At 32.2% G+C, this 63571-nt stretch overlaps 1 protein-coding gene and 1 long non-coding RNA gene across 2 annotated transcripts; one reads left to right on the plus strand and one right to left on the minus strand.

Annotated features, from left to right (window-relative positions):
- Nucleotides 1-23677: 23677 nt before the first annotated feature.
- Nucleotides 23678-38887, minus strand: LOC127703131 (ribonuclease P protein subunit p14-like). Its single transcript, XM_052207585.1, has 6 exons — nucleotides 38800-38887; nucleotides 31546-31612; nucleotides 30568-30658; nucleotides 29681-29757; nucleotides 29085-29163; nucleotides 23678-24298 (listed from the first exon to the last, which is right to left on the minus strand). The coding sequence occupies exons 2-6, from the start codon at nucleotides 31602-31604 to the stop codon at nucleotides 24242-24244; spliced, it is 363 nt and encodes a 120-aa protein (XP_052063545.1). The 5' UTR covers nucleotides 31605-31612; nucleotides 38800-38887; the 3' UTR covers nucleotides 23678-24241.
- A 7509-nt stretch (nucleotides 38888-46396) lies between these two features.
- On the plus strand, nucleotides 46397-50023 carry LOC127703152 (uncharacterized). The gene is made up of 3 exons (XR_007982724.1): nucleotides 46397-46558; nucleotides 48022-48126; nucleotides 49679-50023. It is a non-coding gene; the product is annotated as an uncharacterized LOC127703152 (long non-coding RNA).
- The last annotated feature ends 13548 nt before the right edge of the window (nucleotides 50024-63571 follow it).

Below are 63571 nucleotides of genomic sequence, written 5' to 3' on the forward strand. Positions count from 1 at the left end.
TATTAACAGTTTCATGTATATATAATCATCATCCATTTGTACATCATTCTAATCTTCTATTCTAATAATAGTGCAGTGCAAGTGCATGGTGGACACTCTTCTGTAAAAATTAGATTTTTCTAAAAGATCGGATATGAGTAGGCATTCATATTTTCCTGCAAAAACAATCTTCCATGCAGAGTTACCGGTCCTTGCGGGGATTGCCGCTAAACGTTTTTGAGATATTCTTCCGCATGCGTTAACAGAATTTTTCGGTACGTGTGCATAGATATTATCAATGATTTTTTACTTATACATATATATCTAACGACAAAACATTTTCATATTATCAATTTATGTTCTAAACAAAAATATTTTTATCAGTATTCATTGAAGAGATGTATTTATAACAAATGATAAGGAATGTTACTTTTGCACTCCTTAATGTCTGCATATTTATCATGTTTATAGATCTGTTACAAACCCAAAACGAAAGTTAGGTAATGGAAATCTAGGCGATAGCAATACATCGGAATGCCCTCACGGTCATCGCGATGTAAAAATCAACTTCATTTGAATATAAGTAATTGCAAGTTACTGCAGTCTTATATGTGGTCCAGTCAATGTTCAAATGATACCCTAGAAACAGCAAACAATTGGGTCATCAGGAACGACTCAATAAAGGCCTCCAGATGTTTTTAAACTTTGCTCTCTTAGTTTTGACATTTATTTCATTTCTTTTTATCTATATTCATAGTATGATAGGATTTCAGTTGAAGAAAGGTGTTTTGCATTTTGAAATATTTTCTTATTAATGTGCTGTGATGAATCTCAAAAAATTGTTATTTCGATCTGTTTCTATTGGACAATTCTTCAGGAATTAATTAAGATTATATTATTCAAATGAATGAAATTTCATAAATATATGGTAGTACGATATATTCGTTTAGCCAATATCTGATTAGGTTGAGTCTACTGTATACTAAAAGTCCTAATTCAAGGGCATACTATACAACAGAAGGGACAGATAATAAATGGTTTTTTTTCCAAATTTGTTAAAATTAGGTTATGAAAAATTGGCAGAAAATTCAATAAGCAGTTGCAAAGAAAAAACAATAAATTGTTTAATTAAGCAATTACTTCTCTATCATCAATAAGATCTAATTTATGACAGTGATTCTTGTAAGGTTTTGGTGTATTGCAGGAATATATGCACAAAAATGATAGCATCAAAAAGGGATATAGGATAGTCAGCATCAAAACATAAGGTTTTTAATAATTCATAATCAATAATTAAAAATTTAAGAATTCAAAAAGCTAAATGATAAAGTCATGTTTAATGTCAAATCGTCTCCAACCCATGACAAACACATTTCTTTGTAAGTGTAAATAAACAAAGGTGTGAGTGACAAGTATATTAACATCCCTCTGTCATTAAATCATTCACATGCAAACAAAATACCCACATAAAATATTCTTAATCTAGAAAGTCAATAATAATCCTGTTAGTCCATACTCTTCATGTTACCGATAGAGTCTAATACAAATATAGAATTATCTCCCTTTCCTATTAAACATTTGTATTTAAAATTGTTGTACAACCATTTGGTAGAAAGAGTTAATTAGTTAAAAAGACTAACTGACTCCCAAACAATTATTCTACAGTATAATTAAATATAGCAAAGAGCAACTTGTCCAACAGATTGACTGTTGTCTCCAGTCCCCCGATAAAGTTGTACATGTAATGCACTAAATCACAATTAACTTTGTAAACTGATTGTTTGATGAATGCTTTATCACTGAGGCTGTATATAATCTTTTTATTTGGGGGAAAATACAAGCCAACACTTTCCTTAATAAATCCTTTTCACATAGCAACAATAGTTCATTATTCAATTCAAGTTTGTTTTTGAAACGAAAACCTATGTTGCCTCCTATCTTCTGGTCTATCAATCTGATGAGTTAAGCCCTTTTCAACTGATTTTTATAGTTTGTTCTTAAGTTTTACTGTTACACCACTGTCCCAGGTAAGGGGGAGGGTTCTGTGCCAACAAACTAGTTTAACCCCGCCACATTCTGTATGTGCCTGTCCCAAGTCAGGAGCCTGTAATTCAGTGGTTGTCGTTTGTTGCTGTATATCATATTTGGTTTTCGTTCATTGTTATGTACATAAATCAGGTAGTTAGTTTTCTTGTTTGAATTGTTTTACATTTGTCATTACAGTGCCTTTTATAGCTGACTATCTGTAAGGGTTTTGCTTATTGTTGAAGGCTGTACAGTGACGGATGGGTAAACTCATCGTATGGACAGGCAGTAAACAATGTCTATTGAGTTTAACTGTGTAATCTCAACTTAATATAATAACTTATTACATAATAATAGCACAACGTTAACAAAGGATATAGTGACATTAACAATGGTAATGAAAACGGCGTTAAAAGTAGCATTAACGTTTGACGTAAATTAAACTGTCTCTAAATCACTGACAATAGTTGTAAATTTCTATGTCATTTGGTGGAGAGTTGTCTCATTTGCAATCATACCACATCTTCTTATTTTTTTAAATAACAAAATACAATAACAAAATTTGTGGATCAATACAAAACTTTGAAGTGTATAACTTGTCTTGTTGTAATCTATAATACTAACTGAATGAATTTGTTAAATTTTCATGGAAAAGGTATGGATCAAACTGAAATAGATACAGTTTAGATTGTAGTTTATTGTATAAATAACCTGCTCCTATATACATAAAATGTCTACACAATTATTTGCATTTGCATTTTGTATCAATTTTTGAATGCAGAATTCTTCCAACAATAAAATATAATGGAATTCTGTAACATGTCACAAATATACTAGGGACTTGGATGCAAAATTGTATCCAATTGTATATCAAATTGCAATGAATAAGTAAATAAGCATTTTCATGTATAAAACATTGTTCCCAGATAGAAATTGCATTGGTTCTGCTTGAATGAGAACAATTAAAAATTAAAATTCCAGGACATCAACTAAGAATACATCATCACATGTAGATGGAACACTTAGAATTATTATAGTAAATGAGGATCTCAATCATGCTAAATATTCAGAATCATATACTTTCTAATTTGCTAACTGGTAAACTACTGGGTTGACCTTGATTTTTCATATGAACAGTCCAGGCAACCTCAAAATATGACAAAATGTCAAATTTACCAACAACTTCCTGAATTCAGTTTCAGAATCTGATGCATTGTGACATTTTGTAACATTTGTAATACTGGTTATTTCAATCATTTCTGCCAAGTTTTTCATAATGAGTTCAATAGTTTGAGAGAAATCTAGTATAATGTAAGACAGCAATTTGAGCAAAATTTCTTCAAAAAAATCTACATCACGCTGCATCATAATATGATATAGCGTGGACCAATAAATGATCAAATATTCATCTTGTCTGCATAAAAACAGTTGAATATGATACAAAAGATGACTCTAAGATGATAAATACCACTAATGGACCTCTTTGTCTTCATTAAAAGGTCCTTTTTGGTCCATTTATACCTCTTATTTCCCCAAAATTTCAACTTTTTAGGCTATTAAATAAACATTTTGGGGTAACTATCCCACATTTTTGCAAGTAAAGTGATACTAAATTAGTTATTGAAGTGTTCAAGCTGAATGAACTATCCATACAAAAGTTTACTGACACCATGGAGGTTTCAATAAGTCCTTACGTAAAACTTAAGTTTACGCTGCGTCTTAGAGAGAAACATAAAATGCTTCCCTTTTAGTGAATAATTTGTTGTTACTGCATCAAAAATAATTTAATTTACTTGTTACTGAATATTTCTAAAAGTATTACTTAGGAGAAAGTTTTCTTTTATAGCAAAATAGAGAAAATAAGGAGAAAAAGCTCTCCAAAACACTGAGTATGACATGCTCTGTCTACTAATATTCATGGTAGAGCCCTATTTCAATGCAATTTTCTCTTAAAATATGTTTTTTAAACTCAATCCACTCAGAATATTTCATTGTTGCAATATTTCACTAAAATATCATAAAATTTTAACAAATTCGAGTACATACAAGGTCAAAGGTGCATGTACAGCTTTCCTTAATAGGAGTAATACCACCATTGTTTTTCCCCTATTAGTCTTTGTTAAATTAGCACTTTTCAAAAAATTGTGCAGAATTTATCTTGGTTTCAAATAAAGAAATACTTGGCATGAGTCAAGTTTTATCCTGTCCAGTACTACAGGCAAAATTTAACATAACATTTCATTAGATATAAGAAGGTGTGGTATGGGTGCCAATGAGACAACTCTCCATACAAGTCAAAATTTATAAAAGTAAACCAATATAGGTCAAAGTACGGTCTTCAACACGGAGCTATGGCTCACACTGAACAGCAAGCTATAATGGGCCCCAAAAATTACTAGTGTAAAACCATTCAAACGGGAAAACCAATTGCATATAAGATAATAACCATCACTGGAAGTTAACCAATCAAATTTCACCCCTTTTTTTCCTGTTTACAAGCTTTAGTAACCCTGTAACCTCAAGTTTCCAAAATATTTTATAGAAACAACAAATAAAAAAAATAGTGCTTTGAAACACACAAAATATATGTTTATGACTCAGAAATTTTTTACTGCAATGAAATGTATGATTAATTTCATGCAACTGTCATATTCAAAATTTTTTTTGGACCCTTTTACGTATTAAACTGGATGTAAAGTACTATGATTTGGTGGTATTACTCCTTCAGGTACATTGTACTTACAATGAAAATGTAATTATTTTAGGTCAACCCTTTCACTACAACCAATTTATTTTTTTTCTATTAAAACTGTGCTTGAGGATCATTCTCTAATAAACCCTATAAAACATTTTGATAAAAAAAAGAAATTATAGAGAACCCAACTTCACACTGAATTTTTATTTAACTCTTCATATAGGCACACAAAATATATATCTCCACACACATAATGTGTTGAATACATATCAAATACACATAACAGTTGTATTCATCCATGACTTCACATAATACTGTAAACCAGCTTATTTTTGAGGAACCATTATTTTTTATTTTGCGTTTAGCCCTTTTTAGCGTACATCACAGCACTTTATTGTTGAGATTTTCTAATTTTCTTGATGTACTTATATAAGGGAAGATCCACGTTTTACATATCCATGTTATTTTTCTACTCACGTAAATAAATCGTGTATGAAAATTAGTTGGTTTGCAGTAATTATTATGCATATGCAAGAAGCTAATAACACTATTCAAGATTCAGTTTTAAATTAAGTTTAGTCAATAGAAATGGCAAAAGCTTTTAGTGAGCTGATGGCATAGTTTTTTCTGTTTACTTTTTTAAGGTGTGATTTCTTTTCTGTTATGGTGTAGAACAGTAATATTATCTTACATAACTCTATTCTAGTTACTATGAGCTTGACCTTAAAGAAAAGGACCTCAACATTGATATAGATCAATGTGACCGTATATCAAAGTAAGGTTTAAATCCTGTAGGTAGTATATATGATAAACCATACATAAACAACTTTTCTGCACAAAGTGAGGTCAAATTTGACTTGACTATTGAGGTATTACCTACCTCAAAATCAATAAGAGTTTCCTCTAAATATATGTGACCATGTATAGGAGTAAGGTTGCAATCCCATTTGTAGTATCTGATTTAGCATCTGGAATCCACTTGTCTGCACACATTTTGGTCTATCTTTAGTAACTATGAACTTGACCTTTGAATATAAAATGGAAGACAAATGTCAAGTGATGGCGATAGCTCACATTGGCCCTATGGGTCAGGTGAGAGAGGAAAACAAAAAATGTTTAAAATTTCCGGTAAATTTTCAATTTTTAGCAAAAGTTGTATTCATGGGTCACTAACAACAATCTGTAAGAGGATCAAAAATGTGTACCTGCCAACTTGTCAAAATCTCCATGGGCAAGAGGACCTAATGCTCCTCTTACATGTATATAGTTATAAGTGTTTTTAATTCACTAGTATATTGTTTGAATGAGTATGTATGTGCTCAAATATCCTTTTAACTAATGTGAATGCCTGTATTCAGGTGTTCAGTTTATATAATAAAGATAATAAAGAATTTCAAAATTCAGCTCACTACCTCTCATGAGGGATATCCCACATAACTTGTGAAAGTTGGCAGGTCTGAAAATATATTATGGAACTTATGTTTGGTAAAAAAGAATTTTTATTAAAGTTACTGATGGACACTTGATGATGGGTGGCCGATGACAGATGACAGATAAAGGTGTCTAGATGAGGGTGAAAATCACCCTAACCATTTAGAATAGGGTGAGCCAAAAAAAAAGAAGATGATTTTGATTTAATACAACTACATCACACATTGTCCAATGTCTCATTCTTTATTCACAACAAAATGTCAGATCATTAAGAACAAATCAATACATATATTGCAAGGACTATAATATCAATAAAATGTCTTTTTACAATGCAGGCGAATTCTATAGATACAGATCCATACATTTAAAACAAACAGCAGTAAAGATGGAATGTAAAGCCATTCACTGCAAGCATTAAATGTTATAGGTAATCTAAAGTTTTCAAAATTTAAGGATCATTTAAAACAAAAATTATTAAATCCAGATATATTTTTCATTTAATTGAAAGATTACAAACCATACAGAGACAATTCTACTAACATATAAGAACAAGATAAATATCTTTATCATAGATATTTTAATTCAACCATTCAATCAACAAATACAACTGAAAATTTCAATATCAAATTTCTATGCAGAAGTATGTTTTTCCATTTAAATCTTTGGTGCTGTCTCGTATTGAATCTCTGGAGAAATAAATTCAATTAATGTTTTGTCAGCCTTGAGTAGGCTTAGCTGCGTCACATTAATTGGCATGCTGATGATCAAGCTAGTACAATTTCATAACAACCACTATAAATGTTATAAAGAAATAAAGTTGACGGAATAATTCAGGACCGAAACAATACATAATGATTTTACTGAGGGTCTACCGATCATGAATCAATACCATGGTATCAGTATTCATTGCAGATTCTTCAGATTAGCATTCACCTCAGACTCACAGATGCAATATTTCTTGTGCATGACGTTAAAATTGATGACAGTCAAATTAACGATTATGGATATAATTAACAAGTATTCTTTGTGTTGTGATTAAGTCAGAAATATTTGTATAATGTTTATCAGTATGGTAATATTTATATATTTGTCAATATGGCAATTGTAAATTAAATGCTGATATTAACAATGGGATGTAGACCTGGAAGACATTCTCAATCCAAATTTCGTATTTTTCCAAGGAAATTTTACAAATCTAAGAAAACTTTTTCTGACATTTCTTTGTTAAATAAAGGATTTCAAAAGGAAGAGATGGAATTTAATAAGTTTTCAACAACATCTAAAATATATAATCATGGACATCACCATGAAATGATTACACTTAGGCTTTCGACTGATGGATCCATGCTGCAGATTGAGAAAAATGATGCTGATAGTTCATCTAATTGTACCAGTAAAAATGACATTATAGATGAAAGTTTTGAACAGGAAACTGAGAGTCTAGATTCATATTCTTCAAAATGTAAAAGTGAACCATTGCTAAGTCATAAAAAGAAGACTCGTCGTAGAAAACATGTCTGGAGTGATTACGATATAACGCAACACAGTTGTGCAGGACAATCATCTGATGATGAATGTGACTGGTTCACTGCTGAAGTTTATGATGACAGCGAAGATTCTTCAACCGCTACAGCTACTATTCATCATGACGGGCAAAGGAAACATGCCAGTATGCCAGAAGATAAATTCAATGATGTAACACTCACACCCAATTTGTCTAAATTGTCAGCAGAATATATAACTCATTTATCTGAACAAATTTTAGCTACTGCCTCAAATCAGTTTGCATTACAGAATAATGGATTGTCAAAATATAAAAAGCTGACTCCACCAAATTCGCCAAAGAAAACAAGAAAACTCACAAATCAGTGTTTACAGATTCCAACTACACGGAAATTTTTTGCACGTTTTAGTGCATCTGGTGATATATCTTTTTTATCATCAGATGATTTATCAAACGAATATCAAAACTGCAACACAGTTAAACTGTAATGTACATAATCATGTCATACATATTGAAAAAGGAATAAGTTAAATATTGATTTCAAACCAACCTTAAAATATTAAGGAAAATTCAGAAGTGGAAATTCTAACACCAGGAAGTTATTGTAACTTTAATCAGATTCCAATCCTATATGTGATCAAAAGCTTTCTGTTAGAAAACGAAGGAAACTATTACCATGGAAACCTTAGCTATTCAACAACTCTTACAAGTATTTCCGAAAAATATCAAGTATTTTGATGTAATTCCCATAGCTATTTGAACGCCAAAAAAGATTTAACCAAAAAAACGAACTTGATGTTTATCTTGTATGGTGATTGTCATTTTACCAATAGTTTGTTATGTTATGACCATGGCATATTTGATTTCTCAATAGATTTCTCAGTAATCAGGAATGTCTGCTACAAACAATTCTTCAATTTACTTTATTTCCACTTTCAATACTTTGAACAATCTGATTTCAGTTGAGACAAGCCCTTTCTACATGTTTAGAAACATTTATTTTTGTGAAAATAGAAATGTTTTAGGAGATGATTTTCTTTATTCTATAAGGAATGGTTGTCAACCAATTGGATACATTTTTCTTCCACAGCGACAATAAGGTATCAATTTCCAAACAATATATCATTCCTTTTTAACTGATCTACATGATTTTTGGCCAATGAAGGAAGTATAATGAGAGAACCCTCTTTGTTATTATCATTAAGTAAAATTCTTGTTAGTGTAAAAGCAACAACTAAAACATTTTATATCATGGAGACTAAAAGAGATCTCAATTGGTATCCTGCCTACAGCTGACTGTCTTAGAAATTAAAAAAGGGCAGATAATGTTTCATTAATTTTTATTTGACAAAAAAAAATGCATGCTAAATCATTCAGACCAAAATGTCAAGATAAAGCAGTAATTTATATAACTTCTAATAGCATCATAAAACACAAGGACATTTGAAAACTCTATGAGCGAAATAGCATGCAGTTGAAACCATTGTTTCAAATAAATAATTACAAGATTATTAAGAAGTAGCGAAATGTCCGCCTCAGTTATATATATTTGAGGTATAAAATTATGTGTACAGTATAGAGTTGTACATATTATGAAGTATATTTTCAGCTTTTGTTGGTGTTGTTTTTCAATAGTCAAAAAATGGTCAAGGTCCAATTTCTCTCATCAAATGGTGGAATTATTATGATGTTATAATATGGTCAACCAAATATGATGTCAAATAATCCTACCAAATATGAGCACTTTTTGTCAAACAGTCTCAAAGGAGTTGACAAGGTGTCATTGTGGTACAAAAATGTACTATATATAGTAAAAAAATAGTCAAATTCCCATAACCTTGTTAAAATGGCTGAATCAAATTGACAGGATTATATGGTCAACACCACATGACAAATAATCGTACCAAATATTAGAGATTTCAGTAATGTGGTCTCAGAGTTGTATAACAAGGTGTCATTATTACAATACTAAAAATAAATAGTCAATGTCCTATAACTCCTGTAAATATACAATATTAGGTCAATGTCAGAAAAATATAAACTTTTTTGTATGAGGCTGAGAAACTGGGGATGGGCGAGGTTCAACCGAGCCCTTCCCCAGTTTTGTGCCGAATACAAAAAACTTTATATTTTTCTGACATTGACCTAATATTGTTTTTATACTGCAACTTAAATTAATACATTGATAGCTATTTAAATTGTAGCGCAAATTTCAAACTTATTTTCATCCCTAAATAAACCCCTGATTGTGGAAAAAAGTGATCCATGATGAAATTGACATTGCAGAAAATATAGCTTTGTTACTATACTTAGGAAATAAACACAGCTAGTTGTAGTATAAAAATGGTTAAATCTAACTGACAGTGCAGTATGGTCAACAGAATATGACAACTAATAAACCAACCAAGTATGCGAGCTTTTTATGAAAGGGTTTCTGAATATTTATGTATTTTGGATGGACAGACTGACGGACACCGATTATCATATCCCTTGTATTGTAGTGCGATGGGGGAAAAAAACATTCAAACAGTCCAATGAAACAACTTTGATCATGTATTTATATTTTGTATAGGACTAATGGATTCATGATCAATATAAGTGTGTTACCCAATAAATAATAATATATCAAATAATGGAAGCCAATTTAGCAGATTGTTAGAACAATTATGATATAATTTGGAAATTAAACCCACTAAAAAGATGATTGGCTCTAAAAAAATAGCACAACAGCTTCAAACCAGAAGATTTTAAATATATTTTTGTAAAATTACTGGTATGTCATATTAGAGTAACTGTGGCCATTGTAGTGGACATGACTGACCAATTGGGGTAATTTGACTCAATTTCAAAAGAGGCTGATCAAAGGTCACAATTTCACAAACATCTGTTTCCAATTTTTTAATAGCTTTATACAGACTCTGAAAAAATGTCAATATAAGTGTTTTTCTAATAATCTGCAGACACCTCAGGTATTATTTTTAAAGTCAGGATTACGTAAGAATCAATATGGCCAAGTTAGGTTATATATCAAAATAGAAGTTTTAAATCATTAACATGAATAAAAGGAGAAATGGGGAATCAAAAGGACAGCAACCAAATGATGAAAATAATCAAAAGACATCTAGAGTGCAACAAACAGTCCTTAACAGTAGACAGGTGTGTATAGACATTATGCTAAGCTCTAAATGGTCACAAATATAAAAAAGTTGTGAATAAATTAAACAGAAACTATAAAAATGAAAGAACCTTAGTGAGCACGCTCACATTCCCACGTCCCCACATTGTCATTGGAGGAATAAAATAAGTGTAAGAAAAAAATATTGAATCATAATTTCCTGTCAATATGCACATCTACATAGTATGTCCTTATTATCTACACAGTTTCATGAAATTCTGTTGTGTGGTTTGAGAGGAGTTGCGATGACAAAAGGTTGCAGTAGTTTATTGGGCAAATAAGTTCAAAGGGGCGTAACTCCTGGAAAAAAAATTGAATCGTAATTTCCTGTCGATATGCACATCTACCTAGTATGTCTTTATTATCTGAAAAGGTTTCATGAAATTCTGTTGTGTGGTTTGAGAGGAGTTGCGATGACAAAAGGTTGCAGTAGTATATTGGGCAAATAAGTTCAAAGGGGCGTAACTCCAGGAAAAAAAATTGAATCGTAATTTCCTGTCGACATGCACATCTACGTAGTATGTCCTTATTATCTGAAAAGGTTTCATGAAATTCTGTTGTGTGGTTTGAGAGGAGTTGTGATGACAAACTGTTGCAGTAGTACATTAAAGTAAATAAGTTCAAAGGGGCTTAACTCCTGGAAAAAAAAATGAATCGTAATTTCCTGTCGATACCAGGCATGGGGTAATGCAAATTTGTAATTGTAATGCATGATAATGCATTACATTTTTCCAAGTAATTGCATGTAATGTGTAATGCAGCAATTTTTGCATTACATGTAATTGTAATTTAATGCATTACATGTAATTGTAATTTAATGCATTACATGTAATTGTAATTTAATGCATTACTATAGCAAAAAGTTGTGTAATTTCATGCATTACATTGCATTACATGGCATTTCTTTTTTCACATAATGTTGGAGATTTATCTAAAGCAGAATTTAAAATTTCTTGATGAACTAAGAAATTATCATTTGGATATTGATTTTCTATTTTCTATTTATTTTTCATCCTGACATAAATTACTACTGAAATGACCAAACTACATCTCTAAAAATGAATAATACAACACTGTATATCAGATTGAGTTCTTTTTTTCTTATTTTATTTTATTTCGTACATTTTCCTGCATAAAAAGATTGAAATTTGAAAAGCAAAAGCCATTACTGATGTCAAAAGATCAAAGAATACCTAATCATGATTAAATAAAAGATAGTTGAACATTGTTATAAAACACTAATTAGTTTGCTTTTCAATCAAAAGTTGAACCATTTTGACAATTGGTCATTAATTAAGCTGAGCCTCTATGTTTATTATATAATTAGGAAAGAAATTCTTAGTAAATATTTTGACTGAAATTAAAAAAAAAAAATTTATAAAAGTAAAGTTAACATTAAGTTATAATAATTTAAAATGTAGTAGCCGTATTGAATAGACTTTTTACATGTAAACTTAAATTCAATACAAGGAACAGTTACTGCATATTCTAGAATCTTTTGTGACTTCATGTTGTTTTTCAAAATGTTTGATTTTTCTATTCACTTAATAATAAATGTACAAATGTAATGTGTAATTCAATGCATTACTTTGCAAAAGTAATTGTAATTTAATGCATTACTTTAATAAATGAATGTAATTGTAATATAATGCATGGTTTTGTCAAAGTAATTGTAATATAATGCATTACATTGCAATGTAATTCGCCTCATGCCTGGTCGATACGCACATCTACGTAGTATGTCCTTATTATCTGAAAAGGTTTCATGAAATTCTGTTGTGTGGTTTCATAGGAGTTGTGATGACAAACTGTTGCAGTAGTACATTAAAGTAAATAAGTTCAAAGGGGCCTAACTCCTAGAAAAAGAATTGAATCGTAATTTCCTGTCGATATGCACAACTACATAGTATGTCCTTATTATCTAAAAAGGTTTCATGAAATTCTGTTGTGTGGTTTGAGAGGAGTTGCGATGACAAGAAACAGGACTGACGGACTGATGGACGGACAGACGGACGGACGGACGAACAGACGGACGGACAGACGGACGGACAGACGGACAGACAGACGGACGGACAGACGGACAGATTGACGGGTCAAAAACATTATACCCTCCGCAACTCGTTGCATGGGGTATAAAAACATGTGACTTTTGATATGATGATGACAAAAGGAAGCAGATACAAGGTTACAATGGCAACTTCACACACTTGTCACTTAGGACAAGTTAAATCCAAAGAAGTTCACTGCACATATTTTTTTTACCAAAAAAGTATTGAGAAGTCCCTATTGAAAGTTTTAATTTTGTTCTTTATCTAAATTGTTTTTGGACATAAAATGGTATTTACTACCTCAGGAACCCTCTCTCTTGAACTCAATCCCACTACAAAATATCATATACAGGTACCGGTAAATAGGTAAATATATTGCCATAACTTTTGTTTATAAATAATTTGATGGTCAGTGGTGAAATCATTGCTTTAATTGTGGTATTTTAAATAACTAGACATCATTGAGATGGGAGCCATCTCTGTGGGCCCCGCTGTGAATAACGTGTGGTAAAAAATTTGTATCTTAACCATAGAACATGGGGTTGTCATCTGAAACCAAAGTTTTTGACCTTGACCTTTGACCTAGGAAGTTGTACATACACCATGACACACCCTCTGGTGTTGGTAAATATACATGTCAAGTATAAACTGTGAAATCATAACGGTTCTCAAGATATAGAGCGGACACGATCTTTACCATAGGACATGGGGTTGTCAACTGAAACCAAATCTTTTGACCTTGACCTTTGACCTAGGAAGTTGTACATACATTATGACACACTCTCTGGTGTTGGTTAATATACATGTCAAGTATAAACTTTGAAATCATAAAGGTTCTCAAGATATAGAGTGGACACAATTTGTTATGGACGGACAGACAGACGGACTGACAGACTGATCACTATAGGAGGCCCTAATTATCTAACACTTATCAGAACAATTCAAAATACAAAAAAATGAATGCATTTCGTTGAGTATACATGTATGTACCCTTAACTTTTCTAGCCAATCCAAATAGTTACTTAAAAAAATGTGGACAGATTTCTTTATAATCCCCATCCACACCTCCAAGGAAGACAGCAGGTCTTAAACCGGTTTGATGCTTGTGAATCTTTGAATTCAGCTTCACCAGACAATGAACTTCACCTATGCAGGTAAATCAACCTACACAATAATAAAAGTAAATCTCTGCTGAACCTAACAGACAAACACAGAAACCTTAACCACCAGACGGAAATGATCTACAAGGAACAATACATCTTTTATCTTATTCTTACAATACCACTGATCTAAACAAACTTGTAACTGGTATTGACACATTAAAAGGTTTTCGACCAGTCATAGCCTCCCATAATTCAATGAAATTGTCGAAAAATCAATTAACTTACGCTTATAAAGAAATTTGTCTGAATTAGATTTCTGCACTGTCTTTCTATACAAAACAGATACTATAAAAATATAACTATATGACTTATCAAAGTTGAGGAAAATACTGTGATTATACATTCAGATATCAAAAGATTTACTTGAAACATATATTCTAATGTGATGATTTTTGCAAATTCTGAATTTATACAGAAAATAATTATTGACATTTACAATTTTTTGAAAAAGACTATGGCTGGAAAAGACACAAAGAGTAACTGTTCTTTAAATGTCCATGCAAAAAGGAAAAACCTGGACTTCACTGTCTCTAGCCTCAAAAATACCTTTAAATGTCCATGCAAAAAGGAAAACCCTGGACTTCACTGTCTCTAGCCTCAACAATACCTTTAAATGTCCATGCAAAAAGAAAAACCCTGGACTTCACTGTCTCTAGCCTCAACAATACCTTTAAATGTCCATGCAAAAAAGGAAAACCCTGGACTTCACTGTCTCTAGCCTCAACGATACCTCTAAATGTCCATGCAAAAAGGAAAACCCTGGACTTCACTGTCTCTAGCCTCAACAATACCTTTAAATGTCCATGCAAACATGGAAAACCCTGGACTTCACTGTCTCTAGCCTCAACAACACCTTTAAATAGGCAGGATTAAATGAAGAAGTGTAGAAATTTTGAAAAATTACAGCTGTACTTTAACCCTTAACATGACTTGTGCAAAAAATTTAGTCGAAATTGAAAAAGTATTGTTGTACTTCCTACACATAGACTGACCAGTAATAATCTAAATTATAGCAGATGAGCATCTTCAAGCGGATAATTTATATGACAATTTAATCTAAGTAAACTAAACCAGACTAGAGTAGACTTAAAAATAATTATAGACTTTTCCAAGAAAGGTACAATATACTTTATTTAGTTCAATATATAATGAATATATTAAAAATGGCATGAAGGCTTTATATGATCAATTTAAGTGCCCATTGAGTCTTCAGATATTTTTTGGATATTAAAAGTTCAGTACTCAATGATGATGTTACTACCTGATTTACTTTATTATAATATAGGGTTTGCACATAAATCATTTATAAAGGCAATGTATTTTGTTGAGAGCAACTCCCCTTGCAAGTAGCATTTTTTGCCACTGCAAAGGACAATTTTCAAAACTATGATAAGCTTGTTCACACGAAAAATACGGTTGTGTGGTCTAAGTAGTTGAAATACTGTTTCACTAGCCTGTCAACACTGAGGTTGTGAGTTCGACTCCAATCTTAATTGACTAGGATTGTCAGTTTTCCTACCGAAGGTCATGGTTCTCCGGGCACTCTGGCTTCCTCCACCAATAAAAACTGACTGCCACTAAATAGCACAATAGTGTTGAAAGTGGCATTAAACACCAACCAATCAATCAATCAACAGTCATCACTTCCTAATAGTCATGGTTGTAACTGTTGTAGTTATTTCCCCTAACAAGATACCATGGAAGAGCATGAAAAATATCAACAGTTTTTTTTAGATTTCAACAGAAAACACATTCTACAGAGATTACATTTACACGACTTTGTACTGTTTATACTTATTTTAATGTTTTATTTCAAAATGGCAGTTTTGTTTTCAATATATTATTTTCCACAGAGATTGCATGCTTAATGAATCTCAGCATTTTCTCATTATGAATAGTGTTCTATCATTAAAGTCCAATGTTACATGAAAATTATTTGTTGCAACTTTGAGATTAGATTTTACAATTATGATGAGCTGTATGGTGTTAAATATTTTGCCACATGTATTTCTATATCAAACTGGGATCTGTCCAGAGAAATAACAAGTTTTCAAAAGAATTATTTTCTTGCCCTTCACAGTCCCTATTGATTGCAATATACACTACACTAAATATAAAATAATATATACATATTCAGAGAAAATTCTGCTGGCAGTAGAAATACAGGTTATTGGGTTTTTCACTTTTTGTGAATTCCAGACATGGGCATTTACTGGTGAAAGGAAATGCAAAATTGAATGCAGTGTAAATAAAGTTCTCATAGTTATCAAATATATAATGAAAGTCTGGGACATATCAGTTTCATTTTGGGCATTTTACTGGATAATCAGTGCACAATTATTTGAATAATGGACAATTAAACATTGTTGAGAACTTTATAAAACAGTTTGTTGAAATCTAACTCTTTTCATGTTTTTTAGAATTTCTGATTAATGCCAGAAGTTCATGTACAAGTATGAAAATAACATACCTATTTTACCCAGAAGTTCATGTACAAGTATGAAAATATCATACCTGTTTTACCCAGAAGTTCATATACAAGTATGAAAATAACATACCTGCTTTACCCAGAAGTTCATGTACAAGTATGAAAATAACATACCTATTTTACCCAGAAGTTCATGTACAAGTATGAAAATATCATACCTGTTTTACCCAGAAGTTCATGTACAAGTATGAAAATAACATACCTGTTTTACCCGGAAGTTCATGTACAAGTATGAAAATAACATACCTATTTTACCCAGAAGTTCATGTACAAGTATGATATAACATACCTGCTTTACCCAGAAGTTCATGTACTTGTATGAAAATAACATACCTATTTTACCCAGAAATATCTCTAATTGAAGAGAGTCTTCAACATCTACATGTTCAATTTTCAGCATCTGTTCATATTCTATAAAGCATAATAATGTAAAACATGAGTAGTCAGTTATCATGCTGATGTTTTCTTAGTTTAATAAGTATGTGTACCATTTCCTTTTATTTTGTACTCTACGGGTTGACTGGGTATAGAATTATGGTCATCCCTTGGTCTTCTTCTGACAGGCAATAAAACCCTACCTAAAGTTGAATATCCTTTTGGCTGTGCTGGAAGTATAAATTAACAGCCACATCCAGTTGGAATGGGGATATAAATATTACCTGATGCCTTATGTAAAAAGAGACTGCCACACCCTCTGCATGTTTTAACAACCTTTAAGCCATTAGTTTTCTCAATTGAATTGTTTCATATTTTTCATTTCGGAGCCTTTTATGGCCAACTATACAGTATGGGTTTTTCTCATTGTTGAAGGCCATACAGTTGCATATAATTGCTTACATCCACTTCATTTGAACTTTGGTGGATAGTTATCTCATTGGCAATCATACCACATCAACTTCTTCTTATTTTGTAACAACTCTCTTTGGGGTCCTATTGTAAAGAAAAATATCTGTACGTATCCAACATAGCGGTACCCTAATTTTCAAGTGACAGTCCAAATTTCTCTACCTTCATCCTGGTCAACCCCTATCTTGCAGATCTTATCTATTGTATTCATTGTTAAGTTGTTCTTGTCCTGAACATGAAATATTTGCCACCTGACATTAAAACAAACAACAATCAATCAATTATTTGGAACTAAAATTTGTTTTAATATCTTTTGTTGATCAATAAAGAAATTGTTGGTATCTGATTATTTACCAAATTAATTCAAAAACATCTAAAACATCAAGATATGATCAATAGCGCAGTTGTAGCCATGTTACATTCATTGTGATAATTCAAGTCAGAACTCTAATAGTTCCATCAAATCCTGCTTAAGCCTGACAGATCTGTTTCTTTCTTGGTAAGTATTAAAACTGTTATAAGACTCTTATTGGATTCCTGTTCATATCTTGATATGAATGTCAAACATTCCATCCTAATAAAATAGATTGATGAACTGCTCTAGAAGCATCTCAATACAATGTACCAAGTTTGAAAATACCAAGCAGACAATTCCTTTATTCATTTCTCTCTAAAATATTGTTCAAACAATGGTCATTTAATAACTGATTGATAGCTGCTTAATGTCCAGTGGCAAATATTTGATGCATATTCAGTATTATATAACATCTGTTATTGAATTTACCCTGCTTCGTACCAGAAAAAAACAATGAGTCAGACTTTTAACAAGCTAGTTCATAAGGTAATAGTTCTCAGATAATAAACAAGGCAGGCCATACTGGTGCATATAATTGCTTACATCCACTTCATTTGACATCTGGTGGATAGTTGTCTCATTGTCAATCATACCACATCTCCTTATTCTTATATATATATATACCTGTACGAGTTTCATAACCATGAGTCAGTACTGAAAATTAAGACAAGAGCTTTCATTAATTAAAAATCAATCCATTCAGTTTTAACACATCTTAATTTTACCATTCCTAAAGATTTAAAGTTCACTTATTTTCTTTTCTTCTCCAAGTGCAGGAGTAATTTTCAGAAGGATGAAGGATTTGTAAAGCTATATCAAAACAGACTCAACTGAGATCTAATTATAAGATTTATAAACATACCATGGATGGATTAAATGCAAATGCTATTTTAATGCAATATGTATGATGGTTAAAACAAGACATTTGAAATATCCCAGAAGCATTGACTGTGATTGAAATATGTTTTTGTTTAAAACACTGATCGTGTATCGTAGAATTGTCAGCAGATGTCATCCAATTAAAAGTGGCATTGCATATCATACTGAAGAAGTATCAAATTAATTGAACTGCATGTGTATTATCTGGGGATTTTGCAATGATTAAAAATTGAAGTCCCCTCCATATGCATTGTTAGTGTCTAGTTTATGTAATATATTGTGTGAAGGAATTATTAAAACATAATTGGAAAGTTGAAACTCCAATTATTTATCAAATAATTATCAGAACCATAGTGGAATTTTGTTCAGCAGCTTTAATAGTTATATGACTGCATGAATAATATGTCATTGCACATTTGAAATAAATTTCTAGATCGGGGTCTGTCTACATGTATCATTAAAACTTACAATTCATAAAGGAAACTTAAAAATATGATCAAACAAAGGTTATGCCTGTCAGACTGTTAAACGTTAACCAATAAAACATTGAAATGAGGTCAAGGTCAACAAAATCCTGTCAAGTAGACATGTACACATTCTAGACCAAATACTTTTTTTAAAGTATCAATTGAAAACATCTGGATACTGTAAATTTAGAAATTATTGCGAGGTTTTTTATTGATGTGAATAATGTGACTGGGTGAGTATCACAATAATAAGAACTCACATTCTTATATCTGATACATATGTATGAAGATTTACCTAAAATCGCAATAATTAATTTCACATTTTGTCCATTTTTCAAATATTGCAATAATAAATGCACACAATAATTTCTGAATTTACAGTATACTAATAAAAATATTATGGAAGTCTTTCATTGAGAAATGTATGTGATGTTCTTAGCAAGTCAAAGATGTCTCCATTGTCTCATTGCTAAATCCATTATCTAATATTTGGTTAAAATAATTTATAAAGTATACGTAGTCTTGAATACAAAGTAAGGTGTCTAGCTAATATGTATTCAAATTACTTACATGCTAGGGCCATTTAAAGGAAACTAAATGTAAAAGTACAATACACCAGGCCTATATTCTTCTTATTCATGTTAATATTTATAAATGAACAGCCCATTTTTTTCATTCTTTTTTTAATCCTAATATTTCCTAAAATTCAAAAGTTGTAAAATTAGAAAATCATGAAAAAAAAAATGGATTTCCTTTTTAATGCCCATATGATATATATCTGAATAAATATTGGATAGACAGCTTACTTTATATTCCTTGACAAGATCATTTATAAGATTTAGCCAAATATAAGATAACGAAATTAGCAATAAAGATACAGACAGATTTAATTCTTTATTTTTTTTATTTCTTTTTCATTTAAGGGGTACTGACTACATTTTAATTTTTTGTGAGAAAAAGATGTTTCTGCAATATATGGCCTATGTAGGTTAGCTTGAGTTAAAAGTTTTAATGTCCAAATACCCCTTATATGTATCATGACTGTTTGATTGATTGATCATTGGTGTAACACCACTTTCAGCACCCTTGGCTATAGTATGGCACCAAGATTTTTTCCATTGAGTAAGTCAGTGCTAGGAGAGAACCACAGACCTTTAGCAGGAAACTGGTAATCCTAGTATTAAGTTTGGAATTGAGCACATTTTGCCACATGCAGGGTTAAAACTTAGGAACTCATTGTAGACAGACCCTAAATGAAGTACTAGATCACTAAGGCCCAATAATATAAAAGAACATGAAAATCCAAGAAAAGCATGAATAAGCTTATTCTGTCAATTCAAAAAAAATGTCTGGTATTGATTTTTATTGTTGTAGACTTCTAATATAAAAACAGACTTGATTCTATTACTTATGACTTATTTATAGTACAATTATACTAATACACTTTGTCTATTGGGGATTAATGCCCTGGATTGTTAGTTACTTCTTTTAAGTTAATGAATACTAATAAAGTCCGTTCATTGGTTGTGGTGAGACTACTAAAATCTCATTAGCAACTATTATAAAAAATATTTATTTTAGAATAGACTATGTTGAAATATGGGTCTGAACAGATCAATCAATAATCAGAGATGAAGAAAAAAAAATTAACCATTTTTGGATAGAAACTAAAAATGATCATTTCCTTAATCAGTCCCATTAGTTATCTGTCCTATGGGTCAGCATTAAAAGTATAGTTATCTGGAATATTCTATAAAGTATTTCTATCCATACAGTAATCAGATGCAAAAACTTCAACATCAAAGATCAACCTGTTTTTTTAGACAGATTCATATTGTTTGTGTAGGAAATTATTTTCTAATGTGCTGATGCTATTTTGCACTTTTTCTTCTTTCAAAACAGTTTGTATTAAATTCTTAAATTCATTAAATTGAAACAGCCTGTCTTAATTTCAAACTTTTAGTCATATTTCAATGTTATTGAATTTACATTTGAAAGACTTATATATCTGATAAGGAGTTAGATAACGGACATCTATCAATTTGGTATTACATTTAGAAACAAAGGCTTTGATAAAATTTTAATCTATATATAGCTGTCATGTGTTAAAAATGCTTTGTTCAAGATCCTTGGAATGCATAAACCCCTTTTTACTCCCCCCATTTTCTTAACTTGTCTAACCTACCAGGTCTAGAAGGCACATGCCCAATGTAAATAGTCCTGAAAAACAAAAATCCATAGTGAAAGAATTTATCCAGGAAACCAAGATTTTAAAGAATTTTGGCTTCAATATGTCTTCCATCTGTAATAAGCTTTGTTTTCTAACTGAGAAAGGAAACTCTAGTTATCATCTGAAAACTAATTCAACTCCAAAAATCTAGTTTTAGAAATCGTGACCTTGAACTTTGACCTGTTTACCCCAAAATATATAGGCCTCTTTCCCTCATTCTTTTAGCATAATTTCAGTTTCAATTTTGCAAGGGAAACTCCAAATTTTAAGAGGAAAGCATTTATTTAGAAGAAAATGTTTTTAGTAACTGAGACCTTGAACTCCAATATCCATAAGTTTCTTCACCTTTCCTGTATCTCAAGATCATATCCATCAAGTATTTGATTTGGACAGACAAAGCAATGACTATGTGTTCACAAAGTGTTTTTCAGGGAGCATAAATTAAGCATTAACCTGTAAATTTTTAAGCAAAAGCCTGCACTCAACTGTTCACTTGTACATTTGTATTGATATCATTTGTTTCCATGATTTTTTTTAAGGCAACTCAATGCTATTACAGTATTTAAATAGATAAAAATTAGCATATTGAAGAATTTTAAAGCCCATTACAAATTTTTACTTGTTTGTAAATAGCACAGACATTTTTATGAAAATAACTCCAAGAATATGTGTCCATAGGACACCAAACCCTGCTAAAACAATCACTTTTCCATGTTCAGTGAACCATGCAATCTGAGTCAAAACCCTAATTTGGCATACATCATAATGAAATGTGACCACAACATCTTGGTACATTATATACACCAGTACTTTAAAAAATGAAAACAACACGTTAAATAATTTCATGCGTCCGAGGCGCTTTTCTGGATTTACCTTCATCAAGTACTTTAAAATACTGTTAACCTAACCTTAATTCTGATTGAACAGTGAATCATGAAATCTGGATTAAAACCCTTATTTGGCATATATAAATGAACATGTGTATTAAGCTTGAGGTAAATGTGATCACAACTTCATACTTCATAGTAAACTACCTTCAACCAATATTTTAATACAATACATTTTTATATCCAGTGAACTATCAAATCAAAAGAAAACTGTAATTTGGAATAATTTTTTTAAAGTTCACACCATACTGAACATATGTGCTTAGTGTGAAGCTGATGTGACAACATCAGGGTAATCTACCTTAAATTCAACCATTATCAATATTTAGTTATATGTGAAATGTTTTGTGGACCAGTGCTACTTTTTTGCATTCTTCTAACATTGACTGGTGTTGTCTACCCTTCTTGATTTATGTTTTTGACTGTATCTCTAGAACCACAGACTGTTTACAATCTTTCTTTTAATTAGATAACATTGAAATTATAATCTTATGTAGATGCATGGATGCCCTGTATTTCTATGACCCCAGTAATCTGTTATACAGGGTACAGCAAACTCTGTTCCTTTGTTACTGTGTATTCATTATTATTCATGGGATACCAATTTTGTGGATTTTATGGGTAAAGGTATATCACAAATTTAAATGTTCATCAAAGTTCAAATTTTCTGAATGTTCAACAAAGTTCAAATTTTCTATAGGTTTGTATGTATATTTTGAATGTTCAACAAAGTTCAAAGTTTCTATAGGTTTGTATGTATATTTTGAATGTTCAACATAGTTCAAAGTTTCTATAGGTTTGTAAGTATATTTTGAATGTTCAACAAAGTTCAAATTTTCTATAGGTTTGTATGTATATTTTGAGTGTTCAACAAAGTTCAAAGTTTCTATAGGTTTGTATGAATGTTTTGAATGTTCAACAAAGTTCAAATTTTCTGAATGTTCAACCAAGTTCAAAGTTTCTATAGGTTTGTATGAATATTTTGAATGTTAAACAAAGTTCAAACTTTCTGAATGTTCAACAAAGTTCAAAGTTTCTATAGGTTTGTATGTATATTTTGAATGTTCAACAAAGTTCAAAGTTTCTACAGGTTTGTAGGTCTATTTCAGCAAAACCAAGGAATCAAATATCCAAAATACAATAATTCCTGAATTCATGATAATTGGTAATACTATAAAATGTATAAATCTACTGTACAGATTGGTTGATTCTTAGTATTTCATCATGTGTTCATGGGAATTTTGTCTCTTGTACATCCACCACCTATCATTTTCTTTTCCTATTTATTGTCATAAGTGTGTGATCTTATGATCTTATCAATTTTTTTGTTTTACAGCAATTCATTACAAAAATTCTGCATAGCATGAAAACCCTGAATGAAAATTGTTGGAAGATTTAACAATAACAGTATGCTCAATGCAGATGAAACACTGGGAAATGATCATAATAATTCTGATTAATGATCAAACCATTTCTTATCATTGGCAAAAGAAATAGACTTGCACTATCAACATTTATAAATTTATTAAAGCAACAGACATGTAAATAACATATAACTTCATTGTACTAGTGTAATAACAAACATGATTAGTTAAATAAGATTTAACAAGGTTAATAAACAACAAATTAAATATCATGCATAGAATAGTATAGTAAATACATGCAAGAGAGTAGTAATGTCTTCATTAAGTGTTATAATGCTTGTGTATGCTAATGTGTAATGTCTGTTAATCTATATCAAATTTCCAAGTATAATTTATTAAATAATTTCATTAAAAAAGTTATTTAAAAATTTTGATAATGTTTATCATTTCTTACATGTCATTACTACATTAAATTAGTCAAAATCAACAAATAAGTTTCTGTACTTCATGTTATTAAACCTTCTGCACCAATTCAATAAGAACTGACTTTAACAATTACCACTTATTTGCATGAATGCTTTTCACTTTTGCTTAACATCTTGTGTCTTTCTCTACACTTTAAACTGTTGAAACAATGTTTCTCTGTGTGATTTCTTATTGGTCAATATTCCTCAGCAGAACCAGGTATTCACTCATTGAATTTACTCAAGAAACTTCTAGTTCTCTGCTGTTTGAAGATAAAGCCATCAAATGAGATGATACCTAAGAAACAAGAACAAAAATGTTATAATACAGTGCCTCATAATGAACTTGTCCGAGACATTGCTGATATAAACCTTTTTGATATAAATTGGATAAAAATCTGTCAAGAATTGTGCACATTAGAGGCATTAGAAGCATTAGAGCGCTTACAAATCTGGACAGACACGCTCTAATAGTAAAATGTAGTAAAAGATAGTATTTCTTTTACCCCATGCAACATGCTGCATGGGGGCAAAAAGCATTCTAATCAAACTTAAAAATATTTCAAGGACCAAAATAAACTCATCAGATAATGGAATCAAAATAAAAAAGCCACTCTTCATGAATGTTATTAACTGCTATGGATTTGTGAGTTTCTTGGGTTTGTTTCTGTGGACTGGGGAAAAATTTTATTTTTGTAGATATTTGATTTTGTTGTTTTGACAAAGTCTTCACATAAGCCCACAAAAAAATTTTCCTTGAACATTTCCTGAACATTTAAATGAGTTGGTTCACTCACTCATAATTTTGGCCCTTAAAATCTTTATTTAACTGCTATAACTTTATGAAAATTTTGTGAAAACAATTGTTAAAATGTCGAATTGTTTCAGTTCAAAAAAAATTTTCACTAATGGCGTAAAGTAATGTATAGGTGACGTCATAAATGTAGGTGAATTTCGAAAAAACCTGATTGTTTGCAAAATTTATGACAGTTTTTGGATAAAGAACAGTGGTGCCACCCCTCACCCACCAATACTTTTGCTGAAATATTCTCTAGATGCCATATTCTTTACTTTTCAACCAAACTTTCAATGGATAAGGGGTAGTGTCACATGCAAACTCATGAAAAAAGGCAAAATGGGTTATTCATTTCTAGAAAAATGGATAAAAATGAAACCTATTCCTATTTCAGGCTAGTATATTTATAAACATGAAGCAGATATACAATTAATCTTTAAATATTTTACTTTCAAAAATAATTCATTTAGCAATTCATACACCGTTTTATTCAAACTCCACTAAAATTGGTATCCCACAAAAAAATAATAAATCTACAGTATACAGCAAATGTAATTCTATGTTTAACCTCAGTGTGTATCTTAGTTATGCATTGATACAATTATAAGTTCCGGATTATGTCAATGAACATTAAGCACACATCAACCTGTCAATTAATATAAAATATCCAGATTATGCCAATGAACCTTAGCACAAATCAACTATCAATTAATCTAAAATAATTTCAAATTTGCAATCTTCAAATTTTAATGATCTTCACAACATTATACATGTATATTAAAATCTACCACTGTAAATTAATTTTGAAATTAATTTTGTAGTTCTCATTACACATCAACACAATCAGGGGCATAGCTACCTTCTTAATGAAGTGGAATTACAAACTAAAGGGCGAGGGGTCTGGGGTCTCCCTAATGCCCCCAGTAGGTCCAGGGCAAAGCCCCCCGGAAACTCCGCATATATAGCGTTTCAAAACAATCACAACTGAAATAAAACTTGGACATTTTTGTTGTGGTTTTTTGGTCAACTATTTGTTTAACTTCGAGTCAATTGAAGACTTAACATTGTCGCTTGCGTTTTTTGTATGTGAAAGCTTTTAAAATCACAGAGATTTGTTCCATATGCTAGTATTTGTATTGAGCAAAGTAGATTTTAAAAAAACAAACAATAAACATAAACATAATACTATATGTGGAGTTTCTGTTAGCATAAACATCAATGAATACCAAATACTTGGACACATTCTCATATATTTTGCTTAACATATGTCTTTAGATGTTTAAAAATTTTGTGGGTAAACTCTACAAGAGAGAGATGGGAATTTCGAATTTTAAGTATTTAGGAATATTCAAAGTTGAAATTAATGAACTTTTTCAGAGTAAATGGTATTTTGATCACGATTTTTTTCACAATCTGCGTTTTTTAATTAGCCAGCTAATTAACAAATGCATATGCAGTCGACCAGTTGTATGGCAATATCTAGATGATTACAGTCAAGATACGTGTAATAAAAGTTTGGTGTATCTTTCAAACAAGAATCAGCAGTTTAGTGTCCTACTCGGACAAACAGTTCTTTTTAAAATTGAATGACCTAATAGTCCAGTAAAATGAGTAAGAATTAACAATTTATTTAAATGGTTTTACAATCAACCATTCGTATAGCCGGCCCATATAGAAACGACTTTGAATTATCGAATCTATATAAAAGATTTTTTTTGTAAAATAAATAAAAACGTAGAACATGTACTGTCAAATGTGTCCTTTTTTTATAATAACAGCAGTTCCAACTTCTCATCTACTAGTATACAGAAACTATTGATTGATTGAATGGTTATTAATGTCCGGTAGCAAATATTACATGCACACAGGACGAGATACGTTGATGTGATGTGAAATTGAACTATTCGTGTTGTCAAGACCTACATACTTAGTCAATATTGAACTAGTTCACAAGGTAACAGTCATTATTCCTGGATCGATACGAGTTGAAGAGTCTTCATTCTAGTAAGATGTGTGCTTCGGGGCGAAGCGGAAAATAATAATTTTCAAGTTTTTGTTAACCCTAAAGGGATTATGTTTTTTTTTTGCACTCAAAGCGAGTATACGGTATGGTTGTGGAACCAACAACTATGTAGCTGGTATTTTCTAAACAATGCCCGTAATATAAAAAAGTTCCTCTAAGTTTACATCAGTTGTATGTATTTATCTTACGCATACATGTCTTACAGGATTAAAAATTCCGCTACATGTGTATTCCTCTTGCTTTTATTCATTGTGTAGTTTTTAAAATGCATACATAGAAAGACCAATTCCTGTATGTTAACTTTGTCCCTCACTCTCTCTCTCTCTGTTTTTTGTTTGTTTGTGAAAACGATGTGGTAGCTACGCCCCTGACAATAAAGAAATCTGTAACTGGCCATAATTAATGGTATAGCCAAAATCAAAATTGGTCAAAGGGAGACAACTTTAATATGTTAGTTAGTTCAACATAACAGACTACTTTTGACTTTATGAGAGAAAACACAATTCTTTTGACTTTGTGATAGTTTCTCTTTGAATTCATCATATTTCCTCAATGATATAAGAATTAAACTAGAGGCTCTCAAGAGCCTGTGTCGCTCACCTGTATTTACTGATGCTTTGGAAATCATGTAAAATAAGGTTAAAATCACAATTAATAGTATTAGATATTAGATATTATAATGATATCTAAGATAATAACAAAAAACTGCAAAATTTTGGTAAAATTACTAACTCAGGGGCAGCAACCCAACAACGGGTTGTCGAATTCGTCTGAAAATTTCAGGGCAGATAAATCTAAATCTGATGAACATTTTTGCCACCTATCAGATTTGCTCTAAATGCTTTAGTTTCAGAGATATAAACCAAAAACTGCATTTTACCCCTATGTTCTATTTTTAACCAAGTCGGCCATGATGGTTGGAAGGCAGGGTCATCGGACAAATTTTTTAAACTAGATATCCTAATAATGATTATTGCCAAGTATGGCTAAATTTGTCTTAGTAGTTTCAGAGAAGAAGATTTTTGTAAAAGATTACAAAAATTTACAAAAAATTGTTAAAAATTGACTATTAAGGGCAATAACTCCTAAAGGGGTCGACTGACAATTTTGGTCATGACAACTTATTTGTAGATCTTACTTTGCTTAACATTATTGCTGTTTACAATTTATCTCTATCTATAATAATATTCAAGATAATAACCAAAAACTGCAAAATTTCCTTAAAATTACCAATTCAGGGGCAGCAACCCAACAACAGGTTGTCAGATTTATCTGAAAAATTTCAGGGCAGATAGATCTTGACTTGATAATCAGTTTTATGCTGTCAGATTTACTCTAAATGCTTTGGTTTCAGAGATATAAGCCAAAATCTACATTTTACCCCCTATGTTCTATTTTTAGCCATGGCGACCATCTTGGTTGGTTGGCAGGGTCATCGGACACATTTTTTAAACTAGATACCCTAATGATGATTGTGGCCAAGTTTGGTTAAATTTGGCCCAGTGGTTTCAGAGGAGAAGATTTTTGTAAAAAGCTAACGACGACGGACGTCGATGACGGACGACAAGTGATGAGAAAAGCTCACTTGGCCCTTCGGGCCAGGTGAGCTAAAAAGCATTGACAATTGAATACATGATAACTGCTAATCAAGTAATATACATTTAATGTCTGGTAAAAAAGCATGATTACATGCTTCTATGTGTCTATGATAAGTTTATTGAAAAGCAAATTGTCTGTATGAACTATTGAAAAGCAAATTGTAAGTATGAACTACATTCAATCCTCTATTTATTCTGTTTTTCAAAACAAAATAAAAAGAAACAGAAGTTTCAATAATTTATAACTGATCTTTATGAGACTGTCTTAGGTTAGGGTTGATATAGTGCTCATATATAACTCAACATTCTACATGTGCCTCTTAGATAGACCCCTTTGATCATTGCCTGACCACTGTTATTAGTGTTTAAGATATTCTTAAAATAAACAATTAGTTATTAATTTCTTTACAGTAACAAGCACTCACATTTCAATGTTGTTTTAATGCTAGAGGACCTAGACATTTGAAGCTTTTCTTACCATGTGTGTGGCTGTCCATTATTGGAGGCTATACATTTAGTGATTTACTGATGTTCCTTTCTTTTCAATCTGTTTTTATGGATAGTTGTCTAATTAGTTATTACACAATGTCTTTACTTTTAAACATGATATTACCATTAAATATTTGATTTGACCTCATCTTAAAGAAACATATCACAATGTTCATACCTGTAGGACTCTAAATGCACAGACTTGGCCCTTATAATTTCCAACTAAGGTCAGGGAACTCCATAACTTGGACAGAAAACTGTAGCAAAGAAAATAAGTAATTAATATTTAAATAGATCAAGCATGATTTTCAATTACAACACAAATATTTCAAAATTGTTTATCATACTAATAATCACAATTTATATGTATCTTCATTTGTGAATGATTTCTATTTATAATCATGTTCATATTCCCTTTTTTTTGGAGAAATGAATTATAATGGCTTTGACATAACAAGAGTTGACACTAAAATGTCTTGCAGCTTCAATACTTAAATTCATGTAACACTTAAGTTTACAGGTCAGCTTCTAGAGATGATGACTCAAAATCTTAAAATCATTTAACAGGTATATGAAAATTTAATCGAACAAGCACTGGCCTCATTGAATTTTCAGTAGCCATGGCCATGGTGGGCCTGCAAAGGTAAATGACACTTAAAACATGGTTTAACTTGATATAATTTATTTCATCTCTTTTGATTATAGAGTTAATATGTGTATTACAATTTATGACAAATTTCTGATCTATTTGACAATAATAAACTATACATGTACCTGTAAGATACTCTAAGGATAGCTTCTAATTGCCTCTTTCGAAATTTCAGCACATCTACACTGTGACTTGCTCCTATCTGAAAAAAAACCAAAAGAATTTACACAAAGTTGCTGAATTTAATACTGTTTTAAAAGTTACAAGTTTGATTTGATTTGATTTTTTTTGATTGGTGTTTTAATGCCACTTTTAAGCACCGCTTTTGGGCTATTTCGTGGCGGCCAGTTTTTATTGGTGGAGGAAGCCGGAGTGCCCGGAGAAAACTACAGACCTTCGATAGGAAAACTGACAATCCTAGTCAATTAAGATTGGAGTCCAGTGCACCCGCACGAGCAGGGTTCGAACTCACAAGTTTGAAGATAAAACTAAAAATATTAAAAAAATGAATGAAAACTAAATTGTTTATGCTTTGTGTACTGTGATTTACCATATGTTATTGGGAATTATAAAACTACACGAGTAAGGACGACATGAACACCCCACCACTGCTCCCTAAATTGTTAGCAATCCATATTTCTGGCAATATACAGGGAAAGGCATAATGCAAAAAAGTGTGTACAAGTACAATTTTTTGAAATTTTTAAGGCTGTAATTACATGAAAAGTAGGTCCTCCAAAACAAAACGTGAACTCACCATTAACACTTTTAAACACAGAATCAGCTCAATATCTACTACATAATGAAAAAGGTAAATTTCAGAATGACAGAACAGTATGATGGAATGATACTAATTTGATCAATGCGATGTATAATACATGTACATATATATTTTGCAATAAATCAATTAGCTAGAAAATTGGCAATAAGTCAATTAGTTATAAAGTTCTATAAATTCTATGATTTGAGGAATTAATTGGTTTGTTTATAATTTAAACCACATTTTGCTTACCTCACCATGCAATGACTGAATAGCTTGTGTAATAAAATACTTAAACATGGCTGCCTCTATTTCTGGTTCCCTTACACCATCTTCAAATTCTCTAAAATGTAAAAATATAAGTCTTTCTTAATAATATCAAATATAATACTGCAACTCTGATAATAAATCAAAAACTTATAAAAAAAACAAATAAACAATGGTCACAGCCCATTTACTTCTAAAATAAGGATGAAACAATAGTTCCAACAACACTTAAATGTAAAATCTAAATGTAGTTACACATGGCTGAATATCTATGCATTGCAAAGCACAACAAGAAAAAGATTAGTTGTAACGCTGTTTTTCTTCATGATCACTACACAATATCATAAAATCAGAAATTTTTAGCAATGTTTTTTATCATTATGAAAATTGCAGGATCTGCTTACCCTTCCAGGGCACCTGTGATTACCCCCCGTTTTTGGTGGGGTTCATGTTGCTCAGTCTTTAGTTTTCTATGTTGTGTTTTGTGTACGATTGTTTGTCTATTTGACTTTTTCTTTTTTAGCCATGGCGTTGTCAGTTTATTTTCGACTTATGAGTTTGAATATCCCTCTGGTATCTTTGGTCTCTCTTTTTCGACTGGCTAGATTTTCCAAAAAATAAAAATTTCTTATAATATTATCTGTATGCAACATTTCCTGAAATCACAATGAATTACCTTACATTTTAGGCCATTGTAAATATGACCTATAAGTACATTTATATATTGTAGCCAAATAAAAAAAAATAATTATGTGTCGATAGATCAGTTTTTGTAAAAGATTTGACCTTGTACCATGTGTGCTTTCGGTAATCACCATTTTAACATTTTTCTAGTTTTGTTGTTAAAAAGTAAACCTTACTTAACTATGTTTCCAGAAAAAGCTAACTTTCTTAATTGTGTTCTAATTTCTAAAGGAAATAAGTGTGCCTGTTCTTACATGATGGAAGAACTATTGTACTTACAATTTTATTTTCAGGTAGGTATATGGTAGATGACCTTTACTCACAATCCTTTTGTACATTTCAGTTTCTGAAAAAAAGACAAAATTTAGCTGAACATAAGATATCTAGTTGTATCTATTGCTTTCTTGTTTATGTTGAATTCTTAATTGTGCTCATCAATACCAGAGGTCAGAGATAGTGAATGTTTCAATGTGGAGGTTGAAAAAGTCACATCACATGACATTTCCTAGATATCTGCCAAGTTTTTCTCACAAGTGAATTAAGCAAAGGGAATGATTAAAACAGATTTCAACTTAAAATACAATTATTTAAGCACTATTATATTTTTCCATTTTTTTTTTTTTAATTTAAAATATTCACGCACGTACACATGGGATAATGAGATTTTTATATTATGAGGAACATATGTAATCATTGTAATGACTTTTCACCAATAATTGAACTGTCTAATTGGTTTGGTTATTCTAACAAAAATTACTATTATGATTGTGATGGGCGTCACAACAAAAAATTAAAATAGCCTTTCCAGACGCCAGAAATAATTATTTGGACAAAGTTCAAACTTCCATAATATTTAAGAGGAGTTCTCAAAATCTTTTCCTCCCTGATGATCCTTGAAGAAAATCTGCTTGTCCTTCCTGTTATTTCTATACACCTTATCTCGTGAGTACTCTGAGTACAGACAAACCTATGTATCTTGAAAAGTTTTAAGGCATAGCATGCCCTAGATAAAAAAAATTCAAATATATTATATGTATTAGAAAATGCTTCGCTGGGGCGCAGCTTGATACGACCGCAGAGGTCGAACCCTGAACAGTTGGGGCAAGTATGGACACAACATTCAAGCTTGATACAGCTCTGAATTTGGATTGTTATTAAATATTTGACACAGCATAGGTTTCTGACACAGAAAGAATGTGGTCTAAGAACTTGAATTTTTTTAATTTACCTATTATGGTCCAATGTCCAAAATCAAAATACATGGTTAGATTCAGCATATCAAAGAACCCCATATATTCAATTTTTGTTAAAATCAAACAAAGTTTAATTTTGGACCCCAACTTGGACAAACTTGAAAACTGGGCCCATAATCAAAAATCTAAACACATGTTTAGATTCAGCATATCAAAGAACCCCAAGAATTCAATTTTTGCTAAAATCAAACTAAGTTTAATTTTGGACCCTTTGGACCTTAATGTAGACCAATTTAAAAAACGGGACTTAAAATTAAAAATCTAAATACACGGTTAGATTTGGAATATCAAAAAAACCCAATAATTCAATTTTTGATGAAATCAAACAAAGTTTAATTTTGGACCCTTTTGACCTCAATATGAACCAATTTGATAGCGGGGCCCACAAATAAAAAATCTAAGTTCATGGTTAGATTCAGCATATCAAAGAACCCCATATATTCAATTTTTGTTGAAATCAAAAAAAGTATAATTTTGGACCCCAACTTGGACCAACTTGAAAACTGGGCCCATAATCAAAAATCTAAACACATGTTTTGATTCAGCATATCACAGAACCCCAAGAATTCAATTTTTGTTAAAATCAAACTAAGTTTAATTTTGGACCCTTTGGACCTCAATGAAAAATCTAAATACACTGTTAGATTTGGCATAACAAATAAATAAATGTGATCAAAGATTTTACAAATCTAATGCGCCATACTGTGCAATTAAAGATTACTTCTTGAAATTTTTCAATATTTGAAATTTGAAAAAAAAATAATATTTGAAGAATAATTCTTTTTAATTTCTGAAATCTGAAATGAGAAAAAATTGGCCCCCCACAATTTCTTTTTATCCCCCCCCCCTTTTTCCCCCAAAAAAATTCTTTCCCTCAAAATATGGTCATAATCTCAATTCAAATTTCCAATGGAGTTGGCAACCATAATTACCCATTTAAATTTACCATAGTGCTAACTTAATCTATTTTATAATAGAATTAATAAAAATATAGTGTCAAATCTTTCATATGGATTTTTTTGTAAAAAAAAAAGATGAAAACATTTGCAGATATTTTTACTGGTCTTCCTTTATAAATATGCATTTCTTTAAACATAATTTAAAAGCAGTGTAAGGGAAGTAACCAAAACGTTGTATTTGGATTACCTCCCTTACACTGTTTTAGATTATCTTTATTGTTCATTAACCATTACTTTATACATAATTTAAAATCAGTGTAAGGGAGATAATTTCAATGATGTATTTGATTTATCTCCCTTACACTGCTTTAAATTATGTTTTGTACTAAAGTATTTGTCCATTAACCAGGACAACCTTGTTTTTCCCCCTTTTTTGCCCCTAATTCCTAAACGGTTTGAGCCATAACCCCCCAAAGCAAATCCTAACCATCCCTTTGTGGTATGGAAACTTGTAGTATAATTTCAGAGAGATCCATACACCGTTCCACAGTTATTGTCTGGAAACTAGAAAATGCTCATTTTTGGCCCCTTTTGGCCCCTAATTCCTTAACTGTTGGTACCATAACCCCCAAAAGCAATCCCAACCTTCCTTTTGTGGTATTTAACCTTATGGTCAAATTTCAAAAAGATCCATTCACTTAAACTAAAGTTAGAGTGCGAAAACCAATATGTATTCGGACGACGACGCCGGACGACGACGACGACGCCAACGTCATACCAATATACGACCACAAAATTTTTTTGCGGTCGTATAAAAACTGAACACGATTATGCCTAGCACTTTTTTTCATTCCTCCAGAAGTTGCCAAAATAAATTGACTTGTGAAAGAGGTTTGAGAACTTCCACACAGGTAATAATTGAAGTGAACTGTATATCACTAACTGCGCCCCTTTAATAGCAGATTTATTCCTGTATTGCTATGAATCTCAGTTTATGACCAAACTCAGTAAAAACACGTCATTGTTACATTTGGTTGATACATTCAACAATACCTACTGTTATCTTGATGATATTTTTTCGTTAAATAATCCAGAGTTCTCTAAATATACTAACGAAATTTCCCCAAAGGAACTAACTTAAAATAACTCTAACATAAACAGCAGTAGTTGTCCTTTTCTAGATTTAGACATTTCAATTTTTAAAGGGAAGCTCCATACTAAAATTTACGACAAAAGAGACAATTTTTCATTCCCTATTGTTAATTTTCCCTTTTTAGACGGCGATGTTCCTTGGGCTCCATTATACAGTGTTTATATATCCCAACTCTTTCATTATGCCCGTGTGTGTAGTGATGTCATAAATTTTAAAGAACGTAATCAATGCATCACTGGTAAATTATTAAGCATGTAAGTCAGGGATTTCGTTACCATAAATTGCTTAAAACTTTTACTGAATTCTTTTAGAGATACACAGATTTTATTAGTAAATTTGGCTGTACCTGTAGAAAACTTTTTAAAAAACGGTATTTCACATCCTAAATTTTATAGTAATATTGTACTAAAAGTGCGGAAATCACTATTTGATCCATGTAAACTCATCTAACCTGTAAACAAACGTATTAGTAAAGGTTATCTTACCAATGTTGTAATTAGATCTTTGAATATAGTTTACATTGGCACAAATATCGATTTTGTCATCAGCAAATTAAAACATAACTAAATTTGTATTCTTTTCAAACGTTTTTTTTGGGATGTATAAATACACATCCACGCTCATTTTCTATATAAAGATTACTCTATCTATATATTACATTATACATATTTATTAACAGGTTAACTCCTAACTATTCTACTGCCTGTCGATACTTTTATTTTGGCATTGCACAAGTCATGTCTTCTTTGACTGTCCATGACGTTAAAACACTAAATCCCTGGGATGCGTTTTAGTTAATTTTAGTCTCTGATGCATGAATTTTTATCATTAATTGTTTTTGACTTTTAACTAGCTTTCAGTAACTGGCCCCAGACCACACTTAATGATCCCGCTTTTCGTTGTCCAAGAATATAGTTCCCTTTAATTAAAGTGTATTTTTTCTTTATTTTTTTTCTTTCCCTTTCTCATACATTTCTTAGTTTTTATGGGGTGGAAATACAAGAAGAAGAGAGCTGAAATAAATTTTTGGATGTTTTATTTAATAACTGATTTTGATATGGAAAGAGTGATTAGGCCAGGTGCAAAAAGGTAATATTTACAGTTTTCGGAACATCTCTTGACTTGTCTATAGGGGTATGTATGGATGTGTATTGGCTAAATTTGTATGATGTATACATGCAATTTTTCTGAAAGTTGGATATATTTTTGGACTTGTACTGTACATTACACTCACAAAAAATTTGACAAAAAAAACAGGTAATTTTTTTTTTAATGCGACAAAACGTTACAAAGAACTAATAGAGGAATTAATTGTGGTCTGTGGCCAACTGCGAGTACTCTCAAATCTTACTTTTGTGTTAATTAGACCTGTTGATACAATTTGTAATGTATTTTTGTTATTTAATGTTTACTTATTCAGTGTTATATCTAGTCTCACTATTTTTAATATACATGTATACCACCTTTTATGTGTTTAGTATGACAATAAATTTTCACTTTTGTTCTCGTACTAGGAACAACAAAATTATTTATTTTGTAAAAATTATTTCCGTACTCCACGTTTACCCTACAATCAAGTGTATGTTCACTTGTTTTTTTTTAATATGTCTTTTGATTAAGTTAAGCCATTTCAATTGATATTTTAAAGTGTGTCTTTCTATGTTGTGATGTTACACTATTGTTTCAGGAACTGTGAAGGTTGGCGCCTATTAAAACGTTTAAACCCGCTGCATTTGTCTACACCTGTCCTAAGTCAGGAACCTGATGTTCAGTGGTTGTCGTTTGTTGATGTGGTTAATAAGTGTTTCTCATTTCTCATTTTTTATATAGATTTGACCGTTGGTTTTCCTGTTTTAATGGTTTAACACTAGTCATTTTTGGGGCCCTTTATAGCTTGTTGTTAGGTGTGAGCCAAGGCTCCGTGTTGAAGGCCGTACTTTGACCTATAATGGATTACTTTTACAAATTGTGACTTGGATGGAGAGTTGTCTCATTGGCACTCATACCACATCTTCTTATATCTATGTATTGATTGACATTGACACTAGATGGACAATAGATACCTGGCAATAATTGGTGATTTAAACTGTGTACCTGCGAGGACAATATCAAGTGAAACTCAACTGTTATTTAATTTTTTCATCTTCTGCAGGGACAAAAAAAGTGCACTGCAAAGTTAAGTTTTAAATTTTCTAGAACAAACATTATGCATATGAATTTTATTTATCAAGGGCCTAAAAACTTTTCCAAATGCAAAGGTTTGTCTGTACTCAAGAGTAAATTTTGAGGTGAAAATGCAGCCATTTTAGCCAAAGGGTCCACATGAACCTTAAAGAACCACCACTTTTCGAGAACTCTGGTTGAAACTTATTCTAAACTAAAGCAAAACTCAACTTATATCCTTAAAAAATTAAAATTTGGGTTATCACATTATTTTGTAATAATATAGTACAAATATGATTTATAAATTTTACAATCTTATACATTTAAAAACTCGCTTTGAGCAGGATGCCAGGCTAACAGAAATGGGGGCGAAACCACCCTTTTATACCAACAACGATGATTGCTAATCCATGACAAATCGCCCCACTGCAAAATCGCCCCACACCAAATCGCTCCACTTTTTCACCAACTCGCCCAACTTTCTACCTCCTCGCCCCACTTGTGAAAAAGGGTAATATCCCATTGAATTTACTCTTGCCAACTCGCCCCACTTATGAAAAAGGGTTCAATCCCGTTGAATATAAGTCTGCCAACTCGCCCCACTTTTGAAAAAAGGAATAAAATCTGACTGCATTAAGGACTACAAACTCGCCCTTCTTATGACAAGGAGTTTAATTCCATTGAATTAAAGGTCTGCCAACTCGCCCCACTAATGAAAAAAGAATTAAACTGTACTGAATTAAGGCTAGTCCAAATAATTATGACGTCTTGCAAGGCTATTTTAATTTTTTTCTGTGACGCCTTCCTACGACCTCATAACGCTGAAGCCATTTTTTACGTCTGGACTTTGAGAGAGAATTTTGGGGGGAACTTTGAGACCCAATTTTGGCATGAAATCTTCATTGCCGGCTAGAAATTTTTGCATAGTTACAAAGTCTTACCTTTTTTGTGCTTATTGATGCAAAATATTTCCAGAAATATCCAAAAGAAATGATAAAATAAGATACGATTCCATTTGAGGTGAGCAAATATCTACTTAATTTCAAAATGGTTTCCCAGAATTTCCAAAATACGTCACTTACGGAGAGTATGATATATCGAAATCGGTAAAATTTGATGGACACGAATTTCCAGATCGTTCAATTTGTTTTATCTGGAAATTCGGGTCTGCCAAAATTACAGAGTTTGACATTTTATACCCTCCGGAAGTGACGTATTTTGGAAATTCTGGGAAACCATTTTGAAATTAAAATAAATATTTGCTCACCTCAAATGAAATCGTATCTTATTTTATCATTTCTTTTGGATATATCTGGAAATATTTTGCATCAATAAGCACAAAAAAGGTAAGACTTTGTAAGTATGCAAAAATTTCTAGCCGGCAATGAAGATTTCATGCCAAAATTGTCCAGGGTCTCAAAGTTCCCCCAAAATTCTCTCTCAAAGTCCAGACGTAGAAAATGGCTTCAGCATTATGACGTCGTAGGAAGGCGTCACATAAAAAAATTAAAATAGCCTTGCAAGACGTCATAATTATTTGGACTAAATTAAGGCCTACCAACTAGCCCCATTTAGGAATTTTAAAATGAATACCGATAAAAACCTTAGAAATACATCTTGTTTTTTATACTTCTTTTCTTTTGGTTGAAATAAATCAGAAAGAAGGAAGTATCAGCATTTCTGTGATGTACGATGTTATTGACCATTGTAACTGTTTATGATGTTTGTTTTCTGGTAAATTTAAAGCACTGTTTTACAAGATAAGTCAAAAGTCATGGATGTTTACATAATTTTATTCTCAGATGATAGGTATGAACATAAACATAAGTACCCTTTTTCATAAATGAGGCGAGTTGGCAGGAGTAAATTTAAATTGATTTTGCCCTTTTATCAAAAGTGGGGCAAGTTGGTGGAAAAGTGGGGCGATTTGGCAGTGGGGCGACTAGTTTTGCTTCCATGACCGGCATATTCTGTTTTGAGGTACCTCGACCTGAATCCGCTTATGTCGAACATAACTGAATTATATTATTTTCAAACACTACAGCATCTGTAGCATTTCACGGACCTGTTGTGTTTTGTCTTTACTCGTCAATATTTATCTGTTCATATTTTATTTCACGTGTCGTCCTCTACCATTCGGAACATTCCTCGGATAGATTCCGAAAGGTAAAATATTTTTCGCGTTGTTAGTAAAGAGGCACAGTACCAAATATCATCGAGTACCCATATAATTGAGCGAGTTTTGTCCGTAACAATGGCAAAGTTACATTTATACAAAAAAAAGAACAAACTGTTCTTGGGAAATTATAACGTAGGGGTTTATGGGGTTTACAAATACGGGATAGACTATATAGTTATAGCATGATATATATAAAAAAAAGGGATAGAGAAAAATGATGTGCTGAAATATAAAGAATAGAGAATAATGGATAAAAAAAAAAAAAAAGAATAGAGAATAATGGTAAAAAAATAGAAAATAATAGAAAATAATGGTAGAAAATAAAAAAAATAGAGAATAGAGAATAATGGTAAAAAGAATAAAGACAAATTACTTACACCTTTTAATATTCAGAAATGTGAGACCCCAATCCAGATCCTCCTATAGGTCTACGCTGAGACTATTAAGCTAACGTTGTATAATAGTCCCAGGTTTACGGTACAATTTTGTAACATGTCATTTAATTTCTATCTTAACCCACCTTACCTCAGTGCCTGACGGTCCCAGGCTTAAAAAGATACATATGATTATAATAAACGGTTGCTGACAAAATGAAATACAGTACCTACCTCAGAAAGGGAGGAAGGGGGAGGGGGGTCGTGTAGCTCAGTCTTTAGTTTGATATGTTATGTTTTATATACAGTTGCTGGTCTTGGTGTCGTTTTTCTTCTTTTTGTTTTGCTGTGGCGTTGTCGGTTTATTTACGACATACGAGTCTGAATGTCCCTTTGGTATCTTTCGCCTCTCTCACTACGGTTTACCAGAGACATATATACACATATATGTGTATATATGTCTCTGGGTTTACCAACTAGAAAATGTGCATTTTATACTTTCAAAAACACTTTTTAATTCTGAAACACATATATAATATTGACTTTAAAGAAGCAAATATAATTGATAAGGTATTATCAGAGACATATAAGAATATTTACGTCTCAGGCTGGTATAATACATTATTTTGATTTTTTTCATATGCTTCATAACCACGGCCGTATCTTGAAACATCTTCATATTCATTATAACACTGAGATTTATAATATCGTATTATTTACGTCTTTGATTGATTTTATGTCATTATAAGTTCATTATACTCGGAGCAATGGACTTCTGGTATTGTGTTTACAGATAACATTTTTTTAGTTAGCTTCTTGGTGTTACTAAAAGAGAGGCGAAAGATTCAAATTGATAAGTCGAAAATAAACTGACAACGATAAGGCTAAAAACGAAAAAGACCAACATACAAACAACAGTACACAAAACACAACATTGAAAACTAAAGACTGAGCAGCACGAACCCCACCAAAACTGGGGGTGATCTCATGTGATCTGGAAGGGTAAGCAGATCCTACTCCACATGTGGCACCCGTCGTGTTGCTCATGTAAGTACAAGCCCGGTATTAAGTCTTATTTGGTAGGTCACATTCGAGGAAAAGGGGACGGGATTTTAGTTACGATAATTGGAACATATCCGAGGTCATCTGTGAAACAGATATTCTTGTTAGCACCAACCCTCTATCAAGAAAATCATAATAGGAAATATACAAGCCCTGAAATATTGTATCAACTGGGAGATATATACTCCGTATGCAGGCGCTGCTAAAATGTTGCTACATAGAAATGGAAAGTTCACACTTTGGAAGTTGAAATCATCTCTTTTGTCGTTAAGTTTGTTTTCAACCGACCCTCATTGTCAATTTCTAGATGTAAGTCAAGATATTAGACTGACTCAACTGTATATCTACTGTATCCTTTATCTCAAGTTCGATGGGATAAATGTGTTCAACATAGTCACCAAATTACTAGTTTATTATTCGTTGCCTTTTGGTTTATTGTTCTTTTGTTTTATAATGATTCACAGTGGCGGATCCAGGGGGGAGGGGTTCCGGGGGTTGGAACCCCCCCTTTTTTTTTACGATCAATACATTTGAATGGGGACATATAGTTGGACCCCCCCCCCCGCTTTATACTGGGTAAGGAACTTTTATAAATGGCTGGATCCGCCCCTGATTAACGTACCCCAGTTGTATCTTAGAGAAATATACAATTCTGAATATGTAAGACTGTACAGTGTTGAATACTTAGGTGTTCCTACATCCTGTCGATACTCAGTATAGTTTGGCATTGCGCAATGTCATGCTTTTCTTCGACTGTTTATGCCTCGGGAACCTTTCCTCTAAATTTGTTGGATGCGTTTACCAATTGATATTTTAGTCTGGGAAACATTATTTATTTACTGGTTTGAATTGGCTTTGTGTTAGCTTTTAGTAACTGTAAGTTCTCAAAAAGTACGTTTCGATTTTGTCTGTTGTTCAATGAGAGTTTTGTTACGTGTGCTTAATGCCATATTAACAAGTCAAGCCTTTTGAAAATTGATTACTAGTATACAGTTTGTCCTTATGTTGTGCCGTTACACTGGGAAGGATTAAGCGTTCACATACATGTTAAAATCGCCACATTCTAAAAGTTCCTGTCCAGAGTCAGGAAGCTGTAATTCAGTGGTTGTCGTTTGTTTCTGTCTGCCATTTTTGTTTTTCGTTACATGTCTTAGCGTAAAACAGGCTGTTGGTTTTCTCTTTTGTATTGTTTCATAATCTGTCATGCCTGGTGGTTTTACACCTTGCCATATGGTATGGGCTTTGTTCGTTGATCAAGGCTTAGTGCCAAATAGTTATTTAAAACATCGTCCTTTGATCTTTTGTGAATGGTTATCTCATTCGCAATCATCACTTATCCTCATTTATAATGACCCTCAAACTTGTATTGTAAACTGCTCTAACAGTCTTATATCCTGAAAAAAAACTCGTTTTTTAATGGAATTAATTTTGTCAAAGTTTAAGCCAAAGATTCGATCAATTTTGAGCAAAGGTTCGAACAAGACAACAAGATAGATATGGATTCTCACAAGATCGACGGGTTCCGCACAAGAGACCGCTGTCTAACTCGAAAGTTACGGTATTGGCTTACCAATTTTAGACTAGCTTAACATGTTCCTCAAAAAACTATCTATGTGGGTCAACAACAAATCGTCTCATTTCTATCAATTATACCGTATACAACAACTTGCAACAAGTAGAATGAAATCCGTACTTATAGGAGTTATCATATCAGAAGATCTAAAAATGGGGCATTCATATTGAAAAAACGTGAAGAAAGGAAATTCCACACAAGGCTTCCTACAGGCAAAATCATTGCCCAAAGGATTGCAATAAACAAGCACACATAAGATGTATCCGATCATTGTTAGAAATCAATGGCAAGGGATCCTTACCACTTCGAGGACATTAACGGACTAGAATGAGTCCAGAGATATGCGGTACACGTGCGATTCATCAGCCTCAATTAACCAACAAAGAGGAGTTATATGAAGTATAAGGAAACTAATGGATGATTTGGAACTTCCAATTCTGGAAAATAGATGTCACAGTAGACTGTTATTTCTCTACAAGATGGTCGAAGTGTTAGTAACCAGCTATCCCGCAAGGCACTGTACTCACCAAGGAAAGAACAAAATGCAATACGTGTCACGGTGTATAAGATCTAAACAACGTATTGACTTTAAAACAACAAATATATAAATATACAAATATTGTCGATAAATTTGTAGATGCTTCAAATACCCCTCTGTAGAACCAAACAATACAAACAGTCAATCTTTGTCAGAGTCAGAACAATTCAAGATGGGGATTGACTACACGACAACGTTGTGTGCTCTAAGAACTAAGTATCACAAAAATACCGAACTCAAAGGCAAATTAAAAACGGTGAAGTCCATAAAAACTGACAAAATCAAACGCTATATCAATCAACGGAACAAGTGACCTTGATTTACCCCATTACATTTCTATCTTGCTCACAACACATCTTCAGGTGATGAACATCAATGACAATGTTACCAAGTAGCATTACGATTTTTAACGAATTTATTTCTATAATCGTCCAGTTTTCGACGATTTTTCAACGAATAAAGTTCCAAAACTCAGTAATGTTATATCAAAAATTTATAAAAAAAAAAGCAACAAAAAAACGAACTTTTTCATTAGATATAAACAAGTCACAAATATTTCATGAAACTGCTCAAAGCGTTTTTGAGTTATTGTCCGAAAACTAGAAAATCCCCCTTTTTATGAACAAAGTCACAATATCAGAAACTCAGATTTTTTAAAATTCCATAGGGAACTTATGTCAATATATATAAAGAATTCAGCGAAGTTCCATGAAAATTAGATATACATTATGTGTTAAAATAGATGATGTGCTTACTCCTAATTTTTATTCTCAAATTGGAGTAAAGCAAGTGGATGTTTTAAGTCCAAACCTTTTCAAGATTTTTATAAATGATTTACCGGATGCATTTAAGGAAAGCCCAGGCGCTGTTGATATAAACGGCCGCAGGATTGACTGCCTCATGTATGCAGATGATATTGTTATTTTTTCTAGTTCCAAGGCAGGTCTTCAAAAAGGGACTTGATGGTTTATCCAAATTTTGTACTAAATGGTGTTTAGAGGTCAATCTATCTAAAACCAAAGTTATTATATTTAACAAACCTGGTAAACTTTTAAAAGAATATTTTTATTTCGAAAAAGATACAATAGAATGTGTTAACAATTATAAGTATTTAGGTTTATATCTAGTGGACTTTTTAAGTAAGGAAAGGAAGAATTATACAAAAAATCACTAAAAGCTGTATTCAAATTGCAAAGATCTTTATCATCTTCCAATCCAAGTATTTCTACTCTATTACATATATATGACCATACAATAAAACCCATTTTAATGTATGGCAGTGAAATGTCAGGTATGTTTAAAACTAGCTCTGCAGCATGCCAGAAAGAAAGTGAATATTTATTACAGCACATTTATATGAATGATTTTTTTTAGATAAATCCAATTTAAGATATATGAAGTATATATTAGGTGTAAACAAAAAGTCTTCTAGCCTAGCTGTGCTAGGAGAGCTTGGTAGATTCCCTTTAAATTTTTCAGTTGTATTATCAATGCTGAAATATTGGTTTAGAATAAAAAATATGAAAGATGGTTTACTGTATGATACCTATATGTGTAACAAAAACATGTTTAATAATAATATTGAATACATTACATTTTTAAAACGCTGAATATTCATAATTTGGAGGTAAAGCTCAACTTTTTTAACAAGTCAGTTAAGCAAAAACTTTGTAATAGTTTTGTAAAACTTTGGAACACAAAAAGAAGAGATACAAAGAGTAGTAAATTAGATACTTATTTCAAACTTAAAACTTGTTTTTCGAAGGAAATGTATCTATCTTTAATCAATTTTCAATTGAGAAGTGCCATATGTAAAATCAGAATCAGTGCACATGATCTCAAAATAGAAAGAGACAGGTATAAAACTTTATATATAGAAAGAGACCAAAGGCTTTGTAAGAAATGTACTCTAAATCTGGTTGAAGATGAACAACATTTTATTACTAGTTGTCCAGCATACAATATTGATAGGGAGATATTTTTCAAGGAGATAAACTGCATCTGTCCCAATTTTATATATCTTTCAAATGAGGCAAAATTTGTTTGGTTATTTACTAATGAAAATTTGTCTATACTTAAATATTTAGGGAGCTATATTATTGCATGTCTAGATGTTAGACGAAATGTTAATTAATGTATGTAATAACAATGATAATTGTAATGATTTTATAGTTCTGATCCTGCCTGGAATTAAATGTATGTGATTTTTTATAGAATGAAGATAATAACATCTGTCTGAACTTTTTAATGTTTCATTTTAATATATAAAAATGTTTTTCTGTTACAAATCATGATGTATTGTTTTATGTGAACATGTTATGCTGCCCATCAAGGGCCCTTGATTGGAATAGTAAATATTCTTATTCTTATTCTTATAGCCTGAAAACTGGAGAAGAAAAAACATTAAAATCCCACAACTCAGATACGTAAAATCGGTGAAGGCGCTTTTGAGTTATTGTCCGAAATGTTGACGACGGACGGACGGACGGACAACGGTTTACCATATTAATACGTCCCGTCTTTAAAGAGGGGCGTATAAAAACAACAACTGCCATATTCCTGACTTGCAATATGAAAGTAGAGGCCTTCAAAACCCGAGTGGCTCTCACGCCTTTGGACTAATTCCAATACCTCTCAGTCTTCCGTTGCCATTTATGTCATACATTTGGTCCATTTCCAGAAGCCCAATTTACGTGACTATGTCTTTATTATGGACTCTATATAAACACAAGGAGATGAGGTATGATTGCCAATGAGACAACTATCCACCAAAGTTCAAATAAAGTGGATGTAAGCAATTATAGGCAACCGTCACAGGCACTTGTCTCAGAATTGTTTTTTTTAAATATACCTGTTATATCAATGTATAAAGAAGAGAAAAAAAAAGTCTGAGACAAGTGCCTGTGGAAACCGTACAGCCTTCAACAATGAGAAAAACCCACAACGTATAGTCGGCTATAAAAGGCCCCGACATGAAAATTATGAAACAATTCAATTGAAAAAACTAACGTCTGTTCATACGTGTAAAGAATTTGTATACATGAATAAACATGTAATTCTGTAAGAGAAAGGCCCTAAATATGTTGTCAGAACTTTTCCCCTTTTATTCTATAACGATTAATTGATAAGTAAATGTACATTTATTTGTTGGCGTTGGTCTCGCTAGCCGTGGTAAAGGGTTGGTATATATAAGACCGTTTTACTCCCTTTGCATTATCTTAGTTGTGTAACATGTCAGATTTGTTACAGCTTTTTGGGGCTGTTCCAATATAACTTCCAGGTTCCTGATTTCATTATTTTCTTTCTTGGGAATATTTAAAATCAGTGTCCGTTAACATTTTCACAACACCTGGAAATACTTAAACGACGTATTCTTTGTAAACAATTCAAACTTTTCTATATCTATCAACCTCAACTATAACTCTCTGATATGGCAGTGATATGTTCCGTTGGAATGCACATTTCAATATGCCACTGTTTGCGGTGACATCTCAGATCTGTCGACGAACATGATATTTTAAAAAATACTTGAAAAAAAAGCTTTCATCAACATTGATACTGTGGATATACTCATAAACTTGTTCTTTTTTTTTTACTTTATCTAACCAGAGACATATATACACATATGTCTCTGATCTAACCACAAATATAGAGATTTAAAATTTATTGTGACAGTATGATTTGACAAGCAGGAAACAAATGAATATATTATATCAAGGATTTGTATAGTAAACTACTTACTATACAAATCCTTGATTATATGTATGGTAAAGAATTCAGGTTATAATATTAAAACTTAAAACAAACTGATTGTCTCAATTAAGCTTGTAAGCATAAGACATAGTGTCATTTGGTCTGTATGAAAGTTTTTAAGAGAAAATCTGCAATTTTTGTTAATGGACTATTTATCGAATACACACAATGTCAAAAACATTTTTAATGTTTACATAATTATATTGACTGAGCCGATGATAAACAAAACAAACTGACACCACACAAGCGTAACAGATATCAAGCATTATTATTTAAAAGTGATTTTTACTCCTGTCGGTGAATCAACATAACACGACCTAAATATGGTGTGAATGATAATAAACCGTAAGCGATATTTTCAATTTACTCGCAACAAAAAGCTTCGCATATTTCATTAAATTTTCTGAATTCTATTCACAGGTCACTGATCATGACTTGCGAAATTTTTATTTTTATAGTGATCAAGGATTCGTATAGGAAGAAATTTTTTTAAGGATACAAATCCTTGTTATTCATTAATGTCACATTATAAAATAAGTTTCCGGATCTATGATTTAAATTTTTTTTTAAATAAAGAGATACATGTATATATATGATGATGGGAGTTTTTAACGACCTTGACTGGCTATACAGCCCTCGCACGGTCGGTTGTATATATTCACAGTAAATGACCATGCAAAGAAACAGTGAATTATGACAAGGAAGTATAACTAACATATATACGTCCTTGATTATGACAAGGAGGTTATATGAGATATAACCTCCTTGATTATGATAACAAATGACAGTAAAAGTTGAATGTTGAGAAGTTTTGTTCTATTTAGGGAACGACCATTTAACTTCAAGGGGTGGGGGTTATGGTTTTTTCCTAAAAAAATATTCTGATGCCCAATTTGATGAAAAAAAATATTGTGGTCAAGCAGATGACAAAAATATATTCTGAATCCAAATTTTTCCCATACCATAGGGAGCTACCATTTGATTTTTATGGGGGGGGGGGGGGGGGGGGGGGGGGGGGCTAGGATGAAAAATTTTGTCCTGCCTTTTTTTTTAATTGTAATCTCTGTCCTGCCTTTTTATTTTTCACTCTATTCGGTTCTGCCTTCTTTTTTTAGTTTATCCTGACTTTTTTTTAACTTAAATTGTCTTCCTGCCTTTTTTTTTGCAAAGTGTCTCATCCTGCCTTTTTTTTACTCAAAACTCCTAGCTGTCCTGTCTATTTTTTTCAAATTTCATCCTAGGTTCTATTATTAACATGAAAAAATCAAGGATTTTTATAGTAACATGAAAATCCTTGATTATATCAACACCATTTCAATTGGAATAAACAAGGTTCCTTTAAAAAAAAGTCATTAGAATGGGGAGGACAGGAAATATATTTGATTGCTTGAACCTGAGACTACAATTACACATGTGTTATAGTAGTCTCAGCTTGAACTTTCTTATGACTTATTTACTGTACATGCTGTAATGCTTTAACATTATAGATGACCTTCAATGCATTTTACAAAAAACATTTCAGATTCTCAGTATTGCATAAGAATAAGTCTACAACTGATCAACAGCAAAAAATACTTAAACATTTTGACCGTTTGAGTAAAAAAGTACTTGTAAAGTTGAAACAAATAAATTCAAAGGCTTTTGACACAATGTTTTATACAACATGTAAAGTTGGTTTTTGATCAAAATGTACAATCAGACACTCACTTATGTTTCTCAGAAAGATATACTTTTTATATGATGACAATTTATTAAGCTTTACACCCTTGGAATATTTTATTATAAAAATTTTTTTTTTTCATTTTAAGTCTGCAGTTATCTGAAGGAGAAACTCACTGGAAAGTCGAAGGACAAACGTGATGTTACCCTGATAACTGAAGAGACTCCTAAATCTACCTCAGCGTATGGGCAAAGTAAGCTATTATAGTATGTTGACCCATATGTCATTATGTAAGCTTATGTGGCAGTAATAATGCACTATAATTAGAAGTTGTTTTTTTTGGGGCTGCATAAGAAGTTGAAACATGGAGACATAAATTGATCTTTGGAAGGACTTCCTCAGTCAAATGTCAGTGGTCTTGTGGTAGAATTCTTGCATTAAGTGAGGGAGAGGATGGATTCAATCCTCAGCTGGTTCAAACCAAGGACTTCTAAATTGGTATTTGCTGCTTCTCTGCAAATCACACAGCTTTTAGAAGTAAAATTAAAGACTGGTTGGCTTAAAGTCAGAATTATGTGTCCTGAATATGCATGTAATATTTGCTGCAGGAGCAACCTTGAATCAATCAATATTTGATGGATAATTTGTCTTTCCAATAATCATATCTCATCTCTTTTACATGCTGAATAAGTAAGATTTTGTGACAAGACTTTATAAATTATTTACTTTTATACTGCAGCTATAATACTTTCTGTTTTCTTTATCTAACAATTATAGTAAAAAGTGATATTTCGTGCAATATTGATTTCATATCCTGTCATTTTTCTTCACAATTTAGGGTTTATTTAGGGATAAAAAAAGACATTTTTATTTTTGTATATTATAATATTTTCATAAATCATAATTAGAATTTAGCTGTAGTATAAAACAATATTAGGTCAAAGTCAGAAAAATATCAACTTTATTTTTTTATTTGGCACAAAACAGTTAAAGGAATCTGTAACTCTTGCCCTTCCCCAGTTTCTAAGCCTTGTACAAAATAAATGATATAATGTTTCTGAGATTAACCTAAGATTGAATATTTTCTCAGATTTTGAGGCATTTTTTTCTTTGTACCTTATAAAAAAGCGTATTTAAATAATATAAGGAGACATATATGGGACCCAGTTAAGGTTGAAGTCAATGACAAAGATATCATATAGGTTTAAAAAAATCCTTGTACAAATTATAAGAATATTAGCTTTCCATTTAATTTTTATGGGAATTTTTTACATTTACTTAAATTACAGTTATTCCTTACCAGAAGCTATTGGCAATTTGACATGTATGACTACAGATTTCACTCTTGACCAGAAGTTTTACCAATGTGACATATGTGACTACAAATTTCACTCTTGACCAGACGTTTTGGCAATGTAACCTGTTTGACTACTGCTTTCCCACAACTCTTTAAAACCCAATCATAAATTGTAGGTTCCAATTGGGTGTATTGCAAATCCCAAGACTTGTATTTTTTTTTTAATTTGCTAGGACAATATATGAGGGAATGTTCCCTTAGGTTTCTCATTGATGACTTAATGAGTATAAATTTGATTTTTTTGGTTACATAGAATCAAAATTACTGAGTTCAGCATATTACTATCGTGATAATAGATTTTACAATACTAAGTTCACAGTCACTTTGAATATATAGTTTCCTACCAGTAAATTTCTACTTATATCCATATGTTATAGTCTGATAACTTTCTTGCTGTGTCCTTTATTCCTTCCTTATCATTCATGTTTTGTTATTGTTATGATTGTAGGCCATGAAAACTACAGGGAAAGTAAATATAGGCAAGATCAAAATGGAATGAGAAGGACCAATGCAGCAATGCCAACCATACCAAATGGATAGACACTGTAAAAAGTTGAACACAATTTAGATTATAATGTACAGTTATATTTATTTGAAATACATTTAATGAAGGAAATACCTTAAACTTGAACAGAGAATGGTATAACTGGATGTATTCATTGTATATTCAATTAAATATTACTTTTTCATTATTCAGTAATTACTGTTTTGTTTTTTTAATCTTTTGAAAATATTTGAAACTGTTTTTTTCATTTTGCTATCCTGTTTATTTATTAAATTCAATTGAAGTTTAGTTGGTTTTATTTTTTGTCCCCGAGCAACGTGTTGCGGGGGACATAGAAATACTGGGCATCTGTCCAGCTGTGTGTCCGTCTGTCCAGCCTTGTTAGCGCTCTCATGTGCACAATTCTTGATCATAGGTTTATATCAGCAATGTCTTGGACAAGTTCGAAAATCAGTGCTGATTCATTTATTTTTAAAAGAGTTATGCCCCTTTGAAACATTAATTATTTGGAAAATTGCATTGTTAGCGCTCTCATTTGTACAATTCTTGCAAGATTTTTATGAAACTTATGTCATAGGTTAAATTAGGAATGTTTTGGATGAGTTTGAAAATTAGTGTTATGGCCCTTGGAAACATTAAATATATGGGAAATTGCTTTGCTAGCACTTTCATGTGTACAAGTCTTGCCAAAATTTTATGAAACTTAAATCATAAATATATATTAGCAATGTCTTTGACAAGTTCCAAAGTCAGTGACGATCATTAATTTCTAAAAGAGTTATGCTCTTTGGAAATATTAATTATATGGAATATTGTCTTATGAGTGCTCTAATGTGTATAGTTTTGCCAGATTTTCATGAGATTTATATTATAGGATTATATCATAAATGTCTTTGACGAGTTCAAAAATCAGTGCCGATCAATTATTTTTAAAAGAGTTAGGCCCGTTGGAAATATTGATTTATATGGAAAATTACATTGTCAGTGTTCTCATGTGTACAATTATTGCCAGAATTTTATGAAACTTATATCATAGGTTTATATCAGCAATATCTTTGACACTTTCGAAAATAAGTGCTGATCAAATATTTTTAAATAGTTATGCCCCTTGGAATTATTAATTTTAATAGAAATCACATTGCATTTGCTCTAAAGCCTTCATTTCTCTAAGATATTAATAAGATATTTTAAAAAACAAAAAAAAGTTTTTTTTTGTTATTGCCCTTGTACCTTGGATAAAAAAAATATGTGAATCACAGGGACATTGGAACTCTGTTCTTTTATTCTAATAGAAATTACATTTCACAAAATACTTTCATGCACTTCACAATAAAATGCTCCGCTGGGGCGCAGCTTGATACGACCGCAGAGGTCGAACCCTGAACAGTTGGGGCAAGTATGGACACAACATTCAAGCTTGATACAGCACTGAATTTGGATTGTAATTAAATATTTGACACAGCATAGGTTTCTCACACAGAATGAAAGTGGTCTAAGAACTTAAACATTTTTAATTTACCTATTCAAACCATATCATTATTATTTGCTTTTATATATAAATCAGAAATAACCAATTTGAAATGGAAAATTTTAAAGAAAAAAAAAGGGAAAAAAAAAAAGGGAAAAAAAATCCACCCAAATTTTTTAAACCCCCTTATGATTCATCACCCCCAAACTCAATCCCAGCTTTCCCTTTGTGGTATGGTACCTTGCAGTACAATTTCAGAGAGATCCATACACTTGAACACAAGTTATTGTCTGGAAACTAGAAAAATGCTTGTTTTTTGGCCCCAAATTCCTAAACGTTTAGGGCAATTACCCCCAAACTCAAACCCAGTTTTCCCTTTGTGATATGGAACCTTGCAGTACAATTTCATAAAAATCCATACACTTACACACAAGTTATTGTCCTGAAACTAGGAAAATGCTTGTTTTTTTGCTCTTTTATGGCCCCTAATTACTAAAATTTTGGAGAATTACCCCCAAAATCAATCCCAGCCTTCCCTTTGTGGTATGGTACCTTGCAGTACAATTTCAGAGAGATCCATACATTTGAACACAAGTTATTATCTGGAAACTAGAAAAATGCTTATTTTTGGCCCCTTTTTGGTCCCTTATTCCTAAACTTTTAAGGCAATTACCCCCAAACTCAATTCCAGCTTTCCCTTTGTGATATGGAACCTTGTAGTACAATTTCATAAAGATCCATACACTTACACACAAGTTATTGTCATGAAACTAGAAAAATGCTTGTATTTTGCCCCTTTTTGGCCCCTAATTCCTAAAATTTGGAGCCAATTACCCCCAAAATCAATCCCAGCATTCCCTTTGTGATACGGAACCTTGTGATACAATGTCAGAGAGATCCATACACTTACACACAAGTTATTGTCACGAAACAAGAAAAATGCTTGTTTTTTGCCCCTTTTTGGCCCCTAATTCCTAAAATTTGGAGGCAATTACCCCCAAAATCAATCCCAGCATTCCCTTTGTGATATGGAACCTTGTGGTACAATGTCAGAGAGATCCATACACTTACACACAAGTTATGTCTGGAAGTTACAAAAATGCTTATTTTTGGCCCCTAATTCCTTAAATGTGGGTACCATAACCCCCAAAATCAATCCCCACCTTCCTTTTGTGGTATTGAACCTTATGGTAAAATTTCATTGAGATCCATTCACTTAAACTAAAGTTAGAGTGCGAAAACTAATGTGTCTTCGGACGACGACGACGCCAACGTTATACCAATATACGACCACAAAAATTTTTTTGCGGTCGTATAAAAACCAAAAGCAAAGAAAAGAACTTTTATTGGTGAACTTCATCTCAAAGTCATAGTGAATTCCTTCAAAACAGAGCAAAATCTCTCACCTCACTGCAATATTCAAACAGCTACTGTCACTTGCAGCAAACTTCTTCACTAGATGATGAAAATGCTACATTTGTGCATTGAAGCACACAGTTCAAATTTCAGTTCTTTGAAAACCAAATTTTTGACAAACTGACAAACTTAGTTCCCATATTTATTAATGTTTTCATACATTAAAGTCAAAATTCCCACACTTTTAAAAGACTATTCTCAATTTGGACATGTGAATTTACCTTTAGTTCATTGTAGATTTTGCTTAGTTAATGATTATATCCTAGCTATCCCATAAATTTCGAACCAGCCAATCTGGCCCCAAGCTATGTCACTACTCTGGATTATATGATTAAGTCAGAATTTAGAATAAAAGGCATATAATCACAACAAAGATGACTACCAAAAATTACAATTTATATAAAAAAAACTACTATGTAATTATCTACCTCCCTCTTTCACATGTAATTTACCTTTAATGAAGAAACAAGTTTCCCAGACGTATAATTTCTTAAAGAATAATAATAATTCAAAACATGGAGGACACATGTACCTTCTTCCAAAAATTCATAAAATTAATCTAGAAATAAGTAATGAGGCATTGCGAACTGGTCAGCTAGCAGGTAACATTAATGTTCGTTACCGACCAATCATCAATAAGTGTAACTCTCCCGCGACAGATACTTACTTGATCTAATTATAAATATAAAAAAGAAGATGTGGTATGATTGTCAATGAGACAACTCTCCACAAGAGACCAAATGTCATAGAAATTAACAAATATAGGTCACCGTACGGCCTCCAACAATGAGCAAAGCCCATACCGCATAGTCAGCTATAAAAGGCCCCGAAATGACAAATGTAAGAAATTCAAACGAGAAACTGACTAACGGCCTAATTTATGTACAAAAAATGAACGAAAAACAAATATGTAACACATCAACAAACGACAACCACTGAATTACAGGCTCCTGACTTGGGACATGCACATACATACAGAATGTGGCGGGGTTAAACATGTTAGCGGGATCCTAACCCTCCTCTAACCTGGGACAGTGGTGTAACAGTACAACATAAGAACGAACTATAAAAATCAGTTGAAAAAGGCTTAACTCATCTGATGGATACAAACAGAAATACTACACAGAGTGGACGTGGCCGGGTACTTGTATATCCCAACAACAAATAGACACTAAGTACAGATCTGAGAGTACTCGCAGTTACTGACAGCTAGTTCACATCCAACATCCAATTATTGAAGAGGCATAACTTTTACATTCAAGATACAAAAAAAATCATTAATAAAATAGAGTCACACGAGGTAAAAAAGTATGCATTCTTATTGCCTATGATGTACGTCAATGTACACAAATATGATCATTGATAATTTAGAAGAAACTGTTATCAATGCATTAGAATTTATTGACACACAGGAAAATATACTTTAAAGATTCTCAACAAAATAGATTTAACTGCATTTGTTAAATTAATTCTTAGACTGTGCACCACTTATTGCGGACCTGTTTCTGTATTGTTATGAGTTACAATTTATGCTGACTAAAATCAGCAAAGACCCATCGAAACAACATCTGATTCAAAAATTTAATAACACTTTTAGATATTTAGATGATATATTGGCTCTCAATAATGACGATTTCAGTATGTACACGAAAGAGATTTATCTTGCCGAACTGACTTTAAATAAAGCTAACACTAACAACGAACACTGCCCTTTCCTGGATCTTGATATCTTTATCTCTTATAACGGGAAACTTAAAGTAATACCAAAATTTATGATAAAAGAGATGATTTTTCATTTCCTATTGTTAATTATCCATTTTTAGATGGTGACGTTCCCTTGTCGCCATCTTATGGTGCTTATATATCTCAACATGTTCGATTTGCTCGTGTAAGTAACAACGTATTTGATTTCAACGAAAGAAATCTCTGTATTACTGAAAAATTATTACACCAGGGTTTTCGATATCACAAACTAGTCAAAACATTTACTAAATTTTATCATCGGTACAAGGACATCATTCGTAAATATAAATCAACATGCAGACATCTTATACGTTCAGGTATTTCACATCCAATATTTTATGGTAATATTCTTTACCAAGCACAAAAATGTCGGCATTCACCTCAAAAGCTAACCAAACCTTTAAACAGACTTATTCGGAAAGGATATATATAGTTACGATACTGTTGTCAAGTCATTAAGGATTGCATATTTTGGTATTAATATTGATTCACTCATAGGGTCTTTGCATCGGAAATAAACACATTTATTCTAAAACCAGTTGTTGGCATGATACGGGTTATGTTCTTCTCATATATTTTATGATGGTATGATACTAAACCCCTAATGGGAGGGATTGCACTTGATTTTCTTATGATGAAGACATAATCTTTCAATTAGTTTAATTGAGGTCTGGAGCTGGCATGTCAGTAACTGCTAGTAGTCCTTTGTTCATTTATGTATCCAGGGGTGGGTCCAGGAAAGGGCGTAATGGGCGTACGCCCCCCCCCCCCCCCTTTAAAAAAAAAACAAAAAAAAACTATCGTAATCTGCTAATATTGTATTGAATAATGGCAATTCATCATATTCATTAATTAAACACATACTCTGATTTCTTTTTATACTGATTCCCCCATCCGATGGGTGACTTGGACACATTTTTTAAACAACCAAAACGGTAAGTAAATCTATACATGAAATGGTTGTTTTGTGTGACACTTCCCCAATGGCCATTCTACATCTACCGGGGGATACTCGCTATATATATGATACCGGGTATGTTCCGACAAACGGGGTTGCATTTTCAGCTAAATTGTCTGAAATGGGGTTATGTTTTTTCGCCTTGCATTGGAAGGGGTCAGATTTGGCTATCTAGAACGGGGTATTATAAATACAATGTTACACTATTGTTTCAGATAAGGGTGAATGTTTGGTACCATTAAAACGTTTAAACCCGCTGCAACTGTTTGCACCTGTCCTAAGTCAGGAATCTGATGTTCAGTAGTTGTCGTTTGTTGATGTGGTTCATAAGTGTTTCTCGTTTCTCGTTTTTATATAGATTAGACCGTTGGTCTTCCCGTTTGAATGGTTTTGCACTAGTAATTTTTGGGGCCCTTTATAGCTTGCTGTTCGGTGTGAGCCAAGGTCCGTGCTGAAGACCGTACTTTGACCTATAATGGTTTACTTTTATAAATTGTGACTTGAATGGAGAGTTGTCTCATTGGCACTCATACCACATCTTTTTATATCTATACTCAATTGGAAACAACGTTCAAATCTATGATTGCGTTGGATAAAAACTGCAATTTTTATACGTGTGCATGCAAAACAAATTTCTTGGTAAAGGGGTCTAAATACAGCACAAACATTTTCCAAAAGACAAAAACAGTGAAAAGGTATATTTTAACAAAGCGGGTATATATATATATATATATATCAAAAGTTCCTAAAAAGCTATCGTTAGAGATTTATTTTTCATTTTTCATGCCCATTTCATATAACCTTTTAACTGAATTTACAACTTCTTCCAAAGATTTGATATCCACATGTTAATCAATACATATATAACTTGAATGATCCGAAGGCAGACTATTTTCACCAATTTGTCTGTCATGGAGTCTGTTATAATACTTCATAATTTGATGCTAAATTGTTGAAATCCAGAAGCTTCTGACCTTCCCCATGGACCCTATATCAGGGCAACCGGAATTACGCCTCCCGTTCATAAAATCCTGGCCTAGGACTATTGAAATGTAAAGTAACGCCTTATACCCTAGAATTTGGAATTTCTCGTTATTGGTCTACTGCTGTTAAGATCCATCCAATCATTTTAATATACCATAGACAATTAATGGAGAGAATTCGGCATAAGAAATATCAAAACCTGACACTTTAACTATAAAATATACATGCTCCAAGTCAGGAACCGTTACATTAGTGCATTTCACAATTATTTTATGTTTTTTAGCCAAAAAAAGGTCCAAAAAATCCATCCAATCATTTTAATATACCATAGACAATTAATGGAGAGAATTCGGCATAAAAAATATCAAAACCTGACACTTCAACTATAAAATATGCAAGCTCCAAGTCAGGAACCGTTACATTAGTGCATTTCACAATTATTTTATGTTTTTTAGCCAAAAAAATGTCCAAAAATTTTTTTCAAAAAGAAATATTGTATTCTACGCCCCCTCTTTCAAATATCCTGCAAACGCCTCTGGTATCATTGTCATTTTGCTTAGTTTCTTTTGTTACCTATTCTGACATCGGACTCGGACTTCTTTTAAACTGAGTTTTACTGTGCGTATTGCTATGTGTTTCTTTATTCTACATTGGGTATAGGTATAGGGGGAGGGTTGAGATCTCACAAAACATGTTTAACCCCGCCGCATTTTTGCGCCTGTCCCAAGTCAGGAGCCTCTGGCCTTTGTTAATCTAGTATGTTTTTTTAATTTTAGTTCATTTATATGTTTTGGAGTTTAGTGTGACGTCCATTTTCACTGAATTAGCACACAATTTCAGTTAGGGGCCAGCTGAGGACCACCTCCGGGTGCGGGATTTTATCGCTGCATTGAAGACCCATTGGTGGCCTTCGGCTGTTGTCTGCTCTTTGGTCGGGTTGTTGTCTCTTTGACATATTCCCTATTTCCATTCTCAATTTTATTAGAAACAATGAATTTGAGTTTAATGGACTGTTATACAAACACATTATAGGAGCGCCCATGGGTGGTATATTGTCACCAACATGCACAGATCTGCATCTGTCTGCCCTATTCATTAAAATCTTAGATAAGTTCCAATGGAGAGAAAACATCAAACTACACTGTCAATAGGGATGACGGTTTTATTGTCTTCACAGGCAAATTAGAGCAATTTTGAAGATTTCTTTAACCTTGCAAACGAAATTGACCATCTACTTAAGTTCTAATATGAGGTGTCGACATCTAGTATGGCCTATTTAGAGGGTGGTAAAAGGTTATTTTCGTGCAACGTTTTTGGCCTTTTTATTTCACGTGTTTCCGTGTTTCGACGTTTTATTTCTCGTTTTCTCGTGTTTGGTTCGATGTGCGTGCTTCGTGTTTTCCCTTAATTATTTTGCGTGTTTCGTGTCGGTACTCTTATTTTCTCGTGCTTGTCCCGCATTTGATTAAAAGTAAACCGGGACTAGTTAAAAGTCAGCCCAAATATTGTTTTAAATCATAAACTAATTAACTGGTCCCAAGATATTTATTAATAGCCTATTGTATTACTATGATAAATCGGATGCAACTAACGGACGCTAAAAGGTGACCACATGCAGGGTCGCAATGTCTATTTATAATGACTGCATGATCTCCAAGAACGGCTGAGTAATAACTTTTGGTACTTTTTTTCCTTAATATTTACGATTTTATTCCTTGGCTTCGTTTTTCCAGAGTGTTTTTTTTCCGTGCAACGTTTTTCCGATTTGTTATTTCACGTGTTTCCGTGTTCAGACCCTCGATCCCTTTTACCACCCTCTATATAGATACCGAAGTGTACAAAAGTGAACGATTCCATAATAATGGAATTCTTGATGTTAAGTCACATATATTAACACAGAAACGTATCAATATTTACCAATCACATGTGCACATCCAAAACACACATAAATTTAAGAGCATTACAGTGTGTGAATAATATAAGAAATTTCTACTTCTACCACTAAGTGACCACCGTCATTTAGTTGACTATCCTGTCACTGTTTGGTGTGGTCTTGCATACTTAACAAGTCCAAAAATAATTTTAACAGAAAGGAAATAATTTGTGCTGTACATAACATTTATACATGGTGCAAATAAAAACATTGGACTTGAAATTTAATGTGCATGCAGTAGTCTCTTCAACGAGTCAAGACTTTCTGCAGCGGTCACTGAAATATTAGTGACATCAATGAATTAAATTTACATTTAATTAGCTTACAAGATAGAGAATACTGCAAAAAGGAAACAGTAAAAGTTGTAAAAATGTATATTAACGAGCAGTCTTTATTTTCATTTGAAACAGATTTTTTTATCTAATTTGTCAAAATGACAAGTGTGCATAATGATTTTATTGTTACAAATCAAATCCCAAAGCCCACTATAACTCATTATGTAGAAACCACAGCACTATTTTAAAATATCTCTCTGTGAATATCTAGACACAGATGTTTGATACCATAGGTCGTTATAATTAAATCTTGACCATTTAACTTTCACTTGTTTATCAAAGGGTACAACTGTCAACTTTGCTCAAATCAGTAAACCCTTGCAATGCATAAAGTGTAGCTTTACAATAAATATACATGTTTGAAAAGGATCTGTAGATTGTTTATTATCATATATCAGATAAGTGAATTAGCGATCTGTGAAAAATTCTGTATTGCCATGTTTTAAATATCTTAGATATACCGTAAGGAGGTGCTCTTAATTGCAAGAAGCTAACACAGATAAGATGAATAGATGTTCCGAATGAACAATAATTTAGCTTCTGAATATTCCTCCATAGGGCTTTATTTCTAACTAATATATATGCGTGAACCCTCAGGGGTTCACGCAAAAAAATTAGGTTTGAAGTGAAACCAATTTAACTGCATTTTTTACAGTCATGTTAATTATTAATTCTGAAATTTTCCTTTATGATTTGAAGTAAAAAGGTAAGTTATCATTTTTGGAAAGCTTGCTATAGCTTGCTATAGCAATATACTTTCCTAAGGCATCGGCCTCAAACCAGAAGTTAGTAGGACAGACTAACTTACTTCCGGGGTTCTACTTCTAGACAATGTAGTACTAGGACTACTTTGATTCGTCCAACTCGGGTTGACTTGAGTCATAAAATCAGTCATATCCAGAAATCAACGCCACTTTGCTTATTTGAATATTATACTAAAGAAATCGGATAAGGTTCACGGAAATTATATTGAAATGATAGGGAATTTTGAAAAAAAATGTCTGCTTTAACTTTAATTTAAGTGATATACAGGTTGCCGGGAATATACACAACAATATGCACCATTTAAACGAAACATAATGACTGTCGTTGCAAAAATCAAGGTTCCTGAGCTATTTTAAAAATCGAAGCGAGAGGCTTTTAACATTGCAGTATAAAATACAGGCTAAAATGGCTGAAACGTCAAATTTGCAAACTTCGTGTTGAAAATTGGCTAACAAGGTCATTACAAAAACAGGTTGCCGGGATGAAACTTGAATGTCCAAAGAATAAGCAAGTCCAAACCTTGTATGTTTAGTCGTTGAACTCTAGGTTTCCACGTAAAGTTAAAATGCCACTATTTCAAGAAGAATAAAATCACGAAAACACGAAAAATTCACTAAATTCGCGTTCATTGTTTTGATTTTGACCGCCTGACAACTTTACGGAAATATCAGAGTGATTATAAACAAAGACTCTTTGACGGGCAACTTATAATACCCGTGTTTTAAAGATTTTAATGATATCAAGCCAGTCCAGTTTAAACTATTATCACGTGGTACAATTCTCATTTACATATAATGAATATTAATTAGCAAAAGTACTACGAATTTCTGGCTATGTGTTAATGCGCATGTGCGCACCCTTCCCGATTCGAAGCGAAAACTCTTCTTGAGTTGACTCTCAAAATGGTGGATACGAATATAACAGCAGTAGTTAATTTTCTTTTTATAGACGTCGATAATAAACAACATGTTCAAATTTGTAACATCATTAAATTAAAGAACTTTTATCATTTAATCATTTTCAGTTCTTCATTTTAAAACTTGTGTTGTAAATAAAGAGAATGGATTGTCGTAAATTGTCGTGTGTAAATACTGTCGGCTCGTAATACATCACATCTTCCTCTTAGCAACTCAAATTCACGAAAATATCTTTTTTTTTCTCTGCTCTATTTACAAACATCACCGACAGTATTTACACACGAAAAATATTTATTTCATTCCAAAACTTGAACAAACAAAAACAATTTCACTAACAACCCCTTTCTCTGGCTGTATTTTGTAAAATTTCCGTTATTTGTATCATACTTTTCTTTGCTGGAGCTGCTTGACGCCATTTTGAAACTCTACTAAACCTGTCCCAACACAGGGTTGATGTCGAGTTAACTCAGGTAGGTTCAAAAAGTCAAACTCGGGGGGGGGTTCGATTGTCAGTCAAGTTAACTCGACAGACTCTACTAACCTGAGTTGGACGAATAAAAGTAGGCCCTAGTGTTTGAATACTAATTCTAGGAAGATGCTTTTGAAATTTTGAGTTACTACTTTTTACATCGGATGACCGTGAGGGCATTCCGGTGTATTGTTGCCAAGGACATTTCTACCCACGTGACATTCGTTTTTGACTGAACATCGATCGGAAGGTTTTGATGCCAAAAACCATTTATAAACTTTCAATTCAGCAAAGAAATACTAGCTATTTCACATTCCAATGCGGATATAAGGACCTTCAACATGCTCAAGTGGATCCAAACTGACAGCAAAAATACATTGACTCAACGATAGTTCACAGCCTCCTTAGTGTTAAGATTAACAACTACACAAACTGTTACAAGGAAAAGGATAACTTTAGTACAGAGTAAAGTGTATTAAAAGCAGCCAAGTCAGTTTCTACTTCTTAGAATAACCCAGTGTGCCAAGACAAGTTCTGTAGAACTTATTAAAAAACATTTGTCCATGTAATATAGACAGTGCTTTACCTTTTATTTTTTAAAGTGTTTAAAACGACAAGTCTTAAGTTTTCTAGCAAACTGACTTTCTTAATGCTTAAAAACCATGCATAACTTTGGTTATTGTTTGTTTATTTATCACCTTGTAAATATGTATAGCAAATATTTTTTTATTTATCTATGCCTATGACATTGCATACAAATAAAACAGATGGAGGCATGAATAAAACACTATACTTAATTTTTCTCTAAGTACTCAAAGAAAATGTTAAATCATAGAAATGATTATGATAGTTGACTTCATCCAATTTGTGGCCGTTTCATAAAGTTTGTGCTTTAAACTTTGGATTATCCAACTCAGTAGGCAGTTGCATCATGGTTTTTGGACGTGTCATATCCCAAAGTCGGATCACTTTGACCTTGACTTTGTCCTTTGATACCTATGATATTAAACCCTTGTACAATTCGTGTCTGGGTCATACCTTTTGTACATGTACCTTAAAATTTTGGTAAACCTAGCGAGTAACTGCATGGTATGCAATTTAAATGTTGCATTTGGGCTTGGGATGCATCATATACCAAAGTCAGATCATTCTAACCTTTCTCATTTGACCCCTATGATAGTTAAAAAGTGTATGGTTTGTGTTTGGTGCATACGTTTTGAACTGTAGCACTTTAATTGACAAAACTTTGTACGCAGAAGCATCATACTGACCTTGACATTTAATTTCAGAATTTACTCTTATGAACCTCACACTTTGTTCCTGGGTCAGTATGATTCTTTAAGATTGACCTATAATTAACAATGTGTCCAACTCAACACAGAGGTAATGATTATATCAAATGAATGGCTGAAAACCAAAAATCGCAAAATGTCATTGCCTCAATGCTGAATTTCACAGCAGCAACTAAACTGTATTACATGGTTATAAGAACCTCTATGAATCTAGTGTATATATTAACTTTTTATTCCTGTCTACATATTACAATTGTTGGTTAAAGCCTTTCATATAAAATCACTTTCATTACAGTTTTATTGATTTAAGTTTGCTGTCTTTAATATTTGAAATAGGAGATGTGGTATTTTTTGCAAATGGACCAGCTATCCAAAAGAGTTCAAAGGAGGAAGATATATAAACAATTATAGGTCACCATACGGTCGTCAACAATGAGAAAAACTCATACCATATAGTAAGCTATAAAAGGCCCTGATATGAAAAATGTGGAACAATTCAAACAAGAAAACTAACGGCTTTATAAGTAACAATACAATTTACTAAAAACAAATATGAAGGACCTGAATCAATAAAAAATACTAAAATCACAGGCCCTTGACATGGGATGGGCACGTTAAGAAATTAACAGAGCTTTCTGTATACTGGATTATTTTAAATCTACAATTTAAGGTTGCAATAGAAAATATCAAAATTTTACATGATAAACTTATATGAAAAAAAGTGATTTTTGATAATTGCTGATGAGACAATGATTTAGTAAAAAAACATCAAAGCTGTGATTAAATACATATTTGAAATAATACACATCTACAACCTTTTTGAAATAATACACATCTACCGTTGCAAACTTTCCACAGGTGCTATCCAGCACTTTGATTAAACTATGGAAAGCCACAGTGACCCCCCCCCCCCCCCCCTCCCCCGATTTTAATTATTTTCCCCCTTAGAAATACATGGATACAAATAAATCTTCGGCTTTTAAAAAATTCACGACCCCGCCCGCCGATTATTTTTGGTTTAGAAGATTCCCGCCGATTATTTTTGGTTTAGATTTTATAATAATAATAATTATAATCAGCGGGTCCCGCATATTATTTTTGGTTTGATTTTTTTTATAATAATAATCGGCGGGTCATGATTTATGATTTTTAAAAGCCAAAGATTTTATAATTGATCCTAATCGGCGGGGTCGTGAATTTTTAAAAGCCGAAGATTTAATAATTGTTAATAATCGGCGGGGTCGTGAATTTTTAAAAGCCGAAGATTTATTTGTATCCATGAATTTTTGCTCCTGTCCCAAGTCAGGAGCCTCTGGCCTTTGTTAGTCTTATATGTTTTTTTTAAATTTTAGTTCATTTATATGTTTTGGAGTTTAGTGTGACGTCCATTTTCACTGAACTAGTACACAATTTTATTTAGGGGCCAGTTGAGGACCACCTCCGGGTGCGGGATTTTCTCGCTACGTTGAAGACCCATTGGTTGCCTTTGGCTGTTATCTGCTCTTTGGTCGGGTTGTTGTCTCTTTGACATATTCCCCATTTCCATTCTCAATTTT

Source organism: Mytilus californianus, unplaced genomic scaffold (genome assembly GCF_021869535.1).
Source record: "Mytilus californianus isolate M0D057914Y unplaced genomic scaffold, xbMytCali1.0.p SCAF_1, whole genome shotgun sequence".
In the NCBI taxonomy this organism is placed as follows: domain Eukaryota; kingdom Metazoa; phylum Mollusca; class Bivalvia; order Mytilida; family Mytilidae; genus Mytilus; species Mytilus californianus.

What these genes read in the sequence shown, in the direction of transcription:
- LOC127703131 (XM_052207585.1), bottom strand. Translation starts at nt 31,604, where the DNA reads ATGTACAAAAGGATTGTGAGTAAAGGTCATCTACCATATACCTACCTG. An exon ending in ACCTACCTGAAAATAAAATT is followed by an intron (nt 30,659 to 31,545) that starts GTAAGTACAATA and finishes TTTACATTTTAG; the next exon opens with AGAATTTGAAGATGGTGTAA. An exon ending in TTCAGTCATTGCATGGTGAG is followed by an intron (nt 29,758 to 30,567) that starts GTAAGCAAAATG and finishes GTTTTTTTTCAG; the next exon opens with ATAGGAGCAAGTCACAGTGT.